Below are 71,822 nucleotides of genomic sequence, written 5' to 3'. Positions count from 1 at the left end.
GATCAGGGACTTGCCTCTTGGCAGCAAAGTGGTTTGCCAGGAGATCAGTCTTCTGATTGCTGGTTGCCACAGTTCCATCCTCTCGGGCTCGAGGCGGAATTGTGTCCTCAGATGAGTATCCCTGCCGATCCTTCACCAGTGACCACCAGACCTTGAATCCAACTCTTCCAGATGCAAGTTTTCTTTGAGTTTCGGATTCCCATCAGGATATAGGCCACTTTTGAACTTCTTTCGTTATTCAACAAGATTGTCTATGAATGTTTTTGTTATGAGCCGAGGGATGCCGTTCAAATCTCCTCCAGGCCTTGATTTGGCTTCAGTTGCCATCCGGCAGCGATATCCTAACCAAGGCTGATCTGTGGCCTTGGTCACATACTGCCGGTGAGGGATATGCCTATGCTGGAGGTCCAGTGTATATCTGGTGAAAGCGTTTACTTGGCTGTTCATGTCTCTCTGGAGCAAGACATTCCAATCTGTTGCTTCAAGCTATGAGCCGAGGACTGGCCAGTTCCTTCTGTCCCAAAGTCAGGTAGTTCGTACAGATTCTTCACCTCGATCTGTCAGGATAACCAGTGTAATAAAGGCAGCCTAGTTGTCTGAAGAACCAACATATCCCAGAGGTCTGCAGTGAACTATGCTTGCAGGAAGGTCAGTTACGACAGGATCGAGGGACGAGCCTGATATGTGGGTGGGAAAGTTCACAAAATTGTCAAGGTTGAAGACTGCTAAGAGTTCATCAAAATCCCTCTGTATAAGATACTGGTTGTGGTCACCAACAATTATAATGTGGTGACAGTTGTGCTGCATTAGCAGGGAGTCTAGGCTGTCCATCAGGAAGTTGATTGGGGAAAAACCCTGCCATTGAGGTCTGGACATTAGCTCTCTCAATATATTTATATATCTCTATCAGTCTTTTCATATCTATCTATCTATCTATCTATCTATCTATCTATCTATCTATCTACCTATCTATCTATCTATCTATCTATCTATCTATCTATCTATCTATCTATCTATCTACCTATCTATCTATCTATCTATCAATCCATCTATCTATCTATCTATCTATCTATCTATCTATCTATCTATCTATCTATCTATCTATCTATCTACCTATCTATCTATCTATCTATCTATCTATCTATCTATCTATCTATCTATCTATCTATCTATCTATCTATCTATCAATCCATCTATCTGTCGCTACCGTGTGACCCCTTCCTCATCTCCATTCTTTTGGTTAACCCCCCTTCGTCTCTCCTCCCCCCTCCCCCCCCTCCCCCCCTCCCCCCACTCCCCCCTCCCCCCCCTCCCCCCCCTCCCCCCCCCCCCCTCCCTCCCCAACATAGTTTACAAAACATTGAAGAAGTAAAATGGAAAGATAAAGTGATTTAGTGTTTGTTTACCCTCTAAACTGTTGAAGGCATCTGCTTAAAATGGAAAATATCCATAAGAAAATTTACAATTGAAACAATGATGTTTTGATAAATTCAACTTTCTCTCTCTCTCACACACACTGTTAGGTGTACAGACGCATTAGGTAAAAGAAACTCTTTTCAATTGTTTCTGCCTGGAGCGAGAATCGAACCTGGGACTTTAGGACAACGACCCAATAGCACTATCCACTCGGCTGCAAAGACATGTATTCACCTAGTTGTGCTTGCGGGGATTGAGCTCTGTTCTTTCGGCCCGCCTCGCAACTGTCAACCAATCTTTTTTTTCCACACACACACACACACACACACACACACACACACACACACACACACACACACACACACACACACACACACACACACACACACACACACACACTGCATTTTCCTGGATTGCCAAAAAGCCTTTGACACAGTACCCCATAAAAGGCTGTTAAAAAAGTTGGAGCAACAGGCAGGAGTAAAAGGGAAGGTGCTCCAGTGGATAAGGGAATACTTAAGCAACAGGAAACAGCGAGTAACGGTGAGGGGGAAGACATCAGAGTGGCGAGATGTCACCAGCGGAGTCCCACATGGCTCAGTACTTGGACCCATCCTGTTTCTAATATATGTGAACGATCTTCCAGAGGGTATAGACTCATTCCTCTCGATGTTTGCTGATGATGCAAAAATTATGAGAAGAATCAAGACGGATGAAGATAGACAGAGACTACAGGCTGACCTGGATAAACTGGAGGAATGGTCTAGAAAATGGCTGCTAAAGTTCAACTCGGGAAAGTGTAAGGTGATGAAATTAGGCGAAGGGAGCAGGAGGCTGAACACAAGGTATCATCTGGGAGGGGAAATCCTGCAAGAGTCAAATAGAGAGAAGGATCTGGGGGTTGATATCACACCGAACCTGTCCCCAGAGGCCCACATCAAAAGAATATCATCAGCGGCATATGCTAGACTGGCCAACATAAGAACTGCCTTCAGAAACTTGTGTAAGGAATCTTTCAGAACCCTGTATACCACTTATGTAAGACCAATCCTGGAGTATGCAGCTCCAGCCTGGAGTCCATACCTAGTTAAACACAAGACAAAGTTAGAGAAGATTCAGCGGTATGCCACCAGGCTCGTCCCGGAACTGAGAGGATTGAGCTACGAGGAAGGCCAAAGGAGCTGAACCTCACATCCATGGAAAACAGAAGAGTAAGGGGAGACATGATAACCACCTACAAAATTCTCAGGGGAATTGACAGGATGGACAAAGACAAACTCTTCAGCACGGGTGGGACACGAACAAGGGGACACAGGTGGAAACTTAGTACCCAGATGAGCCACAGAGACATTAGAAAGATTTTTTTCAGTGTCAGAGTAGTTAATAAATGGAATGCACTAGGAAGTGATGTGGTGGAGGCTGACTCCATACACAGTTTCAAATGTAGATATGATAGAGCCCAGTAGGCTCAGGAATCTGTACACCAGTTGATTGACAGTTGAGAGGCGGGACCAAAGAGCCAAAGCTCAACCCCCGCAAGCACAATTAGGTGAGTACAATTAGGTGAGTACACACACACACACACACATAATATATATATAATATATTTTGTGTAATTTGAGTCAAAACTAACAAATAAATTTTATCAAACCTAAACTAACCTACCTAACCTAACCAATCCCAGCCTATCATAACCTAACATAACTAAGTCAGTAATTCACGTTCTTAAATATAAGAGATTATTATTGTTAGAAAATGACCAATCGGACCTGGCATCCTAGACGAAGTAGTGCAGTTCTGGTTATCAGACACGCCACATACACCACGGAAGAGCCCAGTTTTGCTTAGAGTTAGTGGTCCGGGTTGCTGGAACTCGCGAACGCATCTAAATTAAGTTCTCATTCAGGTGGAAATAAGCTGTAGAGCGCAGCGCTGGAACTAAATGTATTCCAACCACTTTAATACGAGATGAGGAGATTTAGCACGACGAATCTATTTTTGAACAGTGTGTTTCGCCTGTATTCATTCAAATAGGCAACCGGATGAATGAGCATCACTGATTTGCATATTGTTAACTAACATTTAGGTTTGTGTTTCCTTATATACATGTGTATTATACATTTATTAGCGTGGCAGGCCTTCTAGAGTGGCGAAATTCGCTATAAATCTTAAGGAGTTTACATAGATTTGTACGATGATATATTTAGCATATAGCCCAGTACACTATTACTGGTATCACTGATACGGGCTCACCATAGACTGTGCTACTTGGAACTTTTTGTTCCAAGTAGCTGCATGCAAAACAACAAGAACAACAACTGGCAGTGTAAACACAGAGAAATCGCATTAACGTGATATATCAATGAACAGGTCCAACAGGAGCGTTGGTGAGGGGTTCCATGCACCCTATGCGCCTGGGAACATCCAGCGCATGGGTTCGAACCCTCATCAGAGCTCCTGTTAGATATGTTCACTGGCAGTGTGTGTCTCGCTCTGTGGTGGGAGTAAGGCCGTAAAGTAATCATGTACTTTACTGATAGATAGTAGACATGTTCTGTACTAGTGAGAAACATTTACTTTACTGGTAAAGACATGAACTAAAGTGGTGGTAAACATGTACATTTCTGGTAGAAGACATGTACATTTCTGGTAGAAGACATGTACATTTCTGGGAGAAGACATGTACATTTCTGGTAGAAGACATGTACATTTCTGGTAGAAGACATGTACATTTCTGGGAGAAGACATGTACATTTCTGGTAGAAGACATGTACATTTCTGGTAGAAGACATGTACATTTCTGGTAGAAGACATGTACATTTCTGGTAGAAGACATGTACATTTCTGGGAGAAGACATGTACATTTCTGGGAGAAGACATGTACATTTCTGGTAGAAGACATGTACATTTCTGGTAGAAGACATGTACATTTCTGGTAGAAGACATGTACATTTCTGGGAGAAGACATGTACTTTACTGGTGGTATATATGTATTGTACTGGTGATCAACGTGTTCAGTTCTAAAAGTAAATAGATGCGTTATTTGTGGAATAATATACTTTATTGGTTATATTGAGGTTATCTTGAGATGATTTCGGGGCTTTAGTGTCCCCGCGGCCCGGTCTTCGACCAGGCCTCCACCCCCAGGAAGCGTTATAATATACTGTACAGGTTGAATAATGAGTGTGTGTATTCACCTAGTTGTGCTTGTGGGGGTTGACTTTAGGCCTACATCTCAACTGTCAATCAATCAACTGTTACTAACTACTAACTATTCCCTCCCCCCCCCCCCCACACATAGGCTAGGCAGGTAGCCCCCCAGGCTACCAGAGGGTCTGGTAGCCTGGTATGGGGGCCTGGTAGCCTGGTTTGGGGGTTTGGTAGCCTGGTGGATAGCGCGCAGGACTCGTAATTCTGTGGCGTGGGTTCGATTCCCCCACCAGGCAGAAACAAATGGGCAAAGTTTTTTCACCCTGAATGCCCCTGTTACCAAGCAGTAAATAGGTATCTGGGAGTTAGTCAGCTGTCACGGGCTGCTTCCTGGCGTGTGTGTGTGTACTCACCTATATGTGCTTGCAGGATCGAGCATTGACTCTTGGATCCCGCCTCGTTCAATAATATGTGTGTGTGTGTGTGTGTGTGTGTGTGTGTGTGTGTGTGTGTGTGTGTGTGTGGTGTGGAAAAAAAAGTAGTTAGTAAACAGTTGATTTGACAGTTGAGAGGCGGGCCGAAAGAGCAGAGCTCAACCCCTGCAAACACAACTAGGTGAATACACACACACACACAAACACACACACACACACACACACACACACACACACACACACACACACACACACACACACACACACACACACACACACACACACACGCACACACACACACACACACACACACACACACACACACACACACACACACACACACACACACACAGCAAACAAAGCCAAGACCGAACCAAAGGTACTCCACAGTCTCATCAGAAGGAAAACAACAGTGAAAGAACAGGTAGTGACTTAAACTTAGACGAAACGAAACTTAGAACAGGCGAAGACAGGTATACAGAGAATGACAAAGAGGTGTGTGATGAACTCAACAAGAGGTTTCAAGAGGTCTTCACAACAGAACAAGGTGAGGTCACTGTGCTAGGAGAAAGGGAAGTAAACCAGGCGGCCTTGGAAGAGTTTGAAATTACGAGAGAGGAGGTCAAGAGACACCTGCTGGACCTGGATGTTAGAAAGGCTGTTGGTCCAGACGGGATCTCGCCATGGGTACTGAAAGAGTGTGCAGAGGCACTTTGCTTGCCACTCTCCATAGTGTATAGTAGGTCACTGGAGACGGGAGACCTGACAGAAATATGGAAAACGGCGAATGTGGTCTCAATATACAAAAAGGGCGACAGGCAAGAGGCACTGAACTACAGGCCAGTATCCTTGACTTGTATACCATGCAAGGTGATGGAGAAGATCGTGAGAAAAAACCTAGTAGCACATCTGGAGAGAAGGGACTTCGTGACAAATCGACAACATGGGTTCAGGGAGGGTAAATCTTGCCTGACTGGCTTAATAGAATTCTACGACCAGGTAACACAAATTAAGCAAGAAAGAGAGGGCTGGGCGGACTGCATTTTCTTGGATTGTCGGAAAGCCTTTGACACAGTACCGCATAAGAGGCTGGTACATAAGCTGGAGAGACAGGCAGGTGTACACACACACACACACACACACACACACACACACACACACACACACACACACACACACACACACACACACACACACACACAGGACCCCCCCCTCACCCCCTCTCTCCCTCCCCTCTCTCTCTCCCTCCCCTCTCTCTCTCCCTCCCCTCTCTCGCTCCCACCCCTCTCTCTCTTCCTCCCCCTCTCTCTCTTCCTCCCCCCTCTCTCTCCCTCCCCTCTCTCGCTCCCACCCCTCTCTCTCTTCCTCCCCCTCTCTCTCTTCCTCCCCCCCTCTCTCTCCCTCCCCCCCTCTCTCTCTCTGTGTCTGTCTCTCTCTCTCTCTCTCTCTCTCTCTCTCTCTCTCTCTCTCTCTCTCTCTCTCTCTCTCTCTCTCTCTCTCTCTCTCTCTCTCTCTCTCTCTCTCTCTCTCTCTCTCTCTCACACACACACACACACACACACACTCATAGGGAAATCATGGAAGGGAGACGAACTCTGACTGCCAAACGCAGGAAATTCACAACTGGAACAAACACAGAGGATGGGATGGAACAGGAAGCCTGGATGAAGGAAGTACTCCAGCAAATGCAGAATGAATTCAGTGAAGGACTGAGGGTAATGAGGGAGACAGTAGCCAACCTGCAAGATGATTTAAGGGCAGCAAAGGAGGAGATAAGATACCTAAAGGAGACTCTTCCACAATACCAGGCACAAACCGTACCCCAGGGAGATGGGAATGCTACTGTGGAGGGGACCACCACAACCCAGATCTCATTTGCTGAAATGCTTAAAAAGAGCCCTGAAGCTAGGTCTGCGGTTAAGGAAGTTGCCATGGAAGTGGCTTCCTCTCAGGAAGCAGCTAGATGTACTAGCCGGCTGATAGAGAGAAATAGAGCAGTAGTAGTAGCAGGCATTGAAGAACAAACAGGGACCAGACCAAAGGAGCGGAGAGACAAGGACAAAAACATGATTAAAGAGATCCTTAAAGAGGTAAGGATGGAGGGAGCTGAGCGAAATGTTGAAAAGGTTTTCAGGCTTGGAAAGTACAACAAGGACAGAGACCGAATGATAAAGGTGGTTTTCATGAGCGAAATCGCGAAAGAGGAACTGCTAGCAAGGAAGTGTTGTCTAAAAGGTGTAGAGAAGTTCAAGAAAATATTCCTGCAGAGGGATATGACAAGGGAAGAGAGAATACGGACAGCAGACGCGAGGAAGGAGCGCAGGAAGAGAGAAGGAAATCAGAGTACCACAACCCAGAACCCTACAATCCCAGAGGGAAGTGGAGAACCCTCCTCAAACAGTGCAACAGCCACAGGGATTGGGGCACCACCCCCAAATTCTACCCAACAGACACCCAACCTGCCCCATCCCCTGTCAGCCCCCCACTAAGTACCCACCTAGGGCACCCTCCCCCCACCCACCCCCCACCCCCCACTCACCCCCCTTCTCCCCCTCACCCCTCTCCCCAGGACCTCCCTTCTCCCCCATCCCCCATGCCCTCCCTTCTCCCACATGCCTTCCCGTCTCTCCCACCCCCATGCCCTCCCTTCTCCCCCTCCCCCCTAAGCCCCCCACTCTCCCCCACCCCACCTAAGTCTTCCCCTCTCCCCCACTCCCCTAAACCCTCCCCTCTTCCTCACCCACCTCAGCCCTCCCTTTTCCCCCACGCCCCCCAAGCCCTCCACCCTTTTCTCTTCCCCCAAGCCCCCCCATCTCCCCTATCCCCCACAGCCTCTCCTCCCCCCATGCTTCCCCAACCCTCCCTCTCTTACCCACCCCCTGTACCCTCCCCCTCTTATCCACCCCCTGTACCCTCCCCCTCTTATCCACCCCCTGTACCCTCCCCCTCTTATCCACCCCCTGTACCCTCCCCCTCTCCCCCACCACCCCAAGCCCTCCCTCCTCCACCAATCCCCCCGTGCCAGGTCCCCCCAGCTCCCACTCACCCCAGATCCCAAAGGTCCCCCCCAGAAAAGAAGCAGAAGAGAGTCAGTTTCAGGGTGATGTACTCGAACATAGATGGGATCACAAGCAAGACAAGTGAACTAAGGGAAAGAGCACAAGAAGTTAACCCAGATGTAATCGGACTCACTGAAACAAAACTCTCTGGAATCATAACGAATGCCGTGTTTCCCCAGGAGTATACAGTAATAAGGAAAGAGAGGGAAGGTAGAGGAGGAGGCGGAGTGGCCCTACTCATGAGAAGGGAATGGAGTTTTAAGGAGATGGCCATCCCGGGCTGTGAGGAGTTCAGAGACTACATAGCAGGCACCATAACAATGGGAGGACCAAGAATAGTAGTAGCAGTAATATACAACCCTCCACCAAATGACAGGAGACCCAGTCAAGAGTATGAAAACAACAACAAGGCAGTTAACACTATAATTGAGAGGGCAGCCTCTGCTGCCTGTAGAAATAGATCCCACCTGCTCATCATGGGCGACTTCAATCACGGAAAGATTGACTGGGAGAACAAGGAACCGCATGGAGGCGAGGATACGTGGAGAGCCAAACTATTGGAGGTGGTGACAAGCAACTTTTTAACGCAGCATGTCGGAGAACCCACAAGGATGAGAGGCAATGACGAACCAGCGAGACTCGACCTAGTCTTCACTCTGAACGACTCCGACATAAGAGAAATCGGTTTTGAGGACCCAGTAGGAATGAGCGACCACAGTGTACTGGTGTTTGAGTACTTGATTGAAGAAGGGTTATTGAACTCGAGGAGGGATACCGAAACCAAAAGGTTAGCATACCGAAAGGGAAACTATGAGGGGATAAGAAAATTCCTAACAGATATAGCATGGGAAACAGAGCTCAGGGGAAAGACGGCCCAAGATATGATGGATTACATCACGCAGAAGTGCAAGGACGCAGCAAACAAGTTTGTCCCAGTCCAAAAGGAAAACAGAGAAATGAAGATGAGAAACCCATGGTTTAATCAAAGATGTAGGCTAGCTAAGCAGCAAAGTAAAAGGGCATGGAGAAACTATAGGAATAACAGGACACTGGAGAGCAGAGAAAGATACCAGAATGCCAGGAATGAATATGTCAGGATGAGAAGAGAGGCAGAAAGACAATACGAAAATGACATCGCAAGCAAGGCAAAGACTCAGCCTAAATTGTTGCATAGCCACATTAGGAGAAAAACAACAGTAAAGGAACAGGTTATGAGATTAAGGATAGGGGCGGAAGGATTCACTACAAATGACAAGGAAGTGTGTGAGGAATTGAATAAGAAATTCCAGGAGGTCTTCACCTTAGAACAAGGAGAAATTCCAGAGGTAAGTGAGGGAATAGCTAACCAGGAACCACTGGAAGAGTTTGAGATTACCAGTGGGGAAGTAAGGAAGTGTTTACTAGAGTTGGACGTGACGAAGGCTATAGGCCCAGATGGAATCTCCCCTTGGGTTCTAAAGGAAGGAGCAAGAGAACTGAGCCTACCACTCTCCATAGTGTATAACAAATCACTGGCAACAGGGGAACTGCCAGATACTTGGAAAGCAGCTAACGTAGTCCCGATATACAAGAAAGGGGATAGACAGGAGGCACTGAACTACAGGCCAGTGTCCCTAACCTGCATACCATGCAAGCTGATGGAGAAGATTGTGCGAAAAAAACTAGTGGAGCATCTGGAGCGAAGGAACTTTGTAACACAGCATCAACATGGGTTCAGGGATGGCAGGTCCTGCCTCACAGGGTTACTTGAATTCTACGACCAGGCAACAAAAATAAGGCAAGAAAGAGAAGGGTGGGCAGACTGCATATTTTTGGATTGTCAGAAAGCCTTTGATACAGTGCCACACAAGAGGCTAGTGCGAAAGTTGGAGATGCAGGCTGGAGTGAGAGGGAAGGTACTCCGGTGGATAGAGGAATACCTAAGCAACAGGAGACAACGAGTCTGTGTGAGGGGTGAGGTCTCAGATTGGCGAGACGTCACAAGTGGAGTCCCGCAGGGGTCAGTCCTTGGACCTATACTGTTTCTGGTATATGTAAATGATCTCCCAGAGGGTATAGATTCGTTCCTCTCAATGTTTGCCGACGATGCAAAAATTATGAGGAGGATTGAAACAGAGGATGATAGTAGGAGGCTACAAGATGACCTGGATAGACTGAGTGAATGGTCCAACAAATGGCTGTTGAAGTTCAACCCGAGTAAATGCAAAGTAATGAAACTAGGCAGTGGAAACAGGAGGCCAGGCACAGGATACAGAATAGGAGATGAAGTACTTAATGAAACAGACAGAGAGAAAGATCTAGGAGTTGATATCACACCAAACCTGTCTCCTGAAGCCCACATAAAGAGAATAACGTCTGCGGCATATGCGAGGCTGGCTAACATCAGAACGGCGTTCAGGAACCTGTGTAAGGAATCATTCAGAATCTTGTACACCACATATGTAAGACCAATCCTGGAGTATGCGGCCCCAGCATGGAGCCCGTACCTTGTCAAGCACAAGACGAAGCTGGAAAAAGTCCAAAGGTATGCTACTAGACTAGTCCCAGAACTAAGAGGCATGAGTTATGAGGAAAGGCTGCGGGAAATGCACCTCACGACACTGGAAGACAGAAGAGTAAGGGGGGACATGATCACAACCTACAAAATCCTCAGGGGAATCGACCGGGTAAACAAGGACGAACTTTTCAACACTGGTGGGACGCGAACAAGGGGACACAGGTGGAAGCTGAGTACCCAAATGAGCCACAGAGACGTTAGAAAGAACTTTTTCAGTGTCAGAGTAGTTAGCAAATGGAATGCATTAGGAAGTGATGTGGTGGAGGCTGACTCCATTCACAGTTTCAAATGTAGATATGATAGAGCCCAATAGGCTCAGGAATCTGTACACCAGTTGATTGACGGTTGAGAGGCGGGACCAAAGAGCCAGAGCTCAACCCCCGCAAGCACAATTAGGTAAGTACAATTAGGCAATTAGGTAAGTACAGGAACCAGCCCTTAACAGTTGTCTAATTCCCAGGTACCTATTTACTACTAGGTAACAGATCATCAGGGTGAAAGAAACTCTGCCCATTGTTTCTCGCTGGCGCCTGGAATCGAACCCCGGACCACAGGGTTGCGTGTCCAGCGTCCTGTTCACTCAGCCACCACCTCCCATTAAATAATTACCTATTTGTACTCATTTATTTGTGCCAGCAGGATCGAGTATTGACTCTTGGATCCCGCCTTTCGAGCTTTCGGTTGTTTACAGTAATGACTCCGGTCCTATTTCCCTATCATACCTAGTTTTAAAATTATGAATAGAGTTTGCTTCCACAACATGTTCCTTAAGTGCATTCCATTTTTTTTACTACTCTCAGACTAAAAGATAACTTCCTAACTTCTCTGTGACTCATATCAGTTTCCAGCTTCCACCCATGTCCCCTCGTTCTGTTACTATTCCGTGTGAACTTTTCGTCTATTTCAACTCTGTCAATTCCCCTGAGTGTTTTACACGTTCCTATCATATCTCCCCCTCTCCCTTCTTTTTTCCAGTGTCGTAAGGCTCAGTTCCTTCAGGCGCTCTTCATACCCCATCCCTCGTAACGCTGGGATGAGTCTCGTTGCAAACTTCTGAACCTTGTCCAGTTTCCTTATGTGCATCTTCAGGTGGAGACTCCATGATGGCGCGGCATACTCTAAGACTGGTCTCATGTAGACTGTAAAGCGCCCTAAATGCCTCCTTACTTTGGTTTCTGAATGATGTTCTAACTTTTGCCAGTGTAGAGTACGCTGCTGTTGATAGCCTATTTATATGTGCCTCAGGAGTTAGATTAGATGTTACGTCCACGCCCAGGTCTCTTTCTCGCGTCGTCAAAGGTATGCAGTTCCCCTTCATTGTGTACTGTCCCTTTGGTCTCCTATCACCTAGTCCCATTTCCAAAACTTTACATTTGCTCGTGTTGAACTCTAGTAGCCATTTATCTGACGATCTCTGCAACTTGTTCAAGTCCTCTTAGATGTGTGCGCGTATTCACCTAGTTGTTTTCACCTTGTTGATCTTACGGGGGTTGAGCTCTGCTCTTTCGGCCCGCCTCTCAACTGTCAATCAACTGTAACTAACTACTAAATAATGTTTTATTTTTTCCCCACTCGCACACACTCCTAGGAAATAGCTCCGTATCAGCTGTTTAACTCCCAGGTACCTATTTACTGCTAGGTAACAGGGGCATCAGGGTGAAAGAAACTGTCCATGTCCTCCACTAACTCTTCTGTCTCCCAGTGACATGAGGTTTAATTCCCGTAATCTCTCCTCGTAGCTCATACCCCTCAGTTCGGGTAATAGTTTAGTGGCAAACCTTTGAACCTTTTCCACCTTGAACATGTGTGTATGTGTATGTGTGTGTGTGTGTGTGTGTGTGTGTGTGCGTGTGTGTGCGTGTGTGTGTGTGGGTGGGTGTGTGTGTGTGTGTGTGTGTGTGTGTGTGTGTGTGTGTGTGTGTGTGTGTGTGTGTGTGTGTGTGTGTGTGTGTGTGTGTGTGTGTGTGTGTGTGTGTGTGTGTGTGTGTGTGTGTGTGTGTGTGTGTGTGTGTGTGTGTGTGTGTGTGTGTGTGTGTGCGTGTGCCTGCCTGGGGTGTTTGCTGGATATAAACCCGAGAGTAGTCATCTAATACAGCATCAAAGCGAGAGTAATTGCAATTTTGTATTAGTATTGGGGAAACTTTCCTGAGCGTCCGTTTGAAATGTAGTTCTATAAATGGTGATTGTAATCAATGATTGCTTGGCTGTTGACCAGGACAGATATAGAGGAAACCTTTGGAACTATTCCCATTTTTAATTATCATGGTAGAAGAAAATAATACTTTATTATCAAAAATTATATATTAAATAATTGATGCTGATAATGATGAATTTATTTTGTTATACATGTAATTTTATAATTTCGTTTCCTAAACTTTCAGAAGTTAGAAGTTAGAAGAAGTTAGAGTTGGTTCCGGGAATCGAACCCGGGCCACTGAATTGCGAGTCCAGCGCGCTGTCTGCTCAGCTACCAGACCCCCTGTGTGGTTTGTATGTGCTGACCATCACTTCAAACCGCATTACAGATAGATATGTTTGTGCTTAAACAAATCACAATAGGCAAGGAACCATTCATTATATGAGCGATACTGGCTGCAGCCTGTTTGTTGAGCCTCTCCCACTACGGCCAGGAGAAGCAGGAGATAACGGCTATCACTCAACATTGTTGCTATTGTGTGTGTGTGTGTGTGTGTGTGTGTGTGTGTGTGTGTGTGTGTGTGTGTGTGTGTGTGTGTGTGTGTGTGTGTGTGTGTGTGTGTGTGTTTACTAGTTGTGTTTTTACGGGGGTTGAGCTTTGCTCTTTCGGCCCGCCTCTCAACTGTCAATCAACTGTTTACTAACTACTTTTTTTTTTTTTTTTTTTTCCACACCACACACACACACACACCCCCCAGGAAGCAGCCCGTGACAACTGACTAACTCCCAGGTACCTATTTACTGCTAGGTAACAGGGGCATTCAGGGTGAAAGAAACTTTGCCCATTTGTTTCTGCCTCATGCGGGAATCGAACCCGCGCCACAGAATTACGAATCCTGCGCGCTATCCACCAGGCTACGAGGCCCCCTACCCCCTGTGTGTGTGTGTGTGTGTGTGTGTTTGTGTGTATGTGTGTGTGTGTGTGTGTGTGTGTACTCACCTAATTGTACTCACCTAATTGCGGGGGTTGAGCTCTGGCTCTTTGGTCCCGCCTCAAACACACACACACACACACACACACACACACACACACACACACACACACACACACACACACACACACACACACACACACACACACACACACACACACACACACACATTCAAGATTCTGAAGGGAATTGATAGGGTAGATAAAGACAGTCTATTTAACTCAAGGGGAACACGCACAAGGGGACACAGGTGGAAACTGAGTGCCCAAATGAGCCGCAGAGATATTAGAAAGAACTTTTTTAGTGTCAGAGTGGTTGACAAATGGAATGCATTAGGGGGTGATGTGGTGGAGGCTGACTCCATACTCAGTTTCAAGTGTAGATATGATAGAGCCCGATAGGCTCAGGAATCTGTACACATGTTGATTGACGGTTGAGAGGCGGGACCAAAGAGCCAGAGCTCAACCCCCGCAAACACAACTAGTTGAGTACAACTAGGTGAGTACACACACACACACACACACACACACACACACACACAAACACACACACACACACACACACACATACACACACACACACACACACACACACACACACACACACACACACACACACACACACACACACACACACACACACACACACACACACACAGGAAGCAGCCCGTAGCAACTGGGTGAAAAAACTGCCCATTTGCTTCCGCCATCGCCGGGGATCGATCCCCGGTCCCTATATAGGACTTTGAATGCCGAACGCTGTCCACTCAGCCACCAGCCCCCCCCCCCCCCCCCCCGTGTGTGTGCCTGGGGGTGTGTGAGTGAGAGAGAGAGAGAGAGAGAGAGAGAGAGAGAGAGAGAGAGAGAGAGAGAGAGAGAGAGAGAGAGAGAGAGAGAGAGAGAGAGAGAGAGAGAGAGAGAGAGAGAGAGAGAGAGAGAGAGAGAGAGGTGTGCGTGTGTGTTAGTAACAACTTATGAATATCAATCTTCTGACACTAAAGATATGCCTTGAGGCGAATATTGTGCCAAGAACCAGACAAAAACTCCTCCACCAACTACCCTCCAGCACCGTCCCAGACGACCCCTTTATCTTATCACAAACATCATATTTACAGGTTATCAACCTATTTTCTCTTCTTCCCTTTGATCTAGTTCCATCTCCATCTTTTTCCCCTTCTAGTTTTCTTATCTTTATCTCAGCTCATTCGTCTTGTTTTCCTACAGTGCCTCTTCGTATCACTATTTATTCATAGTATTGCTTTCTTTCATCAAATAATAATTAGTATGCTTACCGCAGGGAACAAAATGCTGTGGCATCTAGATGCCTCAGAGAAGCTGAATACAGATGTTGAATCACACTGTAGTCTTCTTACGACCAGTTACAGTGTACTGTATCATATGTCTGTAAAGTTACATTATGCTGTAGCAAACGTGTGTGTCATTACAGTATACTGTAGTGTACTTGTGTAATTTTACAGTACACTGTAGTATACTTCTGTACCATTGTAGTATATTGTAGCATATATCAATGCCTTGTATACTGTACCATACTTCTATTATAATATATTTTACCATACGACTGAATGCTACAGAAAGTGAGGAGAGGCCACCAGTGTACTGCTACACAGCTGTGACCGCTACACTAGCAGTGCTACACAGCTGTGACCGCTACACTAGCAGTGCTACACAGCTGTGACCGCAACACTAGCAGTGCTAAACAGCTGTGACCGCTACACTAGCAGTGCTACACAGCTGTGACCGCTACACTAGCAGTGCTACACAGCTGTGACCGCTACACTAGCAGTGCTACACAGCTGTGACCGCCACACTAGCAGTGCTACACAGCTGTGACTGCCACACTTACAGTGCTACACAGCTGTGACTGCTACACCAGTGTAATTTTACAGTACACTGTAGTATACTTCTGTACCATTGTAGTATATTGTAGCATATATCAATGCCTTGTATACTGTACCATACTTCTATTATAATATATTTTACCATACGACTGAATGCTACAGAAAGTGAGGAGAGGCCACCAGTGTACTGCTACACAGCTGTGACCGCTACACTAGCAGTGCTACACAGCTGTGACCGCTACACTAGCAGTGCTACACAGCTGTGACCGCAACACTAGCAGTGCTAAACAGCTGTGACCGCTACACTAGCAGTGCTACACAGCTGTGACCGCTACACTAGCAGTGCTACACAGCTGTGACCGCTACACTAGCAGTGCTACACAGCTGTGACCGCCACACTAGCAGTGCTACACAGCTGTGACTGCCACACTTACAGTGCTACACAGCTGTGACTGCCACACTTACAGTGCTACACAGCTGTGACCGCCACACTAGCAGTGCTACACAGCTGTGACTGCCACACTTACAGTGCTACACAGCTGTGACCGCCACACTTACAGTGCTACACAGCTGTGACTGCCACACTTACAGTGCTACACAGCTGTGACCGCCACACTTACAGTGCTACACAGCTGTGACCGCTACACTAGCAGTGCTACACAGCTGTGACTGCCACACTTACAGTGCTACACAGCTGTGACCGCTACACTAGCAGTGCTACACAGCTGTGACCGCCACACTTACAGTGCTACACAGCTGTGACCGCCACACTTACAGTGCTACACAGCTGTGACCGCCACACTTACAGTGCTACACAGCTGTGACCGCCACACTTACAGTGCTACACAGCTGTGACCGCCACACTTACAGTGCTACACAGCTGTGACCGCCACACTTACAGTGCTACACAGCTGTGACCGCTACACTAGCAGTGCTACACAGCTGTGACCGCCACACTTACAGTGCTACACAGCTGTGACCGCCACACTTACAGTGCTACACAGCTGTGACCGCCACACTTACAGTGCTACACAGCTGTGACCGCCACACTTACAGTGCTACACAGCTGTGACCGCCACACTTACAGTGCTACACAGCTGTGACCGCCACACTTACAGTGCTACACAGCTGTGACCGCTACACTAGCAGTGCTACACAGCTGTGACCGCCACACTTACAGTGCTACACAGCTGTGACCGCCACACTTACAGTGCTACACAGCTGTGACCGCCACACTTACAGTGCTACACAGCTGTGACCGCCACACTTACAGTGCTACACAGCTGTGACCGCCACACTAGCAGTGCTACACAACTTTTAAATAAAGATTTAATAAACAAATCTTTATTATTAAACCTTGATAAAACAATGAAAACGTTTAAAACATTGAAAACTTTGTTCCAATAAAGAAATCGTTAATCAAACGACGAATAAACGTTGAAAACGTTGTTCCAGCGTAGATTAGACGTTATAAGAGCATGTTTGGCCCACTGAGATCAACAACAAGTCGGGTTAAAGGTAGATATATCAACACGCGACCTGTCTTACCTTCCGACGGTAAACTTCAAGGAGTCGGGAAGAATATTTTCGAGGTCACAATACCGCAGATTTAGACAGTTAGGGTCCTTGGAGGCGAGGATAAGAGCCCAACCTCACATTCTAGGGTACGACAGCACGCTATTACATAAATAGAGGCAATGAAGTGCCAGGTGAGGGTAAGAGTGAATAGTGGAGCTCAAGAGCTCTTGAGCCAACGCACTCAGTGAGACCATTATTCCTGCATGATTTTAGAGGTCATTTTACGGCGGTCCCTCCACCAGAGGTCAGGGGGTAGTTTATGGTAACTCAAAAATCAACTCAAAAAACTCAAAAACTTAATTTTGTATATTTTAGCAGGGGAACGATTAGGCAACGCGAGTTTAATGTCCTGAAAAGAATGGAGGGAGGAGAGACAAGATTGAAGAATGTAAGGAGGAAATGTTATAAGGAGTTCGCTAATTCAAGATGACAATATAGAATGAGTAGAGTCAATACGAGAACAGACTAGGAGCTGGGATAGGGACGAGGATACGAACGATGCTCCACCAAATGGGCCATCGGGGGATCGAACGCTAACCTGCACGAAGCGAGGTCGTGGCTTTACCAACCACATAATGTTTAGCCAGCACTTAAATGCTGCCTTTCATCACTCAGGCTCAACTTGTATCCAGAAATGGTTGCATTCATCGATTTTACATATGTATATGTTGTGCCAAATGACATAGGGGCTCAACTGGGCTTATTAAGCAAGAAAAGTTTTGCAAAACCAGTCAAAGGTGTTTTGCATGTATTAAATTATTTATTTCAAAATTATTTGTCCCTGAATAATATTATTATGTTAAACTAAGCGCAGGAATGATTAAATTAGACCTAATTTGACCTCTGTTAGGCAGAAAGGAAGAATAATCTGTTTATATTTACATAAGGTCCGACTGATATGTTAATTTAGGTTAAAATTTTTAAAATATTTCGTTGTGTTCATTAATTTAAACATTATCAACCTAAAGTCTACAATCTTCGAAAGAATTATTTTGTAGTCGAAATTTGCTCCATTAGGCAACAACGGCTCTGTGATACGATTTAGAGATTTACCATAATTCTCTCAGTACTACATGTATTTGGTCGTTACAGCGACGGCCTCGCTTCTCGCAGGTCCGAGTTCGATCTCCGACAGTCCAGATAGTTGGCCACTATTTCCTATCTCCGGGTGTACCTATCATAACTCCTGTCCTCATATCCCTAACAAGTGCTAAATTAACATTCTAGCTTAGTTCACTTTGTCGAGGACAGCCGCGCAGGTTCGAATCCTCGAGGGATGGTAAAGTTTATAAAGGTCACACTCATCAGTATACCTCGGAACCCTTCGCTGATAAGCTAGTCCAAAAATTGTACATTATTTTTTGTACGTGAACCCACACCTTGGCTTGATCTCACTGAGGTGATGATTCGCAAATTAATGCATTTCCATTTTTTTAACTTGCTGCTTAAAAGTTTGCTTCTTGCTTGAAACAGTGTGATAACATGGGAATATATGAAACTGCAATAGGCCTATTGTCCCATACGAGGAAGCTCCTATTTATGTCCACCAAACACATTCAAATCTCTACGATCCGGATCAGTATTTCGTAGGGTCATATCCTAAAGTTTTGATAACGTGAAGATGCACAAAGTCCCCATCCTTCCCATTACCACAAGACGCAACATGGAAGCCAGCTTCCTTCAGCCGACGTCGACATGTGTTCTGGCTACGCTGTGTTTTGATAATGTAGCAAACACTATATATATATATATATATATATATATATATATATATATATATATATATATATATATATATATATATATATATATAGCCGAAAAAAGTTAGGTTAGGTTAGGTTAGGTAGGTTAGGTAGTCGAAAAACAATTAATTCATGAAAACTTGGCTTATTAGGCAAATCGGGCCTTGCATAGTGGGCTGAGAAGTGAGTTCTGGCTACTAGGTACGACATATATATATATATATATACATATATATATATATATATATATATATATATATATATATATATATATATATATATACATATATATATATATATATATATATATATATATATATATATATATATATATATATGTCGTACCTAGTAGCCAGAACTCATTTTTTGGCCTACTACGCAAGGCCCGATTTGCCTAATAAGCCAAGTTTTCCTGAATTAATATATTTTTTCTAATTTTTTTCTTATGAAATGATAAAGCTACCCATTTCATTATGTATGAGGTCAATTTGTTTTTATTGGAGTTAAAATTAACGTAGATATATGACCGAACCTAACTAACCCTACCTAACCTAACCTAACCTATCTTTATAGGTTAGGTTTGGTTAGGTAGCCGAAAAAGTTAGGTTAGGTTAGGTTAGGTAGGTTAGGTTGCCGAAAAACAATTAATTCATGAAAACTTGGCTTATTAGGCAAATCGGGCCTTGAATAGTAGGCTGAGAAGTGCGTTCTGGCTAATAGGTACGACATATATATATATATATATATATATATATATATATATATATATATATATATATATATATATATATATATATATATATATATATATATATATATATAACTTTAGAACACTTTCCCACCAGGAGACTCGAACCCTAGCCAGCACAGAAGAAATATATATATATATATATATATATATATATATATATATATATATATATATATATATATATATATATATATATATATATATATATGCGAACAAGCCTGAATGGTCCCCAGGACAATATGCAACTGAAAATTCACACCCCAGAAGTGACTCGAACCCATACTCCCAGGAGCCACGCAACTGGTATGTACAAGACGCCTTAATCCACTTGACCATCACGACCGGACATAATGAGGTGATAGCCGAGGCTATTTGAACCACCCCACCGCCGGCACTCGGATAGTAATCTTGGGCATAGCATTTTACCAAATCACCTCATTCTTTGGGGCACACGTGAGGAACACAAATGCGAACAAGCCTGAATGGTCCCCAGGACAATATGCAACTGAAAACTCACACCCCAGAAGTGACTCGAACCCATACTCCCAGGAGCCACGCAACTGGTATGTACAAGACGCCTTAATCCACTTGACCATCACGACCGGACATAATGAGGTGATAGCCGAGGCTATTTGAACCACCCCACCGCCGGCACTCGGATAGTAATCTTGGGCATAGCATTTTACCAAATCACCTCATTCTTTGGGGCACACGTGAGGAACACAAATGCGAACAAGCCTGAATGGTCCCCAGGACAATATGCAACTGAAAACTCACACCCCAGAAGTGACTCGAACCCATACTCCCAGGAGCCACGCAACTGGTATGTACAAGACGCCTTAATCCACTTGACCATCACGACCGGACATAATGAGGTGATAGCCGAGGCTATTTGAATAGCCTCATTATGTCCGGTCGTGATGGTCAAGTGGATTAAGGCGTCTTGTACATACCAGTTGCGTGGCTCCTGGGAGTATGGGTTCGAGTCACTTCTGGGGTGTGAGTTTTCAGTTATATATATATATATATATATATATATATATATATATATATATATATATATATATATATATATATATATATATATATATATATATATATATATATATATATATATATATATATATATATATATATTAGTATATTTTGGTAGCAGTCTTTCCTGTAGACATATATTATTAAATATGGCCGAAAAAGTAAGATTAATAATTCTAACACGAATTTTCTCAATCTTTCGTACATTTCTTTTCACTGTTGGAGGTAAATCAAAAATCAATTCTCCAAAATTCATTTTTATTTCTAGTCTGACGCGACACGAGCGCGTTTCGTAAAACTTATTACATTTTCAAAGACTTTAGTTTACAAATACACAACTGAATAGAACTTACGCATCTCCGATTTTATATCTACATTTTAGTGAGGTGGATGGGGTGAGGTGGCATTAATAGGGTATTAATTTCATCAACACAAGACAGAACAAGAGGTGGCATTAATAGGGTATTAATTTCATCAACACAAGACAGAACAAGAGGTGGCATTAATAGGGTATTAATTTCATCAACACAAGACAGAACACGAAACAATGGGTATTGAATAGAAGTGTTTGTAGAAAGCCTATTGGTCCATATTTCTTGATGCTTCCGTATTGGAGCGGAGTCTATTCATTGTATATATCAATCGGCGGAGCCGATTCTACCCACCTCAAGACTCCGCTCCAATATAGAAGCATCAAGAAATATGGACCAATAGGCTTTCTACAAACACTTCTATTCAATACCCATTGTTTCGTGTTCTGTCTTGTGTTGATGAAATTAATACCCTATTAATGCCACCTCTTGTTCTGTCTTGTGTTGATGAAATTAATACCTTATTAATGCCACCTCACCCCATCCACCTCACTAAAATGTAGATATAAAATCGGAGATGCGTAAGTTCTATTCAGTTGTGTATTTGTAAACTAAAGTCTTTGAAAATGTAATAAGTTTTACGAAACGCGCTCGTGTCGCATCAGACTAGAAATAAAAATGAATTTTGGAGAATTGATTTTTGATTTACCTCCAACAGTGAAAAGAAATGTACGAAAGATTGAGAAAATTCGTGCTAGAATTATTAATCTTACTTTTTCGGTTATATATATATATATATATATATATATATATATATATATATATATATATATATATATATATATATATATATATATATATATATACATATGTCGTACCTAGTAGCCAGAACGCACTTCTCAGCCTACTATGCAAGGCCCGATTTGCCTAATAAGCCAAGTTTTCATGAATTAATTGTTTTCGACTACCTAACCTACCTAACCTAACCTAACTTTTTCCGCTACCTAACCTAACCTAACCCATAAAGGTAGGTTAGGTTATGTTAGGTAGGGTTGGTTAGGTTCGGTCATATATCTACGTTAATTTTAACTCCAATAAAAAAATTGACCTCATACATAATGAAATGGGTAGCTTTATCATTTCAGAAGAAAAAAATTATTAAAAATATATTAATTCAGGAAAACTTGGCTTATTAGGCAAATCGGGCCTTGCATAGTAGGCCGAGTACGGCGTTCTGGCTACTAGGTACTATATATATATATATATATATATATATATATATATATATATATATATATATATATATATATTACCCTGGCATGCATATATTATTCAAGCGGGACTATATGCTGTCCCCCAACCGAGCTTCAGTATATTCCTAGCTGCTCCTTTTTACCAGTCCCTTTCTCTTTCACTCGCCCTTCCCCGAGTGCGTCTACAATCTCAGGTTTATAATAAAGGTCTGAGGGGGGGGGGGGGCAGCAGCAGCACCACCCACATTAAACACACAATCTATGCTTCACTTTCCTGGAATGGCGACATGAAACAGATTTGCGTATGTCTGACCTGGTTAACGGTTATGCACTGCCCTAAGTCCGAGCTCTCATACTTCTGACACATCTGTATACCATATATTATAGTATACCTCATGTGTTAATAATTGCATACTTTATTATATGTTTTCTTCGGTACGGGAGCAGACGACCTCTGACTCCTGGTATCTGGCTGAAAGCCTTTCTTTTCATACTAGGTTTTCCCTTGAACACGACCAGCCAGTTGGTTAACAACCAGGTATCCAGTTACTGCTGGGTGAACATGATCGTACTTCATAGGATCAATTCTATAGAATGACAGCCGAGTTCCTTGTTCGAAACTCGGGAAAGAATCACACGGCGATTCCCACGGCTGGGATCAACCCGTGCTAGCTAATAGCACGTCGTATTTTGACGTATACTTTACCCAAGTTCACAAACTGTTGTACTAGAAAATGACAGCGACTCCCGAAATTGACTCTGTTTTCTGTCCAACAGTCCTCTGGTAGGTTAGGATAAGGCACTTTATAGCGACAGTTTCTTGACGCTAGGAACGCTGGCGAGAACGGGCTGAATTAAGGCCACCAACATAACTTACTGACCTCCGGCAAATACACTTTAACCCTTAACAAAAATACAGCAAAAGAAAAAAATATATGTTTCTGTATACCGTGGATTTCTCGCAGTCTTTTCCTCCTTTTTTTATTTATTATGCTAATATTTGCAAATCCTTTTTTTTTTTATTCAAATGGCTTGAATCTGTTCCTAATGTTCTCAGGTTCACTCAATATAAAATATATGTGTCTCCTGCACTGCGTGTTTCTTATCTGCACCACGAACACAACCTTTGTGATTGTGCCGCAGAAAATAACTCCTTACTTTCTCCTTAATGGTTCCTAATGTTCATGTCATAGTGTCTACGTTTTCTTCAATGGTTCCTTACGTTTTCTTCAATGGTTCGTTACTTTTTCTCCAATCGTACCTTACGTTTTCTTCAATGGTTCCTTACGTTTTCTTCAATGGTTCCTCACGTTTTCTTCAATGGTTCCTCACGTTTTCTTCAATGGTTCCTCACGTTTTCTTCAATGGTTCCTTACGTTTTCTTCAATGGTTCCCTACGTTTTCTTCAATGGTTCCTCACGTTTTCTTCAATGTTTCCTTACGTTTTCTTCAATGGTTCCTCACGTTTTCTTCAATAGTTCCTTACGTTTTCTTCAATCGTTCCTTACGTTTTCTTCAATGGTTTCTTGCGTTTCGTGCTTACTAACCAACCAGAAAGAATATTTTAGATTTAATATCTACCTTGTGTAGCTTTCAGGGATCAGCAACTTTCGCTTTATTTATTTATCTGCTTTATTTATTTTTGTTATTTATCGTTTTATTAGTTATACTATTTAGTTCTGGCTATTAACTGTGTTAGTAATGATCTGGTTTATCCTATGTGTGTCCAACAGTTTATCAGAGTTTCTCACTCCGTGTTTCATTATCTTACACTTTTCGTGTCAGTTTCAATCATGGTCGGCGCCTACATCCCTTAACGGAACCGAACAATCCGTTAAAAATGAGACGTATTAGTAAAAACTGAAGCACAGTATAATGGTCTTGATAAACGTCTTCTCTTCTCCATCTTCTGAGGCGTGTTTTGGTCACTATTACTTCAGTCCCCCCTCGTAATTGACGTTTTCTTAGCATCACTTTCGATAGCTGAGATGGATTGCTTGGGTACGTACGTGTCTGGTTAGACAAAACAGTTGCATTTTTTTACGCAGTGGCAAAGCGAGAAACCGTGGCTAAAGGCTACGACCGTCGTACGTCGCCATAACTGTCCAACAGCTTCGTTGATTATCCCCTGACTCGCTAGTTCCAGCGAGGTCTCTCACGCCAGCGTTCAGAGCTCTCTCTCTCTCTCTCTCTCTCTCTCTCTCTCTCTCTCTCTCACTCTCTCTCTCTCTCTCTCTCTCTCTCTCTCTCTCTCTCTCTCTCTCTCTCTCTCTCTCTCTCTCTCTCTCTCTCTCTCTCTCTCTCTCTCTCTCTCTCTCTCTCTCTCTCTCTCTCTCTCTCTCTCTCTCTCTCTCTCTCTCTCACTCTCTCTCTCTCTCTCTCTCTCTCTCTCTCTCTCTCTCTCTCTCTCTCTCTCTCTCTCTCTCTCTCTCTCTCTCTCTCTCTCTCTCTCTCTCTCTCTCTCTCTCTCTCTCTCTCTCTCTCTCTCTCACTCTCTCTCTCTCTCTCTCTCTCTCTCTCTCTCTCTCTCTCTCTCTCTCTCTCTCTCTCTCTCTCTCTCTCTCTCTCTCTCTCTCTCTCTCTCTCTCTCTCTCTCTCTCTCTCTCTCTCTCTCTCTCTCTCTCTCTCTCTCTCTCTCTCTCTCTCTCTCTCTCTCTCTCTCTCTCTCTCTCTCTCTCTCTCTCTCTCTCTCTCTCTCTCTCTCTCTCTCTCTCTCTCTCTCTCTCTCTCTCTCTCTCTCTCTCTCTCTCTCTCTCTCTCTCTCTCTCTCTCTCTCTCTCTCTCTCTCTCTCTCTCTCTCTCTCTCTCTCTCTCTCTCTCTCTCTCTCTCTCTCTCTCACTGTCTCTCTGTCTCTCTCTCTCTTTCTCTCTCTCTCTCTCTCTCTCTCTCTCTCTCTCTCTCTCTCTCTCTCTCTCTCTCTCTCTCTCTCTCTCTCTCTCTCTCTCTCTCTCTCTCTCTCTCTCTCTCTCTCTCTCTCTCCCTCTCTCTCTCTCTCTCTCTCTCTCTCTCTCTCTCTCTCTCTCTCTCTCTCTCTCTCTCTCTCTCTCTCTCTCTCTCTCTCTCTCTCTCTCTCTCTCTCTCTCTCTCTCTCACTCTCTCTCCCTCTCTCTCTCTCTCTCACTCTCTCTCCCTCTCTCTCTCTCTCACTCTCACTCTCTCTCCCTCTCTCTCTCTCTTATTATTTTCGCCTGATTATCTCCAAATTTCTCTCCGGTGTCATCGTGCCTCTCTTGAAAGTCTCGGCACCATCGTTGTTTATTTGGGATTACGCACTGATGAAGCACTTACTGCCGTATCTCACACATTTGTAGGACGCATATGATAAAAAAAAAAAATATATATATATATATATATATATATATATATATATATATATATATATATATATATATATATATATATATATGTCGTACCTAATAGCCAGAACGCACTTCTCAGCCTACTATTCAAGGCCCGATTTGCCTAATAAGCCAAGTTTTCATGAATTAATGTTTTTTCGTCTACCTAACCTACCTAACCTAACCTAACCTAGCTTTTTTTGGCTACCTAACCTAACCTTACCTATTAATATAGGTTAGGTTAGGTTAGGTAGGGTTGGTTAGGTTCGGTCATATATCTACATTAATTTTAACTCCAATAAAAAAAAATTGACCTCATACATAGAGAAAAGGGTTGCTTTATCATTTCATAAGAAAAAAATTATAGTAAATATATTAATTCAGGAAAACTTGGCTTATTAGGCAAATCGGGCCTTGAATAGTAGGCTGAGAAGTGAGTTCTGGCTACTAGGTACGACATATATATATATATATATATATATATATATATATATATATATATATATATATATATATATATATATATATATATATATGTATATATATATATATATATATATATATATATATATATATATATATATATATATATATATATATATACCCATCTCCTCCACACTCTCTCCACTTCCCTGCTTCCCTTCTTCACCTTTATCCCCCTCTCCCCCCAACATCCCCCACCTCCTCATCTCTCACCTCTCTACCATTCTCCCCCTGTGTCCCTTTCACCGCCTCTCCTTTCTCTCTCGACCCCTCTCTCCTAGAAGGAGAACCCACAAGTTAAAGCCCCGCTCCTGTGCCAGGTAAGTCCACTACGGGGTCACCATAGCCCGTGCTTCTTGGAACTTTTTGTTCCCAGTAGCGTATCTTAAATAACAACAACAACAAGAGAACCCAAGGGCTTTCAGTAGAGTTTGGATGTTAGTTTGTACATCAGTACCTTGTTATTTCTTCTTATATCCCTTAAAAAGTACTGAGGCAGTTCTGTTATAAGGGTACCTCCTCATTAGCCATATATCAACAATTTTCCCTTAACTTCAAAGTAGCAAGATGTTCTAAAATTAGTTTTCTGTTTGCTGTAAGAAAAGCAGTTTGGAGATCAATGAGTGCCGCCTCAAAGCTTGGTCCCGACCTGATAAAATATTCAGCAAAGCATGTTTGAGGGGCTTCTTCCAGGAAGGATACCCTACAGGTTAGGAGCAAGTTGGGGTCTAATTTGAAACATTAACCATATTAACCATTCGAGTATAATCCTCTCAAGAACTTTACAGAGGAGGTCAGAGAGATTGATCTGAATCTTTGAATAGATTTTGATTCCCCGCCTCAGGCTTTGACGAGACAGGGCTAGCAGAGGGCTATTTTGTAGCTCAGCTAGTCCTCTCATCACAATGTTATGCCAGCCTCTGCAAGAGACGTGTCCTTATCTTTAGTGAGTACAGTTTTCTATTTCAAAGGAAGTTATGTCCTAGTTATCATATGGGTCTATTTCACAACAGGCAGTGTCAGTGCAGATGTGCTCTGATGTACTCACCTATTTGTACTCACCTATTTGTGAGATCACATTAATTTTGTAAATGTGAGATCAATGTGATCATCAATTTTGTTAATGTTATGTGAGATTAATGTGAGATCACATTAATTTTGTTCAACATCTGGGATGAGGATACTGCGTGATTTATACCATTACAAAAACTTTGTCCCCAAAGTTGGCTATACAGCAATTCTTTTAGCTCTTTATCATTATCGTAAAGAGAGCGTCGTGCAAGGGTCACATTCAGACCCCCACGACGATTTTAGGCACTGCCCGCCCGCTACACAGCTAAATATTTTAAAAACAAACTTTAACAAAAAATCTTATGGAAATGTGCGCCATTATTCACTGATCTCGGGGAAATTAACAGGACATTCATACTATCCATAATCGGTCCATACTCTCTTGTAGTATACTCGTCAGACTCTGTGTCATATAACCTTAAGGTTTGTTGTCATATAACGTTAGGTTTTGTTGTCATATAATGTTAGGTTCTGTTGTCATATAACGTTAGGTTCTGTTGTCATATAACGTTAGGTTCTGTTGTCATATAACGTTAGGTTCTGTTGTCATATAACGTTAGGTTCTGTTGTCATATAACGTTAGGTTCTGTTGTCATATAACGTTAGGTTCTGTTGTCATATAACGTTAGGTTCTGTTGTCATATAACGTTAGGTTCTGTTGTCATATAACGTTAGGTTCTGTTGTCATGTAACCCACAGTTACTGTTGCCGTAATGTCCCTTTGCATTCGTAAGGGTAACCGAGAGACCAACAGACAAACATGATAGTGAAGACAGACAAAACAAAGATGAAGGATGAGAACTATCAGGAGAAAGCGCCAAGCCATTACGACTATATATATGTATATATATATATATATATATATATATATATATATATATATATATATATATATATATATATATATATATATATTTATATATATATATATATATATATTTATATATATATATATATATAGCACTTGGAAGGGGTCAGGATACGGGTTTGGGAAAGGAATGGGGTCCAACCACTTGGATGGTCGGGGATTGAACACCGACCTGCATGACGCGAGACCGTCGCTCTACCATCCATCCCAAGTGGTTGGGTCAAAGATGAAGGAGAAGTGAGTTAAAGGCAAAATGATAATAGCAGCATAAACAAGTATATTCTTAATATTTTAATTCGAGAGAGACAAAAAATCTAAGATTTTTTATACGGAAATGCATAAAAATGTACAATTTGTTTAAAGAATTAAATGGTGAAATTTTTACACTACTGCGTTCCTAAGTCTAACAAATCCCAAGCATTAAAATGTTTTATTAAAGTTAAGACGTATGAGAGCGCGACATACTTCAGTCTTAAGAGCTTTGCGTCAAAGTATTGTTGCTGGTGAGAATGTTTCCCTGACGATCGTAATGCGTCTTTTCATTAAACAACACAGCTAGAATGACACTTTTTTGTGTGTTTTTATTCCTTTACTGATTGCGGCACATAACGTATCACAGTAATGGCCCCATTCGTTTTCCCAACCACTTTGGACTGGATGTTTTAACACCGGTCTCGCTATATGCCGGGTCGGTGTTTGATTCCCGGACGTTCCAAGGGGGTTTGGCAGCGTTCCTTCACTCCATACTCTTATCTCAGCTCTTATCCTGTCCTCGTATCCCAGCTTCTATCCCGTCATGGTATCCCAGCTCGTATCCTGTCCTCGTATCCCAGCTCCTGTCATGTCCTCGTATCCCAGCTTCTATCCTGTTCTCGTATCCCAGCTCCTGTCCTGCCCTGTCCTAGTATCCCAGCTCGTATCATGTCCTCGTATCCCAGTTTCTATTCTGTTCTCGTATCCCAGCTCCTGTCCTTTCCTCTTATCCCAGCTCCTAGCCTGTCCTCAGCTCCCTTTCGTGTGCTGAATAGTTATATTGGCTTAGCTATTTCTCCTTATAATTATTTTGCTTTATTTGCATCAAAAATACCGAAACAAGCATTAAACAATATTATTCTCTTTACTGATACTGATATATTACTCACACAGCTGGTTTTTATTCACTGTGATATTAAATACTCAAACACATATATATACTCAAGCATACACATAAATACATACAACCACAGACAAACTAACACTCACATGCAGAAACAAATACCCACACACACAAATAGTCGTAAATAAGTAAAATGAACTAGGTGAGTAAGTTGTTGAAGCCAGTTCGATACCCAGTTTTTAAGGTAAATATGATAAGAAAATGTGTGAAAGTCTCTGCAGTGAAATACTGCAAGTACTGAACTGCTGGAGGATGAATCTCAACACAGTATGTACACACATACACACACACACACACACACACACACACACACACACACACACACACACACACACACACACACACACACACACACACACACACACACACACACACACACACACACACACACACACACACACACACACACACATACACACACACACACACATACACACACATACACACACACACACACATACACACACATACACACACACAGGTCTTCTTGAAGCCTCAGGACAGCTTGAGGCTTCAAGAAGACTTGGACAAGCTGCAGGAATGGTCGAACATATGGCTGTTAGAGTTTAACCCAAGCAAATGTAATGTAATGAAGATAGGGGTAGAAAGCAGGAGACCAGATACAAGGTATCATTTGGGAGATGAAATACTTCAAGAGTCAGAGAGAGAGAGAAAGACCTGGGGGGTTGATATCACGCCAGACCTGTCCCCTGAAGCTCATATCAAGAGGATAACATCAGCAGCATATGCCAGCTTGGCTAACATAAGAACGGCCTTTAGAAACTTGTGTAAGGAATCTTTCAGAACATTATATACCACATATGTCAGACCAATCCTGGAGTATGCGGCTCCAGCATGGAGTCCATATCTAGTCAAGCATAAGACTAAACTGGAAAAGGTTCAGAGGTTTGCCACCAGACTAGTACCCGAGCTGAGAGGTATGAGCTACGAGAAGAGACTACGGGAATTAAACCTCACTTCGTTGGAAGACAGAAAAGTTAGGGGGGACATGGTCATCACATTCAAGATTCTCAAGGGAATCGACAGGGTTGATAAAGACAGGCTATTTAACACAAGGGGAACACGCACTAGGGGACACAGGTGGAAACTGAGTGCCCAAATGAGCCACAGAGATATTAGAAAGAACTTTTTTAGTGTCAGAGTGGTTCACAAATGGAATGCATTAGGAAGTAATGTGGTGGAGGCTGACTCCATACACAGTTTCAAGTGTAGATATGATAGAGCCCGATAGGCTCAGGAACCTGTACACTTGTTGATTGCCGGTTGAGAGGCGGGACCAAAGAGCGCGAGCTCAACCCCCGAAAGCACAACTAGATGAGTACAATTAGGTGAGTACACACACACACACACACACACACACACACACACACACACACACACACACACACACACACACACACACACACACACAGCCCCACATATAAGAGAGGGAGTATTTAACCATGATCCATTAGAAGAGTTTGAGATTACCAGTGGGGAAGTAAGTAAGCTTGTACTAGAGTTGGATGTGACAAAGGCCATTGGCCCAGACGGAATCTCCCCTTGGATATTTAAGGAAGGAGCAGAAGCACTGTGCCTGCCACTCTCCATAGTGTATAACGAATCACTGGCAACAGGGGAACTGCCAAGAATTTGGAAAACGAATAATGTAGTCCCAATATACAAGAAGGGAGATAGACAGGAGGCACTGAACTACAGGCCAGTGTCCCTAACCTGCATATCATGCAAGCTGATGGAGAAGATTGTGCGAAAAAAGCTAGTGGAACATCTGGAGCGAAAGAACTTTGTAACACAGCTTCAACATGGGTTCAGGGATGGCAAATCATGTATCACAAGATTAATTGAATTCTACGACCAGGCAACAAGAATCAAGCAAGAAAGAGAGGGGTGGACAGACTGCATATTTTTGGATTGCCGGAAAGCCTTTGACACAGTACCACACAAGAGGCTAGTGAAAAAGCTGGAGATCCAGGCAGGAGTGAAAGGGAAGGCACTCCATTGGATAAGCAAGTAACTAAGCAACAGAAGACAGCGAGTCACTGTGAGGGATGTGGTCACAGACTGGTGGGACGTTACCAGTGGAGTCCCGCAGGGGTCAATCCTTGGACCTATACTGTTTCTGATATATGTAAACGATCTTCCAGAGGGTATAGAATCGTTCCTTTCACTGTTTGCTGATGATGCAAAAATTATGAGGAGGATTAAAACAGAGGATGATAGTAGGAGGCTACAAGATGACCTAGACAGACTGAATGAATGGTCCAACAAGAGACTGCTAAAGTTCAACCCGAGTAAATGCAAAGTAATGAAACTAGGCGGTGGAAACAGGAGGCCAGACACAGGACACAGAATTGGAGGTGAAGTACTTCATGAAACAGACAGAGAGAAAGATCTAGGAGTTGATATCACACCAAACCTGTCTCCTGAAGCCCACATAAAAAAATTACATCTGCAGCATACGCGAGGCTGGCTAACATCAGAGCAGCCTTCAGGAACCTGTGTAAGGAATCATTCAGGGCCCTGTATACCACATATGTAAGACCAGTCCTGGAATATGCGGCCCCAGCATTCAGCCCATACCTTGTTAAACACAAGACGAAACTTGAAAAAGTTCAGAGGTATGCCACTAGGCTAGTCCCAGAACTAAGAGGCATGAGTTACGAGGAAAGGCTGCCGAAAATTCATCTCACGACTCTGGAAGACAGAAGAGTAAGGGAAGACATGATCATTACCTACAAAAATCTCAGGGAATTGACAGGGTAGATAAGGATAAACTGTTAACACGGGTGGTACGCGAACAAGGGACACAGGTACTCAATGGAAACTGAGTACCAAAATGAGCCACAGGGACGTTTGCAAGAACTTTTTCAGGGTCAGAGTAGTTAACAGGTAAAATGCGTTAGGCAGTGATGTGGTGGAGGCTAACTCTATACACAATTTCAAATGTAGATATGATAAAGCCCAGTAGGCTCAGGACCCTGTACATCAGTTAATTAACTGTTGAGAGGCGGGACCAAAGAACCAGAGCTCAACCCCCGCAAGCATAAATAGGTGAGTACACACACACACATACACACACACAAAAAAAGGGGGGGTTCTGGTAGCTGAGTGGACAGCGCTACGGGACTCTTAATCCTGTGGCCCGGGTTCGATTCCCGGACTAGGCAGAGACAAATGGGCAGAGTTTCTTTTACCCTCATGCACCTGTTACCTAGCAGTAAATAGGTACCTGGGAGTTAGACAGCTGTTATGAGCTGCTTCCTGGGTGTGTGTGTGTGTGTGAAGATAAAGTGTGTTAGTTAGTAGTTAGTAACAGTTGATTGATTGTCAGTTGAGAGGCGGGCCTATAGAGCAGAGCTCAATTCTCGCAAGGACAACTAGGTGAATACAACTATGTGAAAACACATACATAAATTTATGTAAACAATAAATTGGTTAGAAAGGACGGGCCCAGGAGCTAATAGTGCGATTCTGAAGATACAGATAGTAAATACACACAAACAGGTATCAACCAAATTGACACATAGGAATTCATTAAACCAGCAACTTCACGAAGAAGGGGACACCTATTCAAGCTAAGGAAACAAAGGTGCAGAAAAAATATTAGAAAGTTTTCTTTTGCATACAAAGTGGTAGACGGTTAGAACACGCTAAGTGAGAAGGTGGTAGAGGCCAAAACCGTCAGTAGTTTCAAAGCGTTATACGACAAAGAGTACTGGGAAGACGGGACACCACGATCATAGCTCTCATCATGTAACTACTAGAAGGAAAAAATGTGAAGGAACCCCATGGTTTAATCAGGGATGAAAGCTGGCAAAGCCACTAAGTACAAAGACGTGGAGAAACTATAGGATTAACAGAATAATGCAGACCGGAGGAGGATACCAGAGAACCAGAAATAAATACCTCAAAGTGAGATGAGAAGCAGAGAGAGTATGAAAATGGCATTGCAACTAAAGAAAAGACCTGGTCGAAATTGCTTCACAGCCATTTCAGAAAATAAACAACATTAAAGGAACAGGTAGAGAATAGAGGCGGACAGGTTCACCGAGAACGACAAGGAGGTGTGTGAGGAGCACAACAAAGGATTCCAAAAAGAGAAAGGGACACAGGGAAAGCCAGATTTTCGATTATCTTGAAAGTCAGTCCAATATTTGAGGACCGTTAGGGGTACAATGCAATTTAGACTATAAGGCGCAGGTCTGTTTTGTGAAGGGTCCACGAAGTAGTCGTGTGTGTGTGTACTCACCTAGTTGGTGTGTGTGTGTGTGTGTGTGTGTGTGTGTGTGTGTGTGTGTGTGTGTGTGTGTGTGTGTGTGTGTGTGTGTGTGTGTGTGTGTGTGTGTGTGTGTGTGTGTGTGTGTGTGTGTGTGTGTGTGTGTGTAATCACCTAGTTGTGTTTGCGGAGGTTGAGATTTGGCTCCTTGGTCCCGCCTCTCAACCGTCAATCAACAGGTGTACAGATTCCTGAGCCTATTGGGCTCTATCATATTTACACTTGAAACTGTGTATGGAGTCAGCCTCCACCACATCACTTCCTAATGCATTCCATTTGTCAACCACACTTACACAAAAAAGGTTCTTTCTAATATCTCTGTGGCTCATTTGGGCACTCAGTTTCCACCTGTGTCCCCTTTGCGTGTTTCCCTTTGTTAAATAGACTGTCTTTATCTACCCTATCAATTCCCTTCAGAATCTTGAATGTGGTGATCATGTCCCCCCTAACTCTTCTGTCTTCCAGCGAAGTGAGGTTTAATTCCCTTAGTCTCTCCTCGTAGCTCATACCTCTCAGCTCGGGTACTAGTCTGGTGGCAAACCTTTGAACCTTTTCCAGTTTAGTCTTATCCTTGACTAGATATGGACTCCATGCTGGGGCTGCATACTCCAGGATTGGCCTGACATATGTGGTATACAAAGTTCTGAATGATTCTTTAAACAAGTTTCTGAATGCCGTTCGTATGTTGGCCAGCCTGGCATATACCGCTGATTTTATCCACTTCATATGTGCTGCAGGAGACAGGTCTGGCGTTATATCAACCCCCAAGTCTTTTTCCTTCTCTGACTCCTGAAGAATTTCCTCTCCCAGATGATACCTTGTATCTGGCCTCCTGCTCCCTACACCTATCTTCATTACATTACATTTGGTTGGGTTAAACTCTAACAACCATTTGTTCGACCATTCCTTCAGCTTGTCTAGGTCTTCTTGAAGCCTCAAACAGTCCTCTTCTGTTTTAATCCTTCTCATAATTTTAGCATCGTCCGCAAACATTGAGAAAAATGAATCGATACCCTCCGGGAGATCATTTACATATATCAGAAACAAGATAGGACCGAGTACAGAGCCTTGTGGGACTCCACTTGTGACTTCACGCCAATCGGAGGTCTCACCCCTCACCATAACTCTAACTGTGTGTGTGTGTGTGTGTGTGTGTACTCACCTAATTGTACTCACCTAATTGTGCTTGCGTGGGTTGAGCTCTGGCTCTTTGGCCCCGCCTCTCAACTGTCAATCAACAGGTGTACAGATTCCTGAGCCTACTGGGCTCTATCATATCTACATTTGAAACTGTGTATGGAGTCAGCCTCCACCACATCACTTCCTAGTGCATTCCATTTACTAACTACTCTGACACTGAAAAAGTTCTTTCTAACGTTTCTGTGGCTCATTTGGGTACTCAGCTTCCACCTGTGTCCCCTTGTTCGCGCCCCACCAGTGTTGAATAGTTCATCCTTGTTTACCCGGTCGATTCCCCTGAGGATTTTGTAGGTTGTGATCATGTCCCCCCTTACTCTTCTGTCTTCCAGTGTCGTAAGGTGCATTTCCCGCATCCTTTCCTCATAACTCATGCCTCTTAGTTCTGGGACTAGTCTAGTAGCATACCTTTGGACTTTTTCCAGCTTCCTCTTGTGCTTGACAAGGTTCGGGCTCCATGCTGGGGCCGCATACTCCAGGATTGGTCTTACATATGTGGTGTACAAGATTCTGAATGATTCCTTACACAGGTTCCTGAACGCCGTTTTGATGTTAGCCAGCCTCACATATGCCGCAGACGTTATTCTCTTTATGTGGGCTTCAGGAGACAGGTTTGGTGTGATATCAACTCCTAGATCTTTCTCTCTGTCTGTTTCATTAAGTACTTCATCTCCTATTCTGTATCCTGTGCCTGGCCTCCTGTTTCCACTTCCTAGTTTCATTACTTTGCATTTACTCGGGTTGAACTTCAACAGCCATTTGTTGGACCATTCACTCAGTCTATCCAGGTCATCTTGTAGCCTCCTACTATCATCCTCTGTTTCAATCCTCCTCATAATTTTTGCATCGTCGGCAAACATTGAGAGGAACGAATCTATACCCTCTGGGAGATCATTTACATATACCAGAAACAGTATAGGTCCAAGGACTGACCCCTGCGGGACTCCACTTGTGACGTCTCGCCAATCTGAGACCTCACCCCTCACACAGACTCGTTGTCTCCTGTTGCTTAGGTACTCCTCTATCCACCGGAGTACCTTCCCTCTCACTCCAGCCTGCATCTCCAACTTTCGCACTAGCCTCTTGTGTGGCACTGTATCAAAGGCTTTCTGACAATCCAAAAATATGCCTGGTCGTAGAATTCAAGTAACCCTGTGAGGCAGGACCTGCCATCCCTGAACCCATGTTGATGCTGTGTTACAAAGTTCCTTCGCTCCAGATGCTCCACTAGTTTTTTTCGCACAATCTTCTTCATCAGCTTGCATGGTATGCAGGTTAGAGACACTGGCCTGTAGTTCAGTGCCTCCTGTCTATCCCCTTTCTTGTATATCGGGACTACGTTAGCTGCTTTCCAAATATTTGGCAGTTCCCCTGTTGCCAGTGATTTGTTATACACTATGGAGAGTGGTAGGCACAGTTCTCTTGCTCCTTCCTTTAGAACCCAAGGGGAGATTCCATCTGGGCCTATAGCCTTCGTCACGTCCAACTCTAGTAAACACTTCCTTACTTCCCCACTGGTAATCTCAAATTCTTCCAGTGGTTCCTGGTTAGCTATTCCCTCACTTACCTCTGGAATTTCTCCTTGCTTTAAGGTGAAGACCTCCTGGAATTTCTTATTCAATTCCTCACACACTTCCTTGTCATTTGTAGCGAATCCTTCCGCCCCTATCCTTAATCTCATAACCTGTTCCTTTACTGTTGTTGCTCTCCTAATGTGGCTATGCAACAATTTAGGCTGAGTCTTTGCCTTGCTTGTGTGTGTACTCACCTAATTGTACTCACCTAATTGTGCTTGCGGGGGTTGAGCTTTGGCTCTTTGGTCCCGCCTCTCAACTGTCAATCAACTGGTGTACAGATTCCTGAGCCTACTGGGCTCTATCATACCTACATTTGAAACTGTGTATGGAGTCAGCCTCCACCACATCACTTCCTAGTGCATTCCATTTATTAACTACTCTGACACTGAAAAAATTCTTTCTAACGTCTCTGTGGCTCATCTGGGTACTAAGTTTCCACCTGTGTCCCCTTGTTCGTGTCCCACCCGTGCTGAAGAGTTTGTCTTTGTCCACCCTGTCAATTCCCCTGAGAATTTTGTAGGTGGTTATCATGTCTCCCCTTACTCTTCTGTTTTCCAGGGATGTGAGGTTCAGCTCCTTTAGCCTTTCCTCGTAGCTCAATCCTCTCAGTTCCGGGACGAGCCTGGTGGCATACCGCTGAATCTTCTCTAACTTTGTCTTGTGTTTAACTAGGTATGGACTCCAGGCTGGAGCTGCATACTCCAGGATTGGTCTTACATAAGTGGTATACAGGGTTCTGAAAGATTCCTTGTGTGTGTGTGTGTGTGTGTGTGTGTGTGTGTGTGTGTGTGTGTGTGTGTGTGTGTGTGTGTGTGTGTGTGTGTGTGTGTGTGTGTGTGTGTGTGTGTGTGTGTGTGTGTGTGTGTGTGTGTGTGTGTGTGTGTAGTCACCTAATTGTACTCACCTAATTGTGCTTGCGGGGGTTGAGCTTTGGCTCTTTGGTCCCGCCTCTCAACTGTCAATCAACTGGTGTACCAACTGTGTGTGTGTGTGTGTGTGTGTGTGTGTGTGTGTGTGTGTGTGTGTGTGTGTGTGTGTGTGTGTGTGTGTGTGTGTGTGTGTGTGTGTGTGTGTGTGTGTGTGTGAGTGTGTGTGTGTGTGCCCAGAGACATGTTTCATCGAGGAGGACGGCCAAGGGAACGATGTGACGTTTTCAAAGTGCCCAAGTACATATTTTCTTCACAATAGCTGACCATCTTTAATTGACAATAGACATCCATGAAAGGAAATATCTTCGTTAAGATTAGACAGGCACGTACGTTCACTCAAGCAGTAACTGGTCTCACTGTGTTTGAAGAAAGCAGTTATATTTAAAATGGAGTCAATCTGGGAAAACTATATCTGTGTCACGGGATACTGAAAGTCATTGTGCTTAAAAAAATTATATATCTTGAAACATTATATTAAATCCCACCGTCAGGTTCTTTCCATTAAGTTCATACTGGATTGTTACGATACTCGGGTTATTCAATTACTTTTTTCACAAGAACACTAGTCTGTGTGACAGCTAAAGCTTCTCTGCTTCTCTGGCGCAGTTGAGAAATCTCTTTGACAGTAGGGAAGGGACATTGTTTACACATACCTATGGAATAAAAGTTCAGAGTGAGAATTTGATATGAATACCGTGGCAATTTGCTCCATTTTTGGCGTTTTGACGACGACTCTGTTTTTCAAAGTACTGAATATATATATTTTTTGGCAGGGACAAGTTAAACAGTTAATGGTTAGCAACTCCCAATATATTAAATATCTATGCATAAAAAAGGTTAGTGCTTTTACTGCCATGAACCCTTGCCACAATTTAAATAGAAAACAACGCCTGGTCGATAAGCCTGATATGCAGCTTATGTCGAAAGTACGATAAAAATTTATAAATCAAAAACTGGCGCGCGCTGCAGGAGACAGCCTTCAGCGTCTTAAGTAAAGATACGGAATAAATATCGTCATGGATAAGGTAGTTATAGTGAAGAGGATGAAAGTGTAGGAGAAATTAAAAAGGCCATGCAAACAAAGTAGTTTATTAAACATATGGACAAAGTACATATATAGATAAGACTAACTTGCAATTAAATTATCAGTATTTTAATATACTACATCATTGGCTAATTTGACAAAATGTTAAGCTCACAGTCACAGACTTACAAATTTCACACATAATCCAACTCCCATGCATTTTAATAACATTAAAATATAAATAAATAGATGGGCTACCCTGCAGTACCCGGGTCTCTCTTTGCCTCCCTCATATTTGCTCTGTCTCTCACCTGTTCCGTCTATATCTCTCTCTCTCCGGTTCTCTCTGACTCCCTCCCATTCTCCCTTCATAACTCTCTCACGTTCTCTCTACCTCCATCTCGTTTTCTCTCTCTCTCCATCCCTCCAAGATGCATCCCGTTCTCTCTCTCAGAGAGCAAAAGATGAATGAGTTAATTTAATTTAACTTTATTGACGTTATCTCAAGGTTATCGACATTGATTAGGATATCTATATGGATTTATCAAACCCTAATTTCATACTTCATAGGAGTCATTGGGATTTGGAATATGAGCCGATACTTCTTTAAGAGGGGCATGGGAGTCGACCCCAACCACCCTGTGACACTCGACAAACATTCACAAATGTTTGTGCAAAGTTCGGGGAGGCGAGCCCCATGTGTCAGGACCCATCTTCGAACAAACAAACAGACTCTCTTACACAGATTATCAGTTCATCATGTGCCAAGGTCCTATCCCTCACATCGTCCCAGTTAATCCTGAAAGACTTCAATTATTTTTCAGAGACTAATAGGCTTCAATATTAGCTTTGGAGGCTCACAAACTAGCTTCTTCCGTCACTCTGTTAATTTACAATAGTGTCTGAGGTATAATAACGACTCGACTCTGCAAGGGGGATTACCACCCTTTGCTAATTTATCATATCTCCTGAACTTGTTTATAGTATATGATTCGGATTTCTTAGTATAATTTATATACGCCAAGAGGGCGTACCAGCTGGAAGGTCCCGGGTTCGATTCCTGCAGCAGGAAAGATGTGTTTGGAAACGTTAACTTTCCTCTGAAGCCCCTGAAGCGTTCACCAGGAAGTGCATAAGAAACTGGAAATTAGACAACAGTTGTGGTTTTGCATCTCAGTTGGTCCATCGGGGCTCGTTTCTGCTGGTGCAGTAAATAGGTACTTAACATTTACTGCACTAGGTCTAGGTTCACTAAGCAGTAAATAGGTTCACTAAGCAGAAAATAGCTACTTACGAGATGGGCAAGTATTGTGGATTGCTTCTTGGGGAATGGCCATCAGTAGGGAGTCTAGGGAGACCTGGATAAATCTAACCGGTTTTGTGTCCAGACTGTGAGGCACCATAAGGTTTCTCATAGAGAGAAGGAGAGAGAGAGAGAGAGAGAGAGAGAGAGAGAGAGAGAGAGAGAGAGAGAGAGAGAGAGAGAGAGAGAGAGAGAGAGAGAGAGAGTGAGAGAGAGAGAGAGAGAGAGTGAGAGAGAGAGAGAGAGAGAGAGAGAGAGAGAGAGAGAGAGAGAGAGAGAGAGAGAGAGAGAGAGAGAGAGAGAGAGAGAGAGAGAGAGAGAGAGAGAGAGAGAGAGAGAGAGAGAGAGAGAGAGAGAGAGAGAGAGAGAGAGAGAGAGAGAGAGAGAGAGAGAGAGAGAGAGAGAGAGAGAGAGAGAGAGAGAGAGAGAGAGAGAGAGAGAGAGAGAGAGAGAGAGAGAGAGAGAGAGGAGAGAGAGAGAGAGAGAGAGAGAGAGAGAGAGAGAGAGAGAGAGAGAGAGAGAGAGAGAGAGAGAGAGAGAGAGAGAGAGAGAGAGAGAGAGAGAGAGAGAGAGAGAGAGAGAGAGAGAGAGAGAGAGAGAGAGAGAGAGAGAGAGAGAGAGAGAGAGAGAGAGAGAGAGAGAGAGAGAGAGAGAGAGAGAGAGAGAGAGAGAGAGAGAGAGAGAGAGAGAGAGAGAGAGAGAGAGAGAGAGAGAGAGAGAGAGAGAGAGAGAGAGAGAGAGAGAGAGAGAGAGAGAGAGAGAGAGAGAGAGAGAGAGAGAGAGAGAGAGAGAGAGAGAGAGAGAGAGAGAGAGAGAAAATAAAAAAAATTGTCAGGGAGGATTTTCCTGACCTTTACTGATTTCCTTTCTCGACTACGAATTGTGTTTCCTTTTGATGTTAATTCTCCCCTTTGTTTGACATTTTTTTGTAATATCATTCAGGTGACTGTCAGGGATTTATATTTAACTCACCTAAGTGTGCATTTAACGATTGGGCTTTAGCTATTGGTCCCGCTTCTTTGCATTCAATCCACTAGTGCACCGGTTTCGGAGCACTTTTGGGTTCTGTCATAACTACATTTGAAACCTTGTATGCAGTCTACCACATAAAGATGGGAGTTGGGTATCCATGCAACCCGTCCTCCTAATAGAACGTCGTTTTTTGACTTATAGTCTACCTAAGACCATAAACTGTCGTACTAGAAAATGGTAGCGACTCGCGAAATTGACATATTGTCCCGTTTTCTGTTTTGGGTGCTCTGGTAGGTTAGGAAAAGGCGGTTTATTTGACGTTGGGAAACCTTAGGAGGACAGGCTGTATGTACATTTGTATTTATGTTTGTGCATGTACTCAGTTGTCTTTATAAGGGGGAGCAATATCTCCTGGATCCGCCTCTCTATCTCCAGCTCAGTTAATGCCATGACTTCCATTCCTTCAGTTTCTCGCCGTATTTCCTCTTGAAGTTGCTGAAGGCATTTGCCTCGACGATCGCCTCTTTAAAGCCGTTGCATTTACGTGTGACTTTTACGCTGAAGAGATTTCTTTCGCCTCTTTCCGGGTCATCTGTGTCGCCAGCGTCCACCACCGCCTTTTTCTCCTACCATTTCGTATTTTAAACATTGCCTTTTCCTTTCACCATTTCAGTTACTGCTAATATCATGTGCGGTGTCGTTTGTGTGTGTCTGTTTTCACCTATTTGTGCTTGCAGGATAGACTTTAGCTCTTGGACCATCCTTCCTAGACGCTGCTTGTCAAATGCACTAACTCCTTCCTTACGCACCTGTCATATCTACTTTTAATATTATGATTGGAGGTCGCTTCTACAACCCGTTCATTTAATGAATTAAGTTTTCCCAATATTATTCTAGGAGTAACCTTTCTCATATTACTATGACTCATCTGAATCTTAAGCATCCATCCTTGACCCTTTGTCCAGTTGGTATTCATTTTGAACATCTTCTTTTCCACTCTGTCAATCCCCTTCTGTATTTTATATCTCACTACCAGTTCTCCTCTTTTTCTTCTTTTCATTGCATTGTCTGGTCTAGTTCATTCAATCATTCATCATAATCTATCCCCCCTCGCAATTGTGGCATAAAAGTCGTTGCAAATCTCTAAGTTTTTTCTAGTTTTCCTAAGTGTTTTTTGGAGATTTTGACTCCACGATGTGGCAATATACTTTAAAATTGGTCTGGCGTAGGTAGAGTACAGTGAAATGTCTCCTTCTTTGGGTTCCTTAATAATATTCTTACTTTTGTTTTTAATGTTGAATACGCTGCTGATGTCATCATATTTATGTGTGTCTCTGGAGGTAGGATTGGTGATATATACACTACTAGCTATACACTCATATCTACTAGCCATATTTATAAGACACACGCATACATCCACACAATGAAGCCCGTAACAGCTGTCTAACTCCTAGGTAACCATTTATTGCTAGATGAACAGAGACATCAGGTGAAAGAAACAGCCCATTTTTTTTCCTGCCTTCACCAGGATTCGAACCCGAGTCCCCTAGGAAAACAACCCGCGAAAGCTGTCCGCTCGGCCGGTCGGACCTACGCCTGTGTATTCACCTAGTTGTGATTGCGGGGGTTGAGATTTGCTCTTTCGGCCCGCCTCTCAACTGTCAATCAACTGTTATTAACTACTAAGTATTTTTATCCAGTCACACACCCATCCCAGGAAGCAGCCCGTAACAGCTGTCTAACTCCCAGGTATCTATTTACTGCTAGGTAACAGGCGCATCAGGTTGAAAGAAACTCTACCCATTTCCCTCTGCCGGTGCCGGAAATAGAACCCGGGCTACAGGATTACGAGTCCCGTTCGCTTCCTACTCAGCTAGCAGCGCCCCCTCATATACAGCTTGTGTGTGTGTGTGTGTGTGTGTGTGTGTGTGTGTGTGTGTGTGTGTGTGTGTGTGTGTGTGTGTGTGTGTGTGTGTGTGTGTGTATGTGTGTGTGTGTACTCACCTAATTGAACTCACCTAATTGAACTCACCTAGTTGTGCTTTCGGGGGTTGAGCTCTGGCTCTTTCGTCCCGCCTCTCAACTGTCAATAAACTGGTGTACAGGTTCCTGAGCCTACTGGGCTCTATCATATCTACATTTGAAACTGTGCATGGAGTCAGCCACCACCACATCACTGCCTAATGCATTCCACCTGTTAATTACTCTGACACTGAAAAAGTTCTTTCTACGTCTCTGTGGCTCATTTGGGTACACAATTTTCGCCAGTGTCCCCTTGTTCGAGTACCCCCCTTGTTAAACAATTTATCGTTATTTACCCTGTCGATTCATCTTAGAATTTTGTGGGTAGTGATCATGTCTCCCAGAGCTCTCCTATCTTCCAGCGACGTTAGATGCATTTCATGCGGCCTTTCTTCGTACCTCATGCCTCTTAGTTCTGGGCCTAGCCTTTGTAGCATACCTCTGAACGTTTTTTCAGCTTATTGCTGTGCTTGACAAGTTTCGGGCTCCGTGCTAGGGCCGCATTCTCCAGGATTGGTCTTACATATGTGGTATACAGGCTTCTGAATGATTCCTTACACGGGTTCCTGAAAACAGTTCTGATGATAGCCAGCCTCGGATACGCTGCAGATGCTATTCTTTTTATGTGGGGAGTCAGGTTTGGCGTGATATAAACTCCTAGATCTTTACACACAGAAATCACAATAGCGTGATGCATCAATGAACAAATCTATAGGGCCGTGACGAGGATTCGAACTTACGTCCGAGGTTCTTGGATCTCGGACGTAGGTTCGAATCCTGGTCATGGTCCTTGTGGATGTGTCCTAGATCTTTCTCTCTGTCCGTTTCATGAAGGACTTCATCTCTCATTCGATATCCTGTTTCTGGCCTCCTTTTTCCACTGCCTAGTTTCATTACCTTTTATTTACTCGGGTTGAACTGAATAGCAATTTGTTGGACCATTCATTCAGTTCGTCTAAATCATTTTGTAGCCTCATACTATCTTCCTCTTGCTTAATCCCCTTCAGAATATTTGCAGCATCAGCAAACATTGAGAGGAACGAGTCTATTCTCTTTGGGATATATCATTATCATTTCATTATCATATATCAGTATATCATTTACATGTATCAGAAATAGTATAGGCCCAAGGACTGATTCCTGTGGGACATCACTGGTGACACTTCGCCAATCTGAGACCTCACCCCTCACAGTGAATCGCTGTCTTCTGTTGCTTAGGTACTACCTTATCCAATGGAGTACCTTCCCTTTCACTCCTGCCTGCATCTCCAGCTTGTGCACTCGTCTCTTGTGTCGTATTGTATCAAAGAGTTTCTGGCAATCCAAAAATACGCAATCTGCCCATCCTTCTCTTTCTTGCCAGACTGTTGTTGCCTGGTCATAGAATTAAATTAATCCTGTGAGGCATGACTTGCCATCCCAGAACCTATGCTGATGTTGTGCTACGAAGTTCTTTCACTCAAGATGTTCCACTAGCTTTTCGTATAATCGCTTCCATCACCTTGCATGTATGCAAGTTAAGGAAACTGGCCTGTAGTTTAGTACTTCCTGTTTATTCCCCTTTTTGTATATCAGGACTCCATTAGCAGTCTTCTTCCAAGTTTTTGGCAGCTCCCCTGTTACCAGTGATTTTTTGTATGCTACGGAGAGCCAGGCACAGTGCTTCTGCTTCTTCCTTTAGTATCTATGGTGATATTCCATCCGGGCCTATAGCTTTTGTCAAAACCAACTCTAGCAAAAGCTTTCTCTCCTCCCTACTGGTAATCCCAAAACTCCTCTTAGAAAACCTCCTGCTTTTCTATTCCACCTCACTTATCTTTGGAACTTCTCTTAGCTCTAATGTGAAGAAGCGAGTGTGTGTGTGTGTGTGTGTGTGTGTGTGTGTGTGTGTGTGTGTGTGTGTGTGTGTGTGTGTGTGTGTGTGTGTGTGTGTGTGTGTGTTGTGTGTGTGTGTGTGTGTGTGTGTGTGTGTGTGTGTGTGTGTGTGTGTGTGTGTGTACCTTGTGTGTGTGTATGTGTGTGTGTGTGTATTCACCTAGTTGTGTTGGCGGGGGTTGAGCTTTACTCTTTCGGCCCGCCTCTCAACGGTCAATCAGCTGTTTACTAACTACATTTTTTTCTCCCCCACACCACACACACACACACACACCAGGAAGCAGCCCGTGACAGCTGACAAACTCCTAGGTACCTATTTACTGCTAGGTAACAGGGGCATTCAGGATGAAAGAAACTTTGCCCATATGTTTCTGCCTGGTGCGGGAATCGAGCCCGCGCCACAGAATTACGAGTCCTGCGCGCTATCCACCAGGCTACCAGGCCCTCGTGGCCTGGTAGCACAGGCCACGGGTGCCTGTGCTACCAGTTAACTCACACAGGCAGGCTACCAGGCTACCAGTTAACTCACACACACACACACAATGTGTGTGTGTGTGTGTGTGTGTGTGTGTGTGTGTGTGTGTGTGTGTGTGTGTGTGTGTGTGTGTGTGTGTGTGTGTGTGTGTGTGTGTGTGTGTGTGTGTGTGTGTGTGTGTGTGTGTGTGTGTGTGTGTGTGTGTGTGTGTCAGATCAGGTGTGAATTAGGGCAGCAGTTGGGTAGGAATAACGGCAGGAGAACAGAGACGCAAAATGGGAATCAGAGGAGAGTGCATTAGACTGATGAGGTTGAAGAAGAGAAAGGCGGGAGGAGAGAAAATGGACAACCGGGTCAATAGAAGAGAGAAAAGATTACGATGGGAAGACACTGAGGGAATTAATGGTGCAGAGAATCACTAGAGGAGGAGCGATGCTCTCCTCTCCGCAGCCTTCGTGAAGATGTCACTCACCATTCGTCATGACACCACACTCACCATACTTCATGACACCACACTCACCATACTTCATGACACCACACTCACCATACTTCATGACACCACACTCACCATACTTCATGGCACCACACTCACCATACTTCATGACACCACACTCACCATACTTCATGACACCACACTCACCATACTTCATAGCACTACACTCACCATACTTCATGACACCACACTCACCATACTTCATGACACCACACTCACCAAACTTCATGACACCACAATCTCTATACTTCATGACACCACACTCACCATACTTCATGACACCACACTCACCATACTTCATGACACCACACTCACCATACCTCATAGCACTACACTCACCATACTTCATGACACCACACTCACCATACTTCATGACACCACACTCACCTTACCTCGTGACACCACACCCACCATACTTCATGACACCACACTCACCATACCTCGTGACACCACACCCACCATACTTCATGACACCACACTCACCATACTTCATGGCACCACACTCACCATACTTCATGACACCACACTCACGTCCATACCTCGTGACACCACACCCACCATACTTCATGACACCACACTCACCATACCTCGTGACACCACACCCACCATACTTCATGACACCACACTCACCATACTTCATGACACCACACTCACCATACCTCATAGCACTACACTCACCATACTTCATGACACCACACTCACCATACTTCCTGACACCACACTCACCATACTTCATGACACCACAATCTCTATACTTCATGACACCACACTCACCATACTTCATGACACCACACTCACCATACTTCATGACACCACACTCACCATACCTCATAGCACTACACTCACCATACTTCATAACACCACACTCACCATACTTCATGACACCACAATCTCTATACTTCCTGACACCACACTCACCATACTTCATGACACCACAATCTCTATACTTCATGACACCACACTCACCATACTTCATGACACCACACTCACCATACTTCATGACACCACACTCACCATACTTCGTGACACCACACCCACCATACCTCATAGCACTACACTCACCATACCAGTAACAAAACCATTCTGACTTCCATTTCGTTTTCAATAAAACTTGGTGAGCATCTCCCACCAAGGATGATTAATGTACACTAAAAATCACTGTAAATCACGACACGAGGTATTCTAGACACGCTAAAGTATCAAAATTGTTAATCAATAATGCAAATCCAACTTTTTTAACTATTGTAATGAAAGTGACATGACACTTAAGCCTAGCCTTCAGAAGCTGACATATATAAATACCAAGTTTTCTAATCAAATGGGATATTTGACTTCCAGTATAATAACTTTTAACAGATTTTCACTATTCTCTCAAAATGCATCTTAATACATTTTAAAAATGTCTCAGGTAGCATATTAAGTTAAATATTACAACGAGGGGGTTCATGCATGTAGATTAATGCAATCATTATCATTAAGGATTAGCGTCTATTTCCAATTAAAAACGGCTAATTTTGATTGAAAATTTTCTTAAGAGCCGAATGATCATTAATATCACCGAAAAGATCATTAATTTAGTTCAGTTAGTTGAGTATGATCAAAATGAAAAGTGTTTTCATTTATCAATATTAGAAATATTCAATTCATTATAACTCTAAAGAATATCGTTCTGCTGACTCTATCTACACTGTTATTTATATTCTAAATATAAACGCAGAAACGCTGAACGTACTAGTGGCTTTACTAGAGTGTAATTACTATGCTATATATCCTCACAATCCCAATGTACCTTCCTGTATATATATAAATAAATAAATACATATTGTGCCTTAATTATTTCCGAGCAATTAATTCCTTGCATAAGTGTATTACATCTAGAGGAACGTCTAGTTTTTTATGATGTAAAAACCATTATTCACTTGTACATAAGTGGACTTGTACTTATGTCCACTTTGCTTTCCTCGTTGTTTAAAAACAACGAGTTGTTTGAAAAAACTTATTCCCCAATAAGGCAAATTAAGAGTAACATTTCCAACTATGTATCCCACGAGATTAATTATAAAATAAGAGCTAATATGCTTTGCCCAATCAATATTTGGAATAACTATTTCTTACTTACAGTTTAGCTTGCTGTTGATACCTGAGCATAATATTTCCATAGCTGTAAAAACAATAATTTAACATCGGGCGGATCTGATTTTCTACTTCAACCGGCTAGAAGCAACACTTACTGCCATTCAGATGTTCAAATCCGTCATGAACTGCGGGTTTCATGATGGCAATAAGCTTCACAAGCTTCAGACTCTAAAGATTATAAACTGGGTGACATACTATCTTTACAATTTATTTAATATCAATGAATTTAGAATCATTTGTACCCTTGTGCAATTTCCTTGGAAAGAAAGTCTGATTTTCACCATGTGTATCTAGGCGAAGGAAGAACTGAATTTGGAAATAAATAATTCAGTGACAGGAGTTCAATCCAATTTCATTGCCTCGATATTTTCTCATTTGTAATAAAGTAATTTAAAATGAAGAGACGCAGAGGAGGAATTGGAGCATTGTGTCCATTTAATACAGTTATTCACAGTAATGCAATCAAAACTGCATAAACATAAAATTAGAACTATGCTGAGCGTTTTCGCTTGCGACGAACCTCATCATAACAATATAAACTCATCATTACAATATATATTCATCATTTCAATATAACCTCAGCATTACAATACATCATCATCATTACAATACATCATCATCATTACAATACATCATCAGCATTACAATATAATCTCATCACAACAATATAAACTCATCATTACAATACATCATCATCATTACAATATAACCTCATCATAACAATATAATCTCATCACTACAATATAAACTCATCATTACAATACAAACCTGCTGACCAGAGCTGTGTTTATTACAAATAGATTCTTCACAATCTATGGAAATAAAGTGTTTGAAGTTGTAATGTGTCTGTAATTTAGATTTTAATTACATTTATTCATAAAACTGATACATCACTTATATGTACAGAGTTTATGAAGATGCCAAATTTTCAATATTATTAAGTAATTGTATTTCTAACTCTCGTGGGTGCTTTAGTATCTTCTTAAGAGGTGATCTTGAGATGATTTCGGGGCTCAGTGTCCCCGCGGCCCGGTCCTCGACCAGGCCTCCTTTTTGTTACACACCCTCCAGAAGGCAGCCCGTAGCAGATGTCTAACTTCCAGGTACCTATTTACTGCAGGTAATAGGGGCATCAGGGTGAAAGAAACATTTTTGCCCATTGGTCTCCGCCTCCACCGGAGATCGAACCCGGAACCTCAGGACTACGAATCCGAAGCGCTGTCCACTCAGCTGTCAGGCGCCCAATAACCCAGATTGCAATCCTTTTTCTTTACCATGTCGTGGTCTAGTCGGCTAGAGCGTGTGCATGGGAACAGCCAGTGCCTAGGTTCGAACCGACATTGTGGCTCCTTCGGATTTTCCCATTATTATTGTTATAATTATTATTATTATTATTATTATTATTATTATTATTATTATTATTATTATTATTATTATTATTATTATTATTATTATTATTGTGATATCTTACTACAGGAAAAGTTTTCATGCGCCAGAAACCTTTAAATCTGTAGTTTTTTTATTTGTAATGCTTTGCAATGAATACACAAATCGAGCTCCAAAATATTTCAATGTGTGTATTGAAAAGCTTTCAAACTTGGCAATGCACGTACAAACCATGGTTTCAAACTTAAAAATGAATGCTCAGAAAAGCTTAGAAACGCACAAAATTGGTCTGTATAAGTAAATTTGCTACTTTTTGATAAATCATTTATATTACAATTGATCACTAGCTAGAATAGCACTTTCCCTATACGATTATCGACAACTATCTATATTTTGCCTTCACATATTTGCTGTCAGGAATATATAAACTGCCTATACGTCATTAACCACAATTATTTGAAGTTTTATTTAGCATCCAAAAAAGACATTAACGTTTCTTCAGTTAAAAATAATTCACGAAATGGTTTTAACTGCTGAAGTGCGAGTGAGGTTTGACCACCAAACTGTTGGCAAAAAAGAGTTCGACATTTTTTAATATTTGGCATCGTTATTTTAGCAAATATGCTTTATATATAAATTGCCGCAAGGACGTAAAGCAAATATAAAATTGTATATAAATTTAAGGATTTATAATTATATATTTTTCTTTTGATATCATTATATGTCTTCTTACCTTGTTATTAATATGTCTTTTAAATACAGTAATATTTTTAATGCAGTAATGTATTGTTTAATTCAGTAAATGTCTTTTTAAATACAGTAAAGCATTTTTAATATAGTAAAGCTTTAAATACAGTATGTCGTTTTAATACATTAATGTATTTTTTAATACAGTAGTGTTGTTTTTGGTTCAATATGCATTGTTTAGTTATGTAATGTATTTGTTAGTTCAATAATGTATTTTAAAGTTCAATAATGTATTTTAAAGTTCAATAACGTATTTTAAAGTTCATTAATTTCTTTTGGGATCACATATGTAATTTTTTGGGTTCAGTGATGTATTTTGTACAGCTCAATAATGTCTTCTTTGTTCACTTATATATGTTTCAGTTCAGTAATGTATTTTTGAGTTCAGTGATGTCTTTTTGGTGTAGTAATGAAATTTTTAATCAGGTAATATATTTTTTGGTTCGGTAATATATTTTTTAGTTCATTTATATCCTTTTAAGTCCACTAATTTAATTAGTCAAATAAAATGCCTTTTTGTCCAGTAACGTCATTTTTTAATCCAACAATACTGTCTTATTTTATTGAAGTAATTTCCTTTTTAGTCAAAGAAGGTATTGTTTTATCTATTAGTAAAATATTTGGGGCATATTTATTACATGCAAATAATAAATAATAAAGTTATCTCTGTAATAAAGTTCTGCGTGCTGCCTTAATATGTTAATTACCAACCTAAAACACATATCTGCTACATAAGTTACACATCTACCAACAGAAGTCGCATATCTAAATACATGAGGCAAATATATATGTGTATGAGTCACATATCTACCAACATGAACCACACATTTCCCAACATGATCCACATATCTACTAGCATAAGCCACAAATCTACCAACATGAGCCACATATCTACCAACATGAGCCACATATCTACCAACATGAGCCACATCTCATCTGTGGCTTCAGGGAGTTTCACACGTAGCTGCTCCCCAGTGGATCGATTTCCAATTAAAATTTCGATATGCTTCTGAGGCAGGCGGCAAAGGTATTACAGCCTTTGATCTTTAATAGCTGGGCGAGTTTGCCAGCAATCACATTATCGTTGTAACTCTAGAGTGTTTCGTCACCTACTGGTGCATTTTTCTTCTTTTTGGTTTCAGAGAAAATGTTTGTTTAATATTTTATTTTGTCTCTATTAAATAGATAGTTCAGATTGTAAAATATTATATTTGTTTCATTTTATTGTTACAGTGATTAAAATTGAGATTATAGTCAGCAAGCATTTGTAAATATAATTTTAGAGCAGTGAATTTTTGTATTAGTATACCCATGAGGAGGTGGGAGAAGGTGAAGTAATTATTGGGAGAGAATGCTAGGCTAGCGTGACTCAGTAGCACTTGGTGCGGATTTGAGAACGGGCGAGTATCTGGAATATGAGGAGAGAGAGTGAAAGAGCAGTGCCCCACCTCTTGGACCATCGGGAATCGAGCGGAGACCCTGCTATAATAGGGATGGGGGATGAAGTGAGGGAACGGTACCCAATCACTTATACCATTGGGGATTGAACGCTGACTTTACAAGAAGCCTGTCGTTTTACTGTTTAATATAAGTTAATGGTGTATGGGGTGGGTATAATTTTGAACATATACGAAAACAGAACAAAATAGACAACAAATGTAAGTAGGCATTCAGGATAATATCCAGAGTTTACCCAATAATTCAACATCGCGAAGATCCATCCCACCACACTCAACTAAACCTTTCCAACAATATCTTCTCCCCTTTATACGTGGAGAGTGGCACTGGTGAGTTATGTTAACACGAGTCAAACCTTTACTCAGTTTTACCACGCAGGAACCTCCTTTGCCTTGATCAATGGCTCATCTCGTGTGCTCTTCAAACTCAGAACATAGTTCCTCCCACACACACTCATCATAACCAGGATTCATCAAACATTTACGCACCCATTTACGAAACCGGTATATCTTGCCTCAATTATGGTGTATTTATATGTATTAATCAGTTTATGAGCACCGGAGCACTGCGATTTTTTTATAACAATAATAGATTAGGAGGTTTCAAAACTCGTAAACTGTTTACTAAATTTAAACACAACCGCCATGATTGTTGAAGGATGTACATGTTTCGTAAATGAATGCTTATATGTTACCTTCCGGCAAAACCACTTAAACGCCTACCGTTCCTTGCAAGTCTTAGAGATAACATCAAATTATCATGATTCCTTGATGAATCAAGTTGGCACGATGAATTGCACAATTAATAATTAAAAAGGGAATAAAGTACAAGCAAAGCAATATTTTTCGTCTCTAGGAAAGGAGCTTCATATATTGTGCTCATATATTTGTGCTTCATATATTTGCTTGTCGTCTTTGCATAGATTTAGTCTGACTCTGGAAATATGAAATATGTCTAGCTTGTAAACAATAGTGATGTTTATGGCATCTATTTCACCCATCTGGGAAAGGTTTCAAAACAGTTTTGGTATCAAGGGTGAAAGTAAGTAGCACAAAGGAATGTGTGGAGGGGATACACATTTTTGGAAGCCTAAAGTTATTTTCAATATAATAATATATTTTGGCAATAGCAATTGCTATTGCTAAAAGAGCAATATTGCCAAATATTGTTATTGCTAAAAATAGCAATCACATCAGCATGTTCAGTGATGTGAACACAGGAGCCGTATGCTGTCTCCAGACAGAGTTACTTGAAGCTATGACAGCTGATTTCTGCTGGATGAGGCAGTTTGCGCCGGCCGGACAGAAATTAGTCAGTAGTATATAATATAGCGTGAGAAGAGCAGAGATGTGGAGTGTATCTGATTTTTGAAATTATCCCAATTATGTTTTGGGAGACTTTTTTGGCAATGTGTTATTTGTGAGTACTGATATCAAGTCTTTTCTAAATGTTGAGACTTACAGAAACTATATTATTAGGACCTATATTGCAGTGGTGCTCCTGTACCATATACTGTAGTGGTGCTCCTGAACCATATACTGTAGTGGTATCCCTGTACCATTTAATGTAGCTCCTGTGCCATGTACCGTAGTGGCGCGTATGTAACATGTACCATAGTGGTGTTCTTGTAACATGTACTGTTCTGGGGCTCGTGTACCATATAAGATAATACTGCCTATATATTATATAATGCATACTACCCATGTACCATATAACGAACAATGCCCATGTACCATATAACGAACAATGCCCATGTACCATATAACGAACAATGCCCATGTACCATATAACGAACAATGCCCATGTACCATATACTGAACAATGCCTATGTTCCATATGATGCACTAGATGGGGGGTACACAACCATTTCCAAAAGATCACACCGTCAAGTGTTGGGAAATTGTTGTCGTGTGATAATAAATGGAAACATACAGCCACATGCTGAAAACCTAACTCACAAATAAATATATCCTGAAATGTGTCTCCCTATTGGGCCTCTGAGTGAGTAGTTTCCATGACAGCAATATTTCTTCGTTTTAATATTGTAAACTACAGTGAGTAGATTTTTTAAATTTTGCTACCATCAGTGCATAATGTTTTACGATAGAGAAAGTTTTTTTTACTAGGTCGACCCCATGTCAGGGCAGCAATGAGAGCTACCGACCTTTTACTAGAAGCAATGCAGTAGACCCCGAACTGCCCATTTTGGTTACCTACCTACCAAAGTTGCGTGAGGATATCCCCAAGTATCTCCTGTCTAACCTTCAATCCTTTCTTAAGAGATACAACCCCCACTCATATGTAATGTAGGTGAGGGGTTCCCCGTCTCACACCACCGTCAATGTCCAGTGAAATCCCAATAACGCGATGTATCATTGTGCATGTATATTGTTCATGTATCATTGTTCATGTATATTGTCCATGTATCATTGTTCATGTATCACGGCATAGAGTGGGACTGATCTCGTGTCTCGGTTATCCCTTCGTTAGTCACCTGTACTCACCTAGTTGTGCTTGCGGGGGTTGAGGTTTGGCTCTTTGGTCCCGCCTCTCAACCGCCAATCTACTGGTTTACAGATTCCTGAGTTTCTCGAGCTCTATCATATCTACATTTGAAACTGTGTGTGTGGAGTCAGCTTTCACCACATCACTTCGCGTGTCCGTAGTTCGGTGCTACGAGCGGCGAAAGAGGATGTAGCAACACTAAAAAATGGAAATGCCAGAGAGATATAATATATCTAAATGTAAATACTGATATGAAAAGCGAGAGTAGTTCAGTGACGCAAATATCGAAGCGTAAGAACCAGCATATCAGTTAAACCCATAAATTAAAGCGTAAATACGGCCAGTAGTCATTCACATCAACTTCAGAGCGTAAGTACTGACAGTAATTCAACACATAACCGTAAATGATCGCAACGGTAGTCCTTGAACACAGTGAAGAGCGGCATCAGAACGGGCGATACTAGTAAATATTGTAACTCTCTGCTCTCGTTAACAATCAGAGCACCTTCCTCATTAACTAACACCTCCCAAGCCACAGACAGAATGTTGAGTCCGCGTCTTATCAAGTCTCTGATTCCACTCATCAGACTCAAGGAAGAGCAGGGGGCAAGTACTGGTCTGGAAATTGATTTACTGGATATTAATAAGAGCTGCCTCGTATGGGTCATCAGTCGCCTGCTGTTTCGCTTATACTTATGTCCTTATCCTTTGTTTATTTCCATTTCCAAAGCCTATTTTCAACACATTTTATTTATTTTAAGTATTTGTGGTTGCATTTATTTACATTTAATAATCTTACCTGACTACTTGCTGTAAATTTTGGGATATAATCTTCTTACAGGTTCTTTTGTGAAGTATGCTTTGCAAGCTTGTGATATGATGCTCAGATTTATTTCTAGAAGCATTTTCTTTCCAACAAAATTATATCATTCGTTCGGTAATTATTTCTTCAATTGTAGATGTGGACGTCAAGCAAAGCAAATGATTGAGACTCATCTCTAAAAGCATTTGCAGTTTTATGCTGCAAATGTGAATGTAAATTCATGTTATGCTTCAGAAGTATTTTACTCTTGTTAGGCCTTATTTAGATAATGCAGTTTAGTTTTTTAGGGAAGACCTGAGAAGTATAGATTTCGAAACAGGGTGGTTGAACTCTGGAACGGATAACCGGATAACATAATTAACATGGAATCAGTGGATTGTTTCACGTGTAGTCTACGCATTTATATGAATGGGTTTTAGTGGATATAAATTAAGGCGTCCTAGTATTACAATAGGTCTTAAGAAGGTTCCTTAATTCTCATGTCCTTATGTTCTAACTCTATTAGTTGAAACAGTGGATGAGGCGTGGCAGGTGTAACAAGTTATAATCAACCTGTCCTCATAATTTGCGTCAAATTTGACGCTATCGACTTGAACGTCAAAATTCCGGTGCATTTGTGAAATTCGCGCTTCGTGGGATAAACGAAAATTGGGCACCATATGTGAAGCGGGTTTGGAAAAACACTTCATATACGACATTTGTGGAGATGACACACGTATCGAATACACTAACACGATACACCGAAATGTTTTATATCACCATTTATCGAGGTTCCTTTCAGACTGACAAATAACAGAGGTGAACAGAGGTATCAGGTCAGAGGAAAGGTTCCCCAACTTTTGTCCCGCCATGGAATCGAATCCAGGATTCTAGACTGTGGCTCAAGGATGTAGACCACTGGACTACAGAACCCGTAGTTTAGATGATATAATTATATATGAAATTTTCCACACACTGTTGGTGAAAAAATACGTGGAAAATATTTATAAGCGTCAATCACGTCAAGAGCTTCAGTAAAGGTTACACACATAATTTTATTTAACGTGAGAAGAGACTTTAAAACAGAGGAAATGTTCAGAGTTTTCATTACTAGCTGAATGAATGTCAGAAGTTCTTCCCCTCATTTGCTGTTCATCAGTAATGATGTTCATCATCATTAGTTCCAGAAAGCGTCGATGTTTGACGTGATCGGTATGCGTTCCTCTGTTTAATCTGATGTGGGTAATGGTGCAAACATTTTAGAATTTAGATTTTTTATTTTTGAAATTTTATTCTATCAACTTCGACAAATCATTATAATAATAGCTGGACTGACAAGTTGTACAACAAAAATGAACTGACCTTTTTCTCATAAACAGAATAACATTTTGCGTAATAGATTGCGTAAACAATTTGAAGCTGTGCACTAGAGCAGTGAGACAGATAGCTAAAATATGTTACGTATTGAAAATGGGTTTGTAAACTATGTTAAAAAGGAGTAACTGGAGAGAGAACGGATAGTTATTCCCAATTCTCATCTCCAGATCTATATAGAGACAGTTATAATCAGAATCTACATTAAAACTATCAACAGGACAGTGCATTATGTAATTTTTGTTCACAATGTTGTTCACTTCTTCAGTCCAGCCGGAATTGTAAGGTTTTGTATGATGTGTGACCAATAGGGCTTCTGATTCTTACGTAAGACTGCGAGAAGTGGCGTCTAACAGCCTGGTTGACCAAACGACCAGCCAGGGGGGGGCGCTTGCTCGGAGACAGGAGCGCGTGGTCATTGATTCCAGAACCAATACATGGTAGATATAAGATATAGGGGTTTCTTATTCTGAGACTTGCAAGGGATCTATTATTCTGTGATATGCAAGAGATCTATCATTCTAAGATATGTAAAAGATCTATCATTCTGGGACATGCAAGGGTTCTTTTATTCTCAGCCATACAAGGAATCTATCATTCCGAGTCATGCAAGGGATTTACATACATTCCCAGTCATGAAAGGGATCTATCATTCATATTCATGCAAGGCTATCAAGCAATATCAACTTAAATTAATTAATTTAATGTCATGCACAGCAAACACAGATATATTGAGAAGATTCGAGTTAGAATCATTAATATTTATCGTTAGAATATGACTTTTTCGGTCATATTCAACAGCATATGTCTACAAGAAAGACTGCTACCAAAATATACTTATATATATATAAATCTATATAAATAAAAATAGAAATGTTCGTTTGTGCATAACCGTTTTACTCCGAACGTTCTACACCGATTGCTTTGAAAGTTTTACACAACGTTTCATTCGCATCCGAGCTGGTTTTTATATAAATATTATATAGATGTCACTATATTGTCCTTGTGGATTTGTTCATTTGATGCATCACGCAATTGTGATTTCTGTGTATGACACGCTGTAATGTCCGAAAGTACTTCACCGATTGCTTTGAAATTTTTACACAATGATGCATTCGAACAGGCGCGTCTTTTTATATACTTACTATATAGATGCCATCCCTGTCACAAGTAAAAACATGCGTTTTTAAAAACAGCGCCATCTGTCGCACATAATAGCAGCATGCACAACTATATTCTACCCACTTCAATGCATCGTATGGGCCAATAGGCCCTCTGCAGTTACTTCAATTCTCATGTACCCACCTCACCCAATACCCAGCTCATCCAAACCAGTAAAACACGAGAGGATATGTCAAATGTTTCATACACAGTGCATCATGTGTATCATAAAATTGTAGTTCATAAGTGTAGTATTAAGTATAAAGAAGTCTTTGAGAATGTAAGAAGCCCTTACGAAACGCTTTTAAGCGTCAGACCATCAATAAAAAATTAATTTTGGGAATTTTTATTTTCATTACCTCCGACAGTTAAGAAAAACATAAGAAATGTCGAAAAAATTCGTGTTAGAATTATTAATCTAATTTTTCCGGTCATATTCAACAATATATATATATATATATATATATATATATATATATATATATATATATATATATATATATATATATATATATATATATATATATATATATATATATATATGTATATAGAAATATATATATATATATATATATATATATATATATATATATATACATATATACATATATATATATATATATATATATATATATATATATATATAAATATATATATATATATATATATATATATATAAATATATATATAAATATATATATATAAATATATATATATATATAAATATAAATATATATATAAATATAAATATAAATATATATAAATATATATAAATATATATATATATATATATATATATATATAAATATATATATATATATATATATATATATATATATATATATATATATATATATATATTGTGTACTCACCTATTTGTGCTTGCGGGGGTTGAGCTTTGGCTCTTTGGTCCCGCCTCTCAACTTTCAATCAACTGGTGTACAGATTCCTGAGCCTATTGGGCTCTATCATATCTACACCTGAAACTGTGAATGGAGTCAGCCTCCACATCACGTCTAATGCATTCCATCAGTTAACTGCTCTGACACTGAAAAAGTTCCTTCTATCGTCCCTGTGGCTCATGTGGGTACTCAGTTTCCACCTGTGTCCCCTTGTTCGCGTACCACCAGTGTTGAATAGTTTATCCTTGTTTACCCGGGCAATTCCCCTGAGGATTTTGTAGGTTGTGATCATGTCTTCCCTTACTCTTCTGTCTTCCAGTGTCGTAAGGTGCATTTCCCGCAGCCTTTTCTCTTAATTCATGCCTCTTAGTTCTGGGACTAGTCTAGTGGCATACCTTTGGACTTTTTCCAGCTTCGTCTTGTGCTTGACAAGGTACGGGCTCCATGCTGGGGCCGCATACTCCAGAATTGGTCTTACATATGTGGTGTACATATGTACACCACATGTGTGTGTGTGTGTGTGTGTGTGTGTGTGTGTGTGTGTGTGTGTGTGTGTGTGTGTGTGTGTGTGTGTGTGTGTGTGTGTGTGTGTGTGTGTGTGATTGGTGTGATCACATATATATACCACCTAACAGACTGCACTACTCGGACTATTATGCAAAGCCCGATTTGCCTAATAGGCAGAGTTATTTTCTTTGGTTCCCAAAAATCTTTACCAATTGTTTTTTTTATAAATAATAGTAATATATTAGGAATATTAATTACTGACTTAGTTATGTTAGTTCAGTTTAAGTTAAGATATGTTAGGTAGGTTAGGTTAGGTTTGGTCACATTTCTACTTTAGTTTTAAATTAAATAAAACAAAATTAAATCATATGTAATGCAATGGAAACCTTTATCATTTTATATGAATTTATTTTTAGAAAACTATTTAATTTCTGGGGAAAACTCGGTTTATCAGGCAAACCGGGACTTACATACTAGGCCAAGTAGTGCGTTCTGTCTATTAGGTACACAATACACACATCTATATATATGGAAAAACCCTCCCACTCTACAGTCAATATATGCCTTCAGGAATGTTCCTACCTTTGTTATATTATAAGATATTGTTCTTGATTGTTACATAAAATCCATATATGCTTCCTTATTTTGGGTTCCTTCTGACAATAAACACTAAACTGGGATTAAGAGATATGCCTTAAAGCAAGTACATATAATCTGTTTTTGTTAAATCTTTATTATCATTGAGAGTACACTGTAAATATGCATTAATTGATTCTTATGAATGATGCTTTTTTTTTCTTTGTGAACAGAAGTAATGGCAACCTCAGGAACTTGCACTGCCCATGCAACCTACACTGAATCTTACACTATGTAACCTTTAATGTTTCTGTAACCTACATTGCCTCCCGTAACCAACCCTGTGTTTCCTAAAGCTATAGTATGTTTTCCCTATCCCGTTAAAACGTTACATACATGAATGAAGAATAATAAACTATACCTCGCTGTACTAATTGTATTGGTTACAGCGTGCAGAGAACTCTCAATTTACATATCAAGGCCAAGATGAGTCAAATATTAAAATGATCTAGAGAGTAAATATCGACCAAAAAACGTTCTCTGTAGCCTTATACAGTCCCGTGACTCTTGATTACTCTCAGATGGAATATTTGGCTCGAATATTGTGTACAGTTCGCTTTTCTACAACAAAACACAGCTCGACAATTACAGGAATTTTAATTTGTTCCTCTCTCACTGGCAGAATCCCCCTCTGGTATTTCCTGTTTTTGTTTACACCAAACAACAAATAACTTATTTGTTTTACAATAGAGGAATTCTAGTTCTTTTTTCTTCCCCCCTTTAACTGCTGTCACGTTTTACAACAACTTTTATCTGCCATTAAGCCATTAAACTGCTTAATTATATTACACTTTAAACTGATCAATTAAACGGGAGGCTCCTTCCGCAGGTGTTTGTTTGAGAGTTATTATAGCTTCGGACACCTGTTCTCTTGAGTTTAATTGGACTGCAGACACCTGTTCTTTGGAGGTAATTATGCATATAAACATATGTTCATGTTTGTTGCCAGAGTTCAATTCAAGAAATGCACTTATTGACAATACCACACTCTTTATAAACGTGATGAGCACATATGTGCACCCTAGAAGTTGATATTACCATTGATGGATTTCAATGTATCATTCTTGCATTTTTGTGTTACCCTTTGAAAGAGCATATATTCACAAGACGTGCATTCCATTCTGCTTCAGAAATGAATGAATTAAAATGCATCGTTTGTAGAAAACTCATTCAGTTAGGAGATTTGTTTATGAACATTTTGAGTGCTCCTCAACTATAATTAAAGGAAATAACAAAATAATATTAATAGTAATAATAATAATACTTTTAGTAATTGTTACGGTATCGGCACCGTCGCTGGAGTATGAAGTGGCGATTTCAGCACCATTCATGGGTCTGCACTCCACCCACTCTCTGGTGGGTGGCGTATGGAGATCAACGCCCTCTAGGTTGTAGCTACAAGTTACAATTTCAATGCCACCGGTGGACGGGATGCTAAGGGCACCCAGTGTACTGTACGTCTAGTTAATGACGTTTTATGTTCACAGAGGTGATGTAAGCAGGCGAATGCGCCGAGGAAGGCAGTTCACCTTGGGCAGTCCAAGAACTCTTGACTTGGTCCTGTGAGAGGACTATGTGGCCGCCGTCGGTTAGAGCAGTGTGTTAGCTGCTGATGTATGCAGTGTTGTATGGACCGACGTACCTGGGATTGGTCACTAAGAGTTACGAGACGACAGTAGTGCGTCTGTTGAGAAGTGCTGCTAGTGACCGACTAGAGACTTCTGCCCGGGTACTACCTACCCCTGTTAGCGTGTTGCTGAAACTCTCTGCCAGCGTGTATCTGGAGAGTGGAGGTGGGGTATTGGCACACCGTGAAGATACGGTGAATGTGGACTGGCCCCATGTTGAAGAAGGTGATCTCGCTGGTGTTTGCCATTAGGTGTGGACGACGTGTACCTGGAGAGTGGATTCAGGATGATTTGATGAACACTGCCGTTGTATTGTGTCCTGCGTGCGACACTATTGTAAATAGGTGTAGTAATACTCTAATTTAATATATATATATATATAGTGATAACGGTGTTAATATATTGGTCAAGATAATTGTGTATTGCTTATCACCCCCCCCCCCCTTTTTTTTATTCATTGCACTACTACTTGACACAGCCAGTTCTTGAAAGCTTACCACCGACTTGGGGTTGGATATAGAATAAGAAGTTATAACATCAAGAACCCGGTTACTGGCCCAAGTGGCTGTAGGAGTAATAATGACAATAATACTGACTATAATAATAATAATAATAATAATAATAAAATTAAACTTTTGATAGCTATATTGTGTTAAGCATTACAGGCACGGGAGACGATAATGGTTCTGTCTCTACTTTCGTCTCTGCCTCGTATTCAGACGACATCTTAAGAAAGCCCGATGCACATTGACTTGAAACTTAAAACCTTTTCTTTGGTGTTGCAGCGACGCTTCCTCTGGAATATTGCCAATATAGCGGAAATGTGACCATTTGGGATTATTTTTATGACCATGTTATGCCAGTGTTTCGCAAGTGTCCACTTTTTCTACTTTCCCTTTTTTCATATTTCTAAAGCAATTTAGAAATTCTCAACAAATCATGTTTATTTCCTATACACTGATGTCAAATATTTTCTAAACATTATAATATGAATAGTCGTCATATAAACGTTTTCTGCCAAATTATCGCCATCAATTAATTTTTCTCCAGTTAACTACTTTCTTGGGGTGAAATACCAGCATGAAACAATAAATGGTCACGTATAAGAAATCTATAATATTCATTTCTTTGACCGCAGCGTCACCTATAACCACCAACCACCGTCATACAACAGCAATACACCGACAGCAGCACTTCCCCACTGTTTTATACAACCATTATATATATATATATATATATATATATATATATATATATATATATATATATATATGTATATATATATATATATATATATATATATATATATATATATATATATATATATATATATATATATATATGTCGGAAAATCCGACACCATTTAATAATCATACAGATAATAGCTGTATTACCAACAAGTTACCCATAGAAAACGTAACTTGTAGTGGAATTACCATCTAAAGAAAACGGGATATCATCACCACATACCATTATAATTCACCAGCTATTCTGCTGGGAATTATTCTTAAATACATTAGTCTTTGGACTTTACCATCATAAAAACATCTTATATAAATTAACTTAATTATCAATATTAAAGTAGAGTAAATGTGACCCTTCTATCACTTTCTGACATGTGGACAAAGTAGGCCAGGCGTCAGGGAGGAAGGGGGCAGCCATTGTTGTGTCACCTCCGAGACGTGTGGAGCAAATTTAGCTCCTATCATATCTGGACAATGTCGGCCAGTAACGTCAATAGTATGGAGTGTTAAACAGCCATTGTTTATATTGAGACCAGAGGCTCACACGGGAGCAAATTCGGCTCCTGTTAATTTTACTTGGACGTAGTGTTATGGAAACCAAAGGTACCATCTCCAACACGATGTCTACAATTCAAGTTAAGTGTTCTTTCCGAAACCCATGTATCTTTCATTTATGGCCATTAATGTCATTATATAGGGTGACCCGGTTAGAGCACGTGGAAGCCTCAAACTAAAGGTAATTAAGCCAGGTCTTCATGTTCCATGTACAGTTTTCTCTGAAATACTTGTCATATATAGGATTCTGGCTTCACAGCTAGCGCACTTTTGACAGGTTAAGACGAGGAAGCAAGATTTGTGCACCAGTTACTGGGTGATATGGAAGCTACCTCAAAGAGGATAATTTGGTGTCTACACCCTAGTTATACCTGGTGGACTAACCTGCTGTACTATAAGATAAGGAACCTCTTCAATGTATGTAGTTACTGTAGTTTGATTGGCTGCATATATATTAATTTAATAACCCCCCCTAATGTGTAGAGGATCGATTTGCGAGATTATGAGATTATTGCAGAAATACAGTCCACTTATCATTATACAAATTGCTATCGAAGTATATAAATTAACGTAAATATAAATTCATATAAATTAAATAAATATAAATCTCACAGGTCGGTTCCCACATTATTTGGTCATCTTCGAACCGGATGACGGATTATTTGATCCTTTGAACCCACATTTGGTCATATTAGTACCGGATGAACCAGTTAACCAGTGGATTCATTAAATATACTAGTGCAGTGTTATTTAAACAAGGCCAGCCAGTCAATGACGGCGGCGTTGACTCGTGCGAGTTCACGAGCCCCGCTCAGTTCAGTTCAGCTTCGTCAGCGGTTTCATGTACACCCACAGAGATTTGGTGGAGTGTTATTCTGTGAAATGACAGCGCTAATATAGAAGCCAGCCAAATTAGTGACTGTGGTGTCGCAAGATTGTTCACGGATTTCGTGGTGTTACATTTCGCGAGAGATTATCTACGAATTTTGTGGAGTTTATTTCGCGAGGTCACTAATAATATTTAATACTTCTAGATAATATTAGAAGTTTCATAGAGGCTATTATCAATAATTGTGTATATTATTTCTCCAAAATAGAGAATTATTTAATATAAATTGCACTAGTGATCACAGTATAATATTTACTAATTGCCAACCCACAACAGGGTAGGATATGACTAGTTGAACTATTATTGCTCATCCTAGTCCCATTATTACCATAGTCAGTTGTACTATATTGAACAACCTAACACCATTAATGAATGGTCCAGACCCTATTTTGGGTGTAATTTTTATCAACTCGAGTTGAGTTGTGTATATATAATAATTAATTATGATCATTACACCTTTGAGTGATTAATTAGTGTCTCTACCATCCTAGGGTGATATAGAAGAGCTAACCTAAAGGTACTTCCAGTGACACTGGTTTATCACTCAAATCATTAGTGTGTATGATTGTATATATATAATGTGTATTAATTTTAAGTGCTAACCTCTAGTAGAGGTAGGATTATTGCCTAGTGAGTGCAGAATTTAACCCTAGGCTATCATTAGAGCTTGTTCAGTATTATGAGCAGCCCAAGTACAAGCCCCACAAGGCTTCGCCAACGAGCCAGTATGGATAATGCAGGGAGAATGAAAAGAACCCTTGCAGGTCTTAAAGGCCACTTAACAAGACAGATCAAGAAATGTGAAGATTTGTCACAACAATCTCAAGTTGATTATGCTGACCTGGAAAGCTATTATCAAGCAGCTGCAGGTAAATTTGAGCAAATCAAATGCCAAATGGCTGTCCTTGTGGGGACAGACTACTACCATCGATTCATCGGTAGCCCTACTAAATATCAGGGTATAACCATGTTAAACTCTGCAGGAGGTAAATTACTCTCAGGCCCAGTATCAAGCCTGAGGAGACCTATGCCTGCAGATAAACAATACTAGTAGAAACCTAAATTTGTCAGCTGATTATATTTCTCCAGTAGCATTATACTAAGGAGATTACAGCTGACTATACCAACAGAGGTTGATGTTAGTATCATCATTTAAAGCTGGAGATGAGTTCATGAGGCTTCAGTGGCAAATCAGTGAACAGTAGCCTAAAACAGCTACAAGTCACTGCGACCAATGTCACTGAACCCACTGCAGTCTCAGAACCATACTTTACTTTAATGATGAGCTATTCAATCTTCTGAATCAATTAACTAAATTAAACCCCAATAAATCTGATGACTGATTTGATACATTTATTATTTAATCAAGATGTATTCCATGGGCCTCAGTGTTTATATATCAGTGACCAGTTACCTGAAGAAACTTCAAGTTATATCTAATGTCACTGATCTCACTGCAGTCCCTGAATCATACTTGACTGTAGTACTTGATCACATCCAGTCTTCTGGGTTAAATAATATGTAATAAGGCTTGAATATTAGCCTTTCAAGAGTTGACAGGGAAATAATATCGCATTAGACTTCTAACCCCTACAACTCTAGTACGGGACATCCGTCCTGTACGAACAGACGCACAAATGTGTGATTACTAACTACTAACATCAAATTAATCTAATAATTCGAAGGAGGAGTATCGGTGTTCGTCTGTTCTAAATAGGACTTCGACCCGTGAGCAGCCCCCTGGGGAATTATGTCGGAAAATCCGACACCATTTAATAATCATACAGATAATAGCTGTATTACCAACAAGTTACCCATAGAAAACGTAACTTGTAGTGGAATTACCATCTAAAGAAAACGGGATATCATCACCACATACCATTATAATTCACCAGCTATTCTGCTGGGAATTATTCTTAAATACATTAGTCTTTGGACTTTACCATCATAAAAACATCTTATATAAATTAACTTAATTATTAATATTAAAGTAGAGTAAATGTGACCCTTCTATCACTTTCTGACATGTGGACAAAGTAGGCCAGGCGTCAGGGAGGAAGGGGGCAGCCATTGTTGTGTCACCTCCGAGACGTGTGGAGCAAATTTAGCTCCTATCATATCTGGACAATGTCGGCCAGTAACGTCAATAGTATGGAGTGTTAAACAGCCATTGTTTATATTGAGACCAGAGGCTCACACGGGAGCAAATTCGGCTCCTGTTAATTTTACTTGGACGTAGTGTTATGGAAACCAAAGGTACCATCTCCAACACGATGTCTACAATTCAAGTTAAGTGTTCTTTCCGAAACCCATGTATCTTTCATTTATGGCCATTAATGTCATTATATAGGGTGCCCCGCGGGGTTAGAGCACGTGGAAGCCTCAAACTAAAGGTAATTAAGCCAGGTCTTCATGTTCCATGTACAGTTTTCTCTGAAATACTTGTCATATATAGGATTCTGGCTTCACAGCTAGCGCACTTTTGACAGGTTAAGACGAGGAAGCAAGATTTGTGCACCAGTTACTGGGTGATATGGAAGCTACCTCAAAGAGGATAATTTGGTGTCTACACCCTAGTTATACCTGGTGGACTAACCTGCTGTACTATAAGATAAGGAACCTCTTCAATGTATGTAGTTACTGTAGTTTGATTGGCTGCATATATATTAATTTAATAACCCCCCCTAATGTGTAGAGGATCGATTTGTGAGATTATGAGATTATTGCAGAAATACAGTCCACTTATCATTATACAAATTGCTATCGAAGTATATAAATTAACGTAAATATAAATTCATATAAATTAAATAAATATAAATCTCACAGGTCGGTTCCCACAATATATATATATATATATAATATTGTTATAAGTGTTCATAATTACAATACAGAGTCGTAGCTAGTATAAAAATCTCTATAACTTGTGAGATCTTGACATTTTCTTAATATACATGATTAATGCAGCACTGTTTATTTAAAAATTTTCCTCCAATTCCATTTAATTATTTTTCTTCATAAAAATCATTAATTGTGCATGATAAAATAAATCTTTCGTTGTTGCCTTAGTAAAGGTTCCGTCAACTTCGTTTATAATATCGCCGCCTCACTATAATGCTTTCCAGCTATGTATAATGTGATTGTTAAGGTCGCAAATTATACCAATTACGCTCAGCCATCAAGTCTTAGGACATCCAGATATGGCCGCATCCACAACAATTGATAACGATTACTGACAAAACTGCTAATAGCTGCATGTTCGTCCCTGTCGATAATTGATTACACGAGTAATCAATTGCTCTCCTCCAGACGGAAGGAACTTCCACTTCTTACTAATTAGTTGCTCTGTCAGCGTGAACGAGTCCGGTTACCACAAACACTTAGTTCATCCAAAGAACGCTCCCGTGTCGACGGCTGGATGAATAACCATCCAGCCTATCATCCATGGTAAAATATTACTTTTTTATAACTATGGATGATCGTGCAAATATCCATGAGATAATCAATAGAAAGTAGAATTTGGTACTATTCATGTTAAAGAGTCCAGGAAAAAATATAGCTAATAAACCTAACTTAATTATTCCTAGGCCTATTATAGCACGTATATGTACTATATTAGGCATTAGAGAGCGTTTATTAGGTCTAGGATAGATAGGTTAGTGTTAGGTTTCATTAACAACAACAAACAGGAAAACGTTTGTGTCCCGTTTGTCCAGGTTCAATAGACGTTTTCATTCAATTGGTCCATCATGTAAATATCTGTACTATCGACTTCATCGTTACTATAAGCACGTCCAGTTTAGGACGTTGGGCCGCGGTGGTGTGATGGTTCTTGGTCGGTGATGAGGTGGTCGTGGATGATGATCTTACGTTGAGTGCTGGATGGTGATGGTGATCTTACGTTGACTGCTGGATGGTGATCTTACCCGGAATGCTGCATACCAGATTGATGATAAATGTTCGCTACTTGAATGAATGTGGATGATAGTCGTACGTTGCGTGATGGCGTCAGGGGTGTGAACAATGGTGCCAGCAAGTGCCAGGAGGTGCCAGGGGTGGGGATGAAGTAACAGAGAGAGTTGGCTATTTTGTAGGAGCAGACACTAGTGCTATAGACGTTTGTGATGACAGAAGTTCAATAAGTGCCACGGATAGAGAAATGGATAATGGTGTCGCTGTTTTCAGAAGCATGAATGGTTCCCCAAGCACAGATATTGCTATAACTGTATGATTCTCCTCAGAGGATTCGAACCCAAGCCGCCAAGAGATCTCTCGAACAAGAGCACTAGTCAACAAGTTTCAGTGATATCTATGCCTTGAGGCCATTTAAGCTTTGCTAACGAATACACTCAGTGCAGCTCTGACACGGTCAGAGATTTGATGAAAATAACTGTTCCCAGAACACGCCAGGAGTGCCGTCAGATCCCTGTCCGATAATTTCCATGACCAATCAATAGGCGATTGCTGGTATATTGGTCGTGGTACTGTTGCTGTTGATGGAGAGACCCCTGGCGGCCTGGGTTCGAAACTCTTGCCAGTACGTGTTCCCCCTGGCGCGGAACATATGCTGGCATGAGTTTGCTCCATCCATTGGTAACGCTAAAAACATTAAAGACAAATAATAAAAATCAAGGGTAAGTCAAAAGTCATAGCACATCCAGATCGAGGAAAGGTTGTTAATGAAATAGTTGACAAATGGGCTAATGATGCTAGTAAGGGGTTGATATTTTTCTTGAAAATACGAGAAACAACTTTGATTCATGGGAATATGTTGGAAATAAAGTAACTTTATGTGCGTTAAATACCGGATGAGTAACACATGCACTGAGATAATGTTCGATGAGGAAATTGCTGCTATTAAAATTGGCAACTCTATTGTCTCCGGGAAAGGTTGTTCAAGTTTAAGAACGTTTATTGAGACAATACGATACATCTATAAAGAATTGAGCAGCTTAGGCTATATCTACCTGTGAGGTAATGTATTAATTAAGGAAGCCAAACCACGCAACACTACAGGTGAGTCAAAACATAGATTTCACTTACAGGAAAAGGAAACAAAAATGTTTGGAGTAACTCTGTATATATGCAGCTGTGGTTGCGTAAAAATATTAGCGGGAATATGGAACAGGTGTTGATGATAATGAAACCAGGTGTAAATTATGTGGTATGCTAAGCATCCTCACCCATTATGTTCTTGAGCGCCTGTTTATGTCTCATTATGTATGCAGACATTATTAGATTAAGGATTATTCCTGCGCAAATAGCCTATGTATTTGTCACAAGAGGAAGGTTAATGTTATTTTGGAGAGATATAAGAATTTTGCACCGAAATTGTAAAATGTTGTTGATTTATTCGAATGTCTATCGGTAACCTCTCATTATTACTCACGTGTGAGTATTTGTACTCAGGTGTGTATAAAAGTGTACATGTGGTATAATATTGCCTGTGTACAGGAAGAAATATATATGTTTTTCAACCAGAATGACGAGTAATGTGTCGAGTGTTTGTGATGTGTGTAAATATATATATATATATATATATATATATATATATATATATATATATATATATATATATATATATATATATATATATATATATGTCGTACCTAGTAGCCAGGATGCACTTCTCAGCCTACTATGCAAGATCCGATTTGCCTAATAAACCAAGTTTTCCTGAATTAATATATTTTCTCTAATTTTTTTTCTTATGAAATGATAAAGCTACCCATTTCATTATGTTTGAAGTCAATTTTTTTTATTGGAGTTAAAATTAATGTAGATATATGACCGAACCTAACCAACCCTACCTAACCTATCTCTATAGGTTAGGTTAGGTTAGGTAGCCGAAAAAGTTAGGTTAGGTAGCCGAAAAAGTTAGGTTAGGTTAGGTAGTCGAAAAACAATTAATTCATGAAAACTTGGCTTATTAGGCAAATCGGACCTTGCATAGTTGGCTGAGAAGTGCGTTCTGGCTAAGGTACGACACACACATATATATATATATATATATATATATATATATATATGTCGTACCTAGTAGCCAGAACGCACTTCTCAGCCTACTATGCAAGGCCAAATTTGCCTATTAAGCCAAGTTTTCATGAATTATTTGTTTCTCGACTACCTAACCTACCTAACCTAACCTAACCTAACTTTTTCGGCTACCTAACCTAACCTAACCTATAAAGATAGGTTAGGTTAGGTTAGGTAGGGTTGGTTAGGTTCAGTCATATATCTACGTTAATTTTAACTTCAATAAAAAAAAATTGACCCCATTCATAATGAAATGGGTAGCTTCATCATTTCATAAGAAAAAACTTAGAGAAAATATATTAATTCAGGAAAACTTGGCTTATTTGGCAAATCGGGCCTAGAATAGTAGGCTGAGAAGTGAGTTCTGGCTACTAGGTACGACATATATATATATATATATATATATATATATATATATATATATATATATATATATATATATATATATATATATATATATGTCGTACCTAATAGCCAGAACGCACTTCTCAGCCTACTATTCAAGGCCCGATTTGCCTAATAAGCCAAGTTTTCATGAATTAATGTTTTTTCGTCTACCTAACCGACCTAACCTAACCTAACCTAGCTTTTTTTGGCTACCTAACCTAACCTTACCTATAAATATAGGTTAGGTTAGGTTAGGTAGGGTTGGTTAGGTTCGGTCATATATCTACGTTAATTTTAACTCCAATAAAAAAAAATTGACCTCATACATAGAGAAAAGGGTTGCTTTATCATTTCATAAGAAAAAAATTATAGTAAATATATTAATTCAGGAAAACTTGGCTTATTAGGCAAATCGGGCCTTGAATAGTAGGCTGAGAAGTGAGTTCTGGCTACTAGGTACGACATATATATATATATATATATATATATATATATATATATATATATATATATATATATATGTCGTACCTAGTAGCCAGAACTCACTTCTCAGCCTACTATGCAAGGCCCGATATGCCAAATAACCCAAGTTTTCATGAATTAATGTTTTTTCGACTACCTAACCTACCTAACCTAACTTAACTAAACTTTTTCGGCTACCTAACCTAACCTAACCTATAAAGATAGGTTAGGTTAGGTTAGGTAGGGTTGGTTAGGTTCGGTCATATATCTACGTTAATTCTAACTCCAATAAAAAAAAATTGACCTCATACATAATGAAATGGGTAGCTTTATCATTTCATAAGAAAAAAATTATAGAAAATATATTAATTTAGGAAAACTTGGCATATTAGGAAAATCGGGCCTTGCATAGTAGGCTGAGAAGTGCGTTCTGGCTACTAGGTACGACATATATATATATATATATATTAGTATATTTTGGTAGCAGTCTTTCCTGTAGACATATTTTATTAAATATGACCGAAAAAGTAAGATTAATAATTCTAACACGAATTTTCTCAATCTTTCGTACATTATGCTTCACTGTTGGAGGTAAATCAAAAATCACTTCTCCAAAATTCATTTTTATTTCTAGTCTGACGCGACACGGGCGCGTTTCGTAAAACTTATTACATTTTCAAAGACTTCACAAATACACAACTGATTAGAACTTGCATTTCCCTGATTTTATATCTACTTTTGAGTGAGGTGGGAAGGGTGATGTGGCATTACATTTGAGTGAGGTGGGAAGGATGATGTGGCATTAGAGGATATTAATAGGGTACCAAAAGCATCAACACAAGACAGAACACGAAACAATGGATATTGAATAGAAGTGTTTGTAGAAAGCCTATTGGTCCATATTTCTTGATGCTTCTATATTGGAGCGGAGTCTTGAGGTGGGTAGAATATAGTTGTGCAATAATTGGCTGTTGATTGCTGGTGTTGACTTCTTGATGTGTAGTGCCTCGCAAACGTCAAGCCGCCTGCTATCGCTGTATCTATCGATGATTTCTGTGTTGTTTACTAGGATTTCTCTGGCGATGGTTTGGTTATGGGAAGAGATTATATGTTCCTTAATGGAGCCCTGTTGTTTATGCATCGTTAAACGCCTAGAAAGAGATGTTGTTGTCTTGCCTATATACTGGATTTTTTGGAGCTTACAGTCCCCAAGTGGGCATTTGAAGGCATAGACGACGTTAGTCTCTTTTAAAGCGTTCTGTTTCGTGTCTGGAGAGTTTCTCATGAGTAGGCTGGCCGTTTTTCTGGTTTTATAGTAAATCGTCAGTTGTATCCTCTGATTTTTGTCTGTAGGGATAACGTTTCTATTAACAATATCTTTCAGGACCCTTTCCTCTGTTTTATGAGCTGTGGAAAAGAAGTTCCTGTAAAATAGTCTAATAGGGGGTATAGGTGTTGTGTTAGTTGTCTCTTCAGAGGTTGCATGGCTTTTCACTTTCCTTCTTATGATGTCTTCGATTCGTCGCGTCAGACTAGAAATAAAAATGAATTTTGGAGAAGTGATTTTTGATTTACCTCCAACAGTGAAGCATAATGTACGAAAGATTGAGAAAATTCGTGTTAGAATTATTAATCTTACTTTTTCGGTCATATTTAA

General features: G+C 40.9%; 1 protein-coding gene across 1 annotated transcript; it reads left to right on the top strand.

The window, feature by feature from the left end:
* Positions 1-11,719: 11,719 nt before the first annotated feature.
* LOC138367479 (uncharacterized) lies at positions 11,720-46,440 on the top strand. The gene is made up of 2 exons (XM_069329146.1): positions 11,720-11,757; positions 45,513-46,440. Exons 1-2 carry the CDS (start codon positions 11,720-11,722, stop codon positions 46,438-46,440), a joined length of 966 nt encoding a protein of 321 aa, XP_069185247.1.
* Positions 46,441-71,822: the final 25,382 nt, after the last annotated feature.

The sequence above is a fragment of the Procambarus clarkii genome, chromosome 22 (genome assembly GCF_040958095.1).
Source record: "Procambarus clarkii isolate CNS0578487 chromosome 22, FALCON_Pclarkii_2.0, whole genome shotgun sequence".
Taxonomy (NCBI): Eukaryota; Metazoa; Arthropoda; class Malacostraca; order Decapoda; family Cambaridae; genus Procambarus; species Procambarus clarkii.
This window is presented reverse-complemented; position numbering and strand designations above follow the sequence as displayed.

Excerpts from the sequence above, each read along its gene's own strand:
- LOC138367479 (XM_069329146.1), top strand. The coding sequence starts at position 11,720 with ATGGCGCGGCATACTCTAAGACTGGTCTCATGTAGACT. Across the intron at positions 11,758-45,512 it reads AGACTGGTCTCATGTAGACT|CACTACACTCACCATACTTC; the intron begins GTAAAGCGCCCT and ends CATACTTCATAG.